The following is a 72,089-nucleotide window of genomic DNA, read 5'->3' as shown; positions in this document are numbered from 1 at the left end:
ATCAATGTTCGAGAGATGCCAAATCCGGCAAATAAGACCGAGAATAATACACTGATCCCCAGCAAAGAAGAGGATCGTGAGACTGAGAATGAATTGATAGTCAAAGGAATCTCCAGAAGAGAGGGTCGTATCTACAACGCCCCGATTCATCGAAAGAAATAAAATGAGAGAGTCTCATCGGTGAAAACCTTCGCAGGCACCGAGAGGCGATGTAAGATGAGGGATATGAAATGAGAGAGTCTTATTGGTGAAAACCTTCACAGGCACCATAAGGCGCCGGGAGATGAGAGAAAAGAGAGAGTCTCATTAGTGAAAACCCCTCGAAGGGCACTATGAGGCGACAAGACGAATCAGCAAAAGCTACCACATTCGCAACAAGATGAACATCCATTTATCATCCCCAGCAAGTCAGACCGTCGGACAAATCGATTGATACAAATAGACTGGGTCGGGAATCTATGGTGCACGTCATGATCACGGGGACCAGTTGTGTCCTCCAGATAAGTTCTTTGGATTGTCTCCTCCCACAAAATATTGGTTCAGAAAGTTTTTCTCTTTTCCATATCTTTATTTCTTTTCCTAAAATGTGTCTTGAAAGGATTTTTCAAAGCTTACTACCAGAAACCGAAGGGGAATTCATCCCAATGCAGGATAATACAAACAGTCTTAAGGGCCGGTCCCAGGCAATGCAGTGATTGTGCCCGGAAATTTTGGAAGAAGTAAGCTCCAAAAGGGAGTGGTTTCGGGAGTTAGAAGCAGACTCCCACATCATGTGTTTAAAGAGAAAGCAGAAAAGGGGATAAATTGAAAACCAATCCCCAGCAGGCTAGAGACCCCCAACAGGCAACTTTGCCCGCCAACCAATTATGGGGACAAAGAGCAAGAAAAGAGGAAGAGAGAAAAATTGCTCGCCAGAAAGGCACCCTCTACCACCACGATTAAAACTGACCAAATCCTTTTGTCTGTTGCAGGGGAACAGAGGATTGATGAGGGCAGCAAGATGCAACGCCATGGAAGTCACCAAAAACCGGGGCAGAAAATTTTCTGCCGATTGTCGAAAATTTTCTCGGAAGAACGGGGAAACAATTTCAATACATTTAAGTTCTAGGTCGCCCACCAGTATAATGCGGGAATACATTTAAGTTCTAGGTCGCCCACCAGTATAATGCGGGAATACATTTAAGTTCTAGGTCGCCCACCAGTATAATGCGGGAATACATTTAAGTTCTAGGTCGCCCACCAGTATAATGCGGGAATACATTTAAGTTTTAGGTCGCCCACCAGTATAATGCGGGAATACTTTTAAGTTCTAGGTCGCCCACCAGTATAATGCGGGAATACATTTTAAGTTCTAGGTCGCCCACCAGTATAATGCGGGAATACATTTCAGTTCTAGGTCGCCCACCAGTATAATGCGGGAATACATTTCAGTTCTAGGTCGCCCACCAGTATAATGCGGGAATACATTTTAAGTTCTAGGTCGCCCACCAGTATAATGCGGGAATACATTTAAGTTCTAGGTCGCCCACCAGTATAATGCGGGAATACATTTAAGTTCTAGGTCGCCCACCAGTATAATGCGGGAATACATTTAAGTTCTAGGTCGCCCACCAGTATAATGCGGGAATACATTTAAGTTCTAGGTCGCCCACCAGTATAATGCGGGAATATATTTAAGTTCTAGGTCGCCCACCAGTATAATGCGGGAATACATTTTAAGTTCTAGGTCGCCCACCAGTATAATGCGGGAATACATTTTAAGTTCTAGGTCGCCCACCAGTATAATGCGGGAATACATTTTAAGTTCTAGGTCGCCCACCAGTATAATGCGGGAATACTTTTAAGTTCTAGGTCGCCCACCAGTATAATGCGGGAATACTTTTAAGTTCTAGGTCGCCCACCAGTATAATGCGGGAATACTTTTAAGTTCTAGGTCGCCCACCAGTATAATGCGGGAATACTTTTAAGTTCTAGGTCGCCCACCAGTATAATGCGGGAATACTTTTAAGTTCTAGGTCGCCCACCAGTATAATGCGGGAATACATTTTAAGTTCTAGGTCGCCCACCAGTATAATGCGGGAATACATTTTAAGTTCTAGGTCGCCCACCAGTATAATGCGGGAATACATTTTAAGTTCTAGGTCGCCCACCAGTATAATGCGGGAATACTTTTAAGTTCTAGGTCGCCCACCAGTATAATGCGGGAATACGTTTAAGTTCTAGGTCGCCCACCAGTATAATGCGGGAATACATTTAAGTTCTAGGTCGCCCACCAGTATAATGGGGGAATACTTTTAAGTTCTAGGTCGCCCACCAGTATAATGCGGGAACACTTTTAGCTCTAGAGTTTGGAGTCAGTAGCCCCACCTGAAGACGGAAGATTACAACAGAGAGCCCCAAGCAGGAAAAACAATAAAATCCCCAGCGCCAAGAAGCAGAAGTCTGCCAAAGCAAGCGCGCGATTCAAAAGGAAAAGGGAATGCGTCTCAAAAGAAGCAGTTTGGGAGCGCTGTAGCATGCCCAGTATAACAATTCTGATGAAAAGCCATACCACTGAAGAAACCATTGGAAGATCTAAAGAAGAAAGCCGTGTCCCCAGCAAATCAAGCAAAGTGATGAGAACTGGCATTCAGAAAAGGTGAAGGACCAGCATCATCTCCAAGTTCACAAAATAAAGGCGTCAGAGGAAAGCGTTAGCCGACAAGAAAGCAAGGCAACAAGAACAAGTTGAAGATGGATGAAATTTCAGGATCCTCAGTTTAACTTAGCTTCTTGTTTTCCTTTTAGAGCAATGTAATAGGGAGATTGGTTGAGCAGTAGCATCCTACAGCAGCATACAACAGCGCACAACAACAGCAAACACTACAGTCACACGGTAGTCCCAGCTACCAAAATTTCCCGAACTACATTGACCTGATTCCTGTTTCAGCCCAGGATATGTAGGAAACCTCTGAAGCAAAGGTTCGGTCAAATCTTTTTCAAAAAATGCTTCACACGGAGTATTCGGACGGGCAAAAATCGCTCGCTTATCTTTGCGCGAAAACCCTTCGTGTCTTCGTGCAAAGAGGGGCAGCTGTAAGCACGTGATTTTTGCTTTACGAGCAATCGCTCCAAAAGAAAATAAAAATAGTGACAAATGATTTCGCTGTACAATTTTTCGATCTTTCCGTGACATGTGTTGTTAGTCGTTTGTGAGTCTGTCCATTTTGCATCTAGTCCTTATCAAACAAAAATACAAAAAATATATGTGGCGTTAAGAGAAAATTCAAAAAAAAAATATAAATATACGTGTGCGTCCTTCATTCTAGGCTTTTAGTTAACTTACTTGAATATTTGGTGTTAATTGTGTTAAAATGTTCCATTGTTGTTTAGTTTTAATTTCATTATTTTATTGTCTATTATTTTATTTTTGAAAAAAATGAAACTAGAAAAAACAAAAAAAGGGGAAGAAAATCGGTTGGGCCCAAAAAAATAAGACATAAACAGGCCCAAACCAATTCGATCAGGTCCAGTCCAAAACCGGCTGCCCAGGCACCTCCTGAAACGACGTCGTTTCAGGCAAATCAATCTGAGCCGTCCGTCCCAGCCGATCCAACGGTTCAGGACCTCTTTCAGCGACCCATGTTCAAACCCGACCCAAATAACCAGCCTGACCCAACCCCTCACTTAAACCAAACGACCCCGTTTAACTACCAAACGACCCCGTCTCATGTCTCATCCTCAGATCCAAGCCGTTGAGATCGTATGATCTAACGGCTCAGATCCAATCAACCCCCCCATATATAAACTCAGCCCTTCACCCCACGCCCCCTATACCAACCCCACCCTTCAGTCATCTCCTTCCCCGAACCCTGAAACCCCCAAACCCTAACGCCGCCCTAGTTTCCCTTCCACCAAAAGCCGGCGGCACGAACGCCGGTGGCCACCTCCCGAACACCCTAAGACCCCCTCACTCTCCTGAACATGGATCTGTTACTCCCTAGCCTCGAATCACTTTCGTTCGTCTCAAATCTTCATTTGAAGATTTGAGTCGAACCCGGATCTATGCCAAACCATCCCATCTTCATACCAGACACTCCCCTGACCTTCCTCGTGACCAAACCATACTTGGTTTGGTCCGAATCTACCCACAACTCCCTAAAAATCAGATCTGGAAATCCAGACTTTAGAACACATGCACCTGGGGAATCCGACCGGTTTGGACATGGGTTTGAGGTCTAATAGACCTTAATCAAGGTGTTCTCATGTGAGAACACCCTGATTAAAGTTTGTTCGGCCTCAGAAGTTCGAAGTTGAATCAGATTTGGGTCTGTTTGATGTAAACATTTTGGTAAGTTTTCCTTTCTTTTGTTTTATTTCTAAATAAGTTGTCAGCATATTACTTTGTGTTTGTTTGTTATTTTGTTATTTTTCAGTCGGACTTCTTTCATCTCTGTAAAGACCTTTTATTTGGTCAATTGTTTTCTGTGTATGATTTGAATGTATTCTGTGATGTACATGTTCGATTAGAATAGTCGTCAAGCGAATTAATTCATATAGCCCTAGTAATTGAACAAAAACTGTCTGATGCCCTTTAGGTCCCTGTATGTGTTGTTTATTTGAACGACTGATTATTACCTGTTATGATTAGTATAGTCGACTCGATAAATGTCGTCGATCAGTTTTCTATAACTAATGAGTCGAATGAGCTAATAATGTCGCATGACTAATTGAACCTTGCTATTGACTGAATGCCCCAGCATTGTTTGAAATGGTTTGTTTGCATTGTGAAACTGACTGAAAAGGTTCAGTCCAGGCAGTCTTGAATTTGAACTTCCATCAGTTCAAAAATGCCCTGATGCTGCAATAGGCAGGGCAGTAATAATCAAGGTCAAGCAGGGGTATTCTGGGGTTTGAAAAAGGCAGAAAAGGTTAGTTTAAATGAAGCTGGCAAGTAGGGTACTAATTAAGATTAAACTAATACTAATGGGGAGCAAGACATAAGAGTATGGGGCTTAAAATGAATAAATAAAACGAGCCCATAACTCTTGATTAAACAAAGACCAGGCGTGGGGAACAAAGGGGCTGGACACCAAAAGATGCTTAGGCATGGGCTTAAAGGGGTATGGGCAGGCTGCAAGTTGCAGCAAAAAGGCAGCTCAGCTGTACTGGTTCATTTGGCCTATAAATAGGCCATTTGATAACTTAAACAGGGCTGGACTTTTTAGTCTTCAGAAAAGAGAAAAGGGCTGGACTTTTAGTCTTCAGAAAAAAAAGAAAACAAAAGGGGAAATTTTCAGAACACTTTAACCAATCACTGCCCAAAACTGCACGAGGAGCTAAATTGGTTGGGCTATTCTAGCCAAGCCAGTTATTCTAATTAGGATCATTACTGTTCCATTAAGAGAAAGGCTGTGTATTTCTGCTGCGATTGTTACTATACTGAGTTTTCTGTGTGCTGTGGTTCGAGTCTTAGTCTTCCTGATTGCTGGAACTGTATCGGGTATTAGCTGAGCTTTGTGGTTATTGGGTTTCTGTTGCTGTCACATTTGGTATCTTGGATTTTCTACTGGTTCATTACTCTTTTTTGGGATTGTTTGTTTGGGCCTCGACCACCTGTGGTTTCTGTTGCTCTGGAAATTGTTGCTATTTGTCTGTTGGACTGTGGAAAGCATTTGTGGTTATTGGTTTGCTGTTGTTACTGTTTGGTTGTTGTTGCTGTGTTTACTGCATACTACCCAGCTGATCATCCCTTCCTTCTTTGTCCTCTATACCAGGTACACAATTACACTACCAATGTAACTCGAAAGTTTGAGCAATGAGTGTAAAAGAGAAGATCTGCAAATGTTGTTTATATACATGTACTGTTGTGTTGAATGTCATATAATGACTAATAGCTCATATTTTGGGATACTGAAGTTAGCTTACAAGCCTAGTTGATGTCAATATAGGGTATCGAATGATAGTTGTATATGTATGCTGTTAGATAAAAGTGGTCTCAATGAATTAGGTTGCATCTCGGATTTAGTTTACTTTGCCATATATGCTGTAATGTAGTCCAAGCATGAAATTTGTACACTGTAAATTAAGTTCTTTCCTTTCCAATGAATTGCCATACATAACTCTTAAAACCATGTTTCAAGATAAAGAACACAAATCCAGGGCCTCAACCTCATGAAGGTCGAGCCCAGGTCGAAGACAGACCAGGCAGGCCCGCATCGAGCGAGCAGTGGCCCAGGTCTGGCCAACCGCGCGTGGGCTGGATTTGGGCCCATGATTATTTATTCGACTGACTGTGCGCGCAGCCTTGTTCCTGATTTTAGCATTTCCGAATTCTGTTATAAAATAACTTGCAAGTATTAATTAATTAGGACTATCTCCTGCTTTCGATTGATAGAGACAAACACGACAAGAAACGTAGTTGCTATAGGATATCCTTTCAAAATAAGAATGAGATGAGCCTCGCCGAATAAAAATACAAATTGCGGGGCCCTCAGTAAATACTTGTTTTAAATTACTTAGAATTCAGGAGGGCCGCTTAGTGAATTTCGTGGCCTTCCCCAAAATAATAACGCGATAGTCTTTTAGGCGCGTGTTTAATAATTTACTTTCTTAAAACTTGGGGTGTGCATTTCATGCGACCCAAATCCAAATCCCAAAACGTCAAAATAAGATATGTTCCGGATTGTGGGTGCATTTCATGTGACGCAGTCCAAAGACATGTTTTAAGCGACGTTCACATTCCTAATAATAATAATTAATAAAGTGGTTAAAAGATAAAATTTGCACATGGTTCATAATTGTATTAAACATCAGATAAACAAGCCGAATATAACAGTTGAGCGACCGTGCTAGAACCACGGAACTCGGGAATGCCTAACACCTTCTCCCGGGTTAACAGAATTCCTTATCCGGATTTCTGGTATGCAGACTGTAATATAGAGTCATTATTTTCCTCGATTCGGGATTAAAATTGGTGACTTGGGACACCCTAAATCTCCCAAGTGGCGACTCTGAAACAAATAAACAAATCCCGTTTCGATTGTCCTTTAATGGGAAAAACTCCCCCTGCGCCCCGCGGGTGCGGAAAAAGGAGGTGTGACAACACCCACATGATTGAGCTTGTGCACAAAGGAGGGGAGCCAAAGAAACCCACGCAGACAGTGATGATGATCCGTGCCACTCCGAAAGAAGAATCGACCGGTGGGGAAGCAGGGGTACAGGTGAAAGGGGAGGATGTCAAGCCATTGGTGCTATTAGGGAAGAATCCATCTACTGTTACAAGGAAACCAGAACCAGCCAAATTGGTAATAGCGGGAGCATCATCTGCACCCGCGGTTGTTGTGAAAGGGGTCTGCAGGGAACTGGTCATCATAAAGCCAGTAGTCCAATTACCAGTGATTGATAGCAAGGTCGTGCCTTGGAAGTATGAAAAGGCAGTGGTAATGTACAAGGGAAAGCAAGTGGAGGAGGATAGTTGTGAGGCGCAGGGACTAACTCGATCGGGACGGTGTTTTGCTCCCATGGAGTTGAGAAGGTCCAATCCAGCAGTAACAAAGAAACCCGGGTCAGAAGAAGAGGCATAGGAATTCCTGAAAAAGATGAAAGTACAGGATTACTCCATTGTCGAACAATTGAAGAAAACACCGGCTCAGATCTCGTTGTTATCACTATTGATCCATTCGAACGAGCATCGCCGGGCCCTGATGAAGATACTAAATGAAGCTCATGTGCCCAATGAAATTTCAGTGAACCACCTTGAAACAATTGCCAACAAAATTTTTGAGGTAAACAGGGTAACGTTCTTTGATGACGACTTGCCAGTGGAGGGCACGGAACATAATAAAACTCTTTACTTGACTGTCAAATGTGAAGATTCGGTGGTTACTTGCACGTTGGTGGATAACGGTTCATGTGCCAATATTTGTCCATTATCCACATTGAACTAGTTGAAGATTGACCATGATAGAATTCACAAGAACAGTGTTTGCGTCCGAGGATTTGACGGAAGTGGAACAAACACCGTGGGGGATATTATACTCGAGGTGACCATCGGCCCGGTCGAGTTTACTATGGAGTTACAAGTATTGGATGTCGCGGTATCTTATAACCTTTTGTTGGGACGACCGTGGATCCACGCGGCCAAAGCAATACCATCCACATTGCATCAAATGGTCAAGTTTGAATGGGACAGACAAGATGTCGTGCTGCATGGGGAAGACATTGCGCGCACCATGGGAGGTGCCATTGTGCCATTCATAGAAACCAACGATGACAAAGGTCCCTAGGTTTACCAGATTTTTGATGCAGTGTCAGCAAACAAGATCCCCGAGGGTAAAATCATTCCACACCCCAGAATAGCTTCTGCCACCGTCATGGTAGTTTCAGAGATGCTGAGTAATGGGTTCGTGCCAGGAAAAGGTCTGGGGGCTGAGCTTCAAGGTATTGTTCAACCTGTCTCTTTGCCCAAGAATTTAGAGATCTTTGGGCTGGGATTCAAGCCCACATCAGCAGTTGTCAGACATGCCCGCAAGATGAAGAAGAAAGTGTGGGTTCTTCCCAAGCCAATCTCGTGCCTGTCCAGATCCTTTGTCAGAGCAGGTACCAGAAAGTTGTCGGTCCCGAAAGTTCTCGGACCAATGATTGGGCCAGATGGAGATCTAGATGAGGGCTTTGAAAGGTTGTTCGCCGGTGTCAACATGGTAGAAGCTGGAGAAGGTTCCAGTAGGGCGGATATACAATTTGTGTGGCCTAGGGCCAAGATCATCAATTGGACAGCTACTCCTCTTCCTACCCGGAGGGAGTCTTGGTGGTAGGCTTTGGATTTTCTTTCTTGTTTCCTGGATTATTCTAGAGTTGTAATCCAGTTTTGATTTTATTCAGTAAAAGTGTGAAACTCTGTTATCCCGCATTTTAATAAAAAGTGAAAGTTTCCTTTTCTTGTTTTGTTTTAATTCTGTTTCTTCTCTTTTCTTTCTGAACAGTTCTCTTTGCACTGGTACTAATGATATGGCATGCACAACGGATCTTCAACCCAGTTTAAATAATCAATCTGATTCTGAATTAATTGCACAAGATATCGATTATGATGATGAATCAGAATACGAGGAGGATGATGCCTTTGAAGAGATAAACAGAGAATTAAGCCAGTTCGAAGAGAAACCTAGGCCCAATTTGAATGACACTGAAGCTGTCAATTTAGGGGATGTCGACGATGTTAGGGAAACCAAAATCAGCATCCACATTGAGCCTGGCATCAGGGAAGAACTAATCAAAGCACTCATTGAGTTTAAAGATATTTTTGCATGGTCGTATGATGACATGCCGGGTTTAAGCACCAAGCTAGTGGTTCACAAATTGCCCACTGACCCGGCATGCCCTCCCGTCAAGTAGAAATTGAGGAAGTTCAAGACAGATATGAGTGTGAAGATTAAAAAAGAAGTAACCAAGCAGCTGCAAGCAAAGGTTATTCGGGTCACTCGATATCCAGATTGGTTGGCTAATGTGGTGCTAGTACCAAAGAAATATGGATATGGATGGATGGACTGTTTTCCAAGTCATGTACTCTCGCGGGGCGGAAAAAGGAGGTGTGACAATATGTTAGCTTGGAAGTCTTCGAGAGATGGTTGTTCATATTCTTGAATTGCTAAATTTTGATAAATTTTACGAACAAGTCCCTTTGCACCTCTTAATTTTAAATATGGATTAAGTATTGTAAAAACTAAATAAACTTAGGGAATAGAGAAAAGTTACTTTTTAAATTTTGCAATCATTTGGTTAGTATAAAACAAATCAAAATTAATGTTTTCTTTGCCTTTGTTTGATTTCTTTTACGCTGTTGTAGAATAGTTGATGGATCTATACTCTAGCCATCTTTTTTTTAATTCTGTCACGACCCGGATTTTCTACCATTGGGTGTCGTGATGGCGCCTACTATCGGAGCTAGGAAAGCCAAATATTTAAAACACTTTTCCTGCTTTCTTTCAAACAATATAATAAACGAGACAAAATCTAAGCGGAAGACTTTAAATCTAAAGCAACTGAAAACCAAAAGTGCGAAAGTTTGAACCAAAATGCTACCCAGAGTCTGGTGTCACTAGCTCACGGACTACTACAGAATACTACAATCAATGTCTGAAGGGAAAATACATCATGTTTGTCTGATACAAGATAAACAAACAAAAAAAACATGGAAAGGGACTTCGGCCTGCGAACGCCAGCTAGGCTACCTCGAGAGTCCCTGGACTGAAGATAGCTCCCAGAAGTCCTACTGCTGCGGTCCGTAAGCTGCTCCTTGATCTGTGCACCAAAAATGCACAGAGTGTAGCATCAGCACAACCGACCCCATGTGCTGGTAAGTGCCTGGCCTAACCCCGGCGAAGTAGTGACGAGGCTAGACAGTACCTACCACAATTAACCTGTACAGATATATATACAACAAGTGCAAGAAAACAATAACAAGATAATACAAAGTAAAACTGGGAGGGGACATGCTATCGGGGAGTAACAGATAAAAATGAAATATCGGAAATAAACAGAAGAATATTTACATGATATATATATATATATATATAGTGGACGGTGTGCCACACGATCCCATAATATCATATATAAGTGGACGGCGTGCCACACGATCCCATAATATCATATATAAGTGGACGGCGTGCCACACGATCCCATAATATCATATATAAGTGGACGGCGTGCCACACGATCCCATAATATCATATATAAGTGGACGGCGTGCCACACGATCCCATAATATAGATCGTAATATCTGACTTCATATAGTAGACCCCTTCAGGGGAGAATAACAACTCAATACCTTTAACCCGGCAAGGGTACAACTAACAGCCCAAAATATCCCGACAAGGGAGAATATATATATCAGTCTACACATCCCGGCAAGGGAGTATTCACAACACATTCTCCTTTTAAATCATTCTTCCTCAACCGTTCACATTATATGAAACTTATCAAATAAACAAGGAGTTTGTGTCACATTATTCGAATTAAAAGCAATCAAGACTCACGGTCATGCTAGACTCCGGTGCATAGATAACCGTCACCATACCTATACACCGTATTCCACATTAGCAAGTAGCAAATATCATCCTAATCCTACTCCCTCAAGCCAAAGTTAGAACAAACACTTACCTCGAATGCTCCAAACTCGACTCACGCTTCTAGTATAGTTTTACCTCTTGATTTCACCACCAATCCGCTCGAATCTAGTCATAAGTTACTTAATCACATTAATAATTACTAAATGAATCATCTCCAATGCATGAAAATAGATTTTTATTAAAGGTTTTTCCCAAAAAGGTCAAAAATACCCCCGGACCCACGTGGTCGAAACTCGAGGTTCGGACCAAAACCCGGTTACCCATTCCCCCATGAATCCCAATATATGATTTGTTTTTAAATCGGACCCCAAATTGAGGTCCAACTTCTCAATTTGTAGAAAACCTAGGTTCTACCCAAAACACCCAATTTTCCCCATGAAAATCTTTGATTTGAAGTTGAAATTATGTTAAAAGATGTTAAGGAATAAAGAAATTAAGTTAGAAATCACTTACCAATCGTTTTGGAGAAGAAAAGTTGTTTGGAAAATCGCCTCTTAGGTTTTGGGTTTTTGAAAAGTGAAAAATGACTGAGATTTTCCGAACTTGTATACCTTTCTGAGGACCTGGCGCGGACCGCACAAAAATGTGTTGCGGCCGCGCCGAGTGGGAGAAAAATTGGGGCTTCTCTGAACCCTTCCAGCGCGGACCGCACTGTTTTGGTGCGCGGCCGCGCTGGTTGACCTGAAACACTAGCCCTCAGACTCAGCCACACGGACCGCACAGAAAGGCATCGCGGCCGCGCGGCTCCAGCGCGGACCGCGCGGAAATGACCGCGGCCGCGCTGGTGTCTGCAACACCTGAACCTGCATTTTCTTAAGTCCAAGACCTCCCGGGCCCCATTCAAAACTCACCCGAGCCCTCGGGGCTCCAAACCAAACATGCACACAACCTTAAAAACATCTTACGGACTTACTCGTGCGATCAAATCGCCAAAATAACATCATATACATAGGATCAAGCCTCAAACACATGATTTTCTTTCTTCAACTTTCATAACTCAAATTCTCCATTTTTAGTCCGAAACACGTCATATGACGTCCGTTTTTAGCCAAACTTTACAGATAGTGCTTAACACATATTTAAGACTTGTACCGGGCGTCGGAACCAAAATACGAGCCCGATACCTATATTTTCTAACCCCTTTTTCATTTCAAATTTTCATATCCTTTCAAAAAAATTCATTTCTCGGGCTTGGGACCTCAGAATTTGATTCCGGGCACACGCCCAAGTCCCATATTTTTCTACGGACCCTCCGGGACCATCGAATCACAGGTCCGGGTCCGTTTACCCAAAATGTTGACTGAAGTCAACATTATGCATATTAATACCAAAATTCATCAAATGTTTCACATAATTCACATATTCTAACATAAAAACTTTCCGGCTACGCGCCCGAACTGCGCATGCCAATCGAGGCAACTAAAAGCGAGGTTTTCAAGGCCTCGAAAGTGCAGAACAAGGAAGAACTACGGTGATGACCCTTCGGGTCGTCACAAATTCATCACCCTTTAATAGTAAAAATGTCTAGAGAGTTTTGCTAAGTCCTATAAAAAACGTATGTTATTGCAATTCTACTTCTACTGGTGAATTTTATATGATATTAACAAAAAAACCAAAAATTAACCAAACCGTACCGATACCGAAGAGAAACCGACATGATTGGGACGGTTTCGAAAAGTCTAATTTTGGTTATACATAATAGAATAACCGAAAAATTGGTATGGTACAAATTTTATAAAATAACCGACCGTAACGAACCATTGACACCCCTAGCTGCAAGGGAGAGTAAGAAATAGAAAAAGGTAATTTTTTTACAAACTTTAGCTAAAAGGTCAGAAATATGGGATTGTCAGATTTTAAATTTAAATAAAAATGTCGGACGTTTAGCTGTTGTTATGACCCAAAGGGTCATCTTTCGTTTTAGAATCCGTTTCCGTGTTCCAAGGCCTTAAAAACCTCATTTTCATTCTCCTTGATTTATATGCGCAGTTTGGGCGCGTTTCCGGAAAGCCTTTATGTGAAATTTAAGAAAAATATTGAACTTTGCCTTTAAAATATATTAAAGTTGACTTCGGTCAATATTTTTGGCAAACGGATCCGGACCCGTAATTTGACAGTCCCGTAGGGTCTATAGTAAAATATGGGACTTGGGCGTATGTCCAGAATCAAATTCCAAGGTCCCTAGTCTGAGAAATAAATTTTTGAAGAAAATTGTTTGCTAAAAAATATAAGAATTTTTGAAATGGAATAGTGTGTGATCTCGTTGGTATTGGGCCCGTATTTTGGTTCCGGATCTCGGTATAGGTCTGATATAGTATTTAATTCGTGTCTGTGAAATTTGGTAAGAAACGAGACTGATTTGACGTGATTCGAACGTCCGACTGTGAAAATAGAAATTTCAATATTCTTAAGGATTTCTTGAGTTTTGGTGTTATATTCATTATTTAAGATGTTATTTTGGCGATTTGATTGCACGAGCAAGTTCGTATGATATTTTTAGACTTGTGTGCATGTTTGGTTTGGAGCCCCGATGGCTCGGGTGAGTTTTGGATAGGCCACAGAGTGAGTTTGGACTTAGAAAATCTGTTGTTGCATCTGGTATCTGTTGCAGGCCTCTGAACTCGCAATTGCGAGATCAGGCTTCGCATTTGCGAGCTTCACAGGCTTGGCAATTGCGAGGGTTTTATTGCAATTGCGATGATGACCTGAGCGAGCATAGTTTGCATTTGCGAACGTATCTTCGCATTTGCGAAGTCATCAGGGAGGGACAACCATCGCAATGCGACCAAAGGTTCACAATTGTGACAATAGCAGACATGCAGCAGGTTTGCATTTGCAATACCTGTCTCGCATTTCTGGTCGCAAATGCGACATCTGCAATTGATAAAAACACAACTTAGATGGTATTTCAACTTGTTCTCTCAAATTTTCAAAGCCTAAGCTCCCATAGGCGATTTTCCAAAGAAAAGTCCTTCCCCAACTCATAGGTAAACGATTTCTAACTCATTTTCCTTCAATCTATTCCATCTTTTTACAAGATTTCATCACAAAATCTAGGAATTTTCATTGGGAAATTGGGTGTTTGGGGTAGAATTTAAGAATTTTAAAATTTGGAGATTTAGATCTCAAATTGAGGTCGGATTCCAAAACTAATTGTATATCCGGGCTCAGGGGTGAATGGGTAATCAGGTTTTGGTTCGAACTTCGAGTTTTGACCAAGCGGGCCCGATGTCGGTTTTTGACTTTTTGGGGAAAATGTTGGGAAACCTATAATTAAGAATTGGAATTAAGTTCTTTAACATTTATTGATATTATTAAGTTAATTATGATTAGATACAAACATATTGGAGGTGGAATCGAGAGGTAAAGCGGTAATTGAGGTTTGATTGTAGTCGTGAAATCGAGGTAAGTGTTGTGGCTAACCTTAGCTTGAGGGATTAGGTATTTTTGCCTTATTTGCTGTCACACCCCTTTTCACCCTCCAAGAGATAATGTGTGCAAAATGTTATGGATTGTGGGTTAAAGAGCTTTTCCAATTAAAGTGACAAATTTTAAATAAGGATTATTTTATTTATAGAGTCGCCACTTGGAATTGATTTTTGCCGGTGTTCCAAGTCACCTTTTATTTGAATCCCTATTCAAAGGAAGGTTTGACTCTATTATTATTGGTCTCCAAAAATAAAGTCCGGGTAAGGAATTCTGTTGACCGGGGAGAAGTTGTAAGGCATTCCCTGAGTCCCGTGGTTCTAGCACGGTCGCTTTATTGACTACACTTGGCTTGAATTAAACTTGGATAAACTGTGATTTATTTGATTTTTATGCTTTTCTTATGTCCGTTTTTATTTATTTTTAAAAAAAAATTAAAGAAAAGATTTGAATAATAATCTATAACTTAACTAATGAGAGAAAATTATTGTTATGAGTACTAATTTAAAAGATGAGACTAATGAGAGAAAATTATTAATTGACATTGCTTAAAACTAGTAAGATGTGGGCTTGTCTTGACATTGAATGAGGCAACCCATTATTGGGTTGATGGAGTCAAATGGGCTCATTTCCAAGACAAAATCCAAAAGCCCATATGCTTTTGGACTTTAAATCTGCAGATATGACCTTTTAAAGCTATGTTACAGATTTGTCCATATCTTGCTATTTGCAATCCGTAGCCAACTATTTACAAAAATAAGTTTACAGGTTGTCTTTCTAATCTACAACTTAACTACCTTACTAAATAAGTATTTTTTAAGAGATAAAAAAAGATTATTGGGACTCTAAAATATAATAATAATAATAATAATAATAATAATAATAATAATAATAATAATAATAATAATAATAATAATAATAATAAAAACTTAGCTTGGTGACAACAAAGGAACAAACATGGCTACAAGGGTTCAAATTTTAAAATATATGCTCCTTTCAGACAACCAAATGCCAATGGAATTATATCTAATGCTTTGCAAAAATAAAAATAATTAAAGATGCTTAACACAATTTAATTAACTAACATATCGTTATAACATTATCAAACATTCAAGAGCATATAAAAATTAATTACAATAGAAGGATGAAGCTACTAATATTTCCAAGCGTCATTATCTTTCATTCAAACTCGATTTTATGAGTTTACATGGTCCGAAAATTACCTGGACAACAGAAAGAAGAACAAATATAGCAGAGTCAGCTCTTTCCAAAATCAACAGCAAAACAATTAAACGGGCAACAACAACAACAAAAGACAGCGACAACTGGCAGATTTAAGCCCAAGAAAATAAACTAGAAATACCCCAGCAAAACAGTACAATTATGTAACTCCAGAAAAATCTTTCAAGACTACTCTATTTTCCTTAAACAAGTTTTTCACTTAAGAATCAACACATAAAAGCTGCTAAGGGATATTATAGCTACTGATTTTTTCTCTTTTTTGTGTGTCTAGAGCTCTCTCAGTAAGATGGGATGTCCTCCTTTTATATCAAAACAATCAGCTATTTCAAAAAAATTAAAAATCAATCTTTGTGACAGATTTTTCTACAAAATCTGCTCTTAAATTCAAAATGCCAGACTTTCTGGTTCAATCTTGTCAAGTATTTCAAACAAAATCTGCTTTCCATTATTCAAAGACAGACTTTTATTCAAACATTGTCCAAAGGTCTACATTTGCTTACCAAACAATTTGACTTTTGAGTGTTGTACTCAAAGAGTCTTGAAGTAGTAAATAAACAATCAAACAAATACCATATACTCTTAAGTATTTTTCACTAGCTCACTTTTATCAACACAAAACTATTTTACTACTTCAACAAGTGCAAAAACAGAAAATTTGACATTTCAAACTTCAAAAACTAATGCTAAAATAATTAATAATAGACAAAAATAAGATCTGAAAAAATAAAAATAAAATAAAAAATCAGCCACGAAAAATAATAGGATTTTTACCATTTTATAATTCAAGTGGCCGAAAAAATGGTGGTATGCCAAAAGAGGGTGTTCGGGGAGGTTGCCGGAATTTGGCCGGATTTTGATCGCCGGATTTTCATGGTGAAATTGGCATCAATAGCTAGGTCTTGAGGAGCTATATCCATTGCTGTAAGTATTGTGGGGGTGGTAGTGGTTGGAGCTTCAAGAATTTGGGCAAAAAAGTGACGGGAAAGTTTCCTAGATCTAAGATTCAAGGAGTTTGAGGGATTTTTGAAGGATTTGGTTTGGAGATATGGAAGGAGGAAGTTGTGGAGATTACATGGTATGAATTTGGAGGTGTTCCGCCGCCGGTGGTGGGTGGAGCTGGGGCGGCGTAGAGAGAGTGATGAGAGAGAGAAGAGAGAAGAAGGAGAAAAGAATTATGGGTGAAAATGAGGACAATTTTTACATTTTTGAGGCTTTAAATACCTAAGTCAAGAGTGAATGAGATCCATTGGATCAAGATGGAATGGATGGGTATGATTTGATCTTGTTTCATTTAGTGAAATAACGTAGTTTTGAGGCAAACTACGTAGCTTCAGACCCTTTCAATGGCAGCCCTTTATCTTGCACTCTTGGACACTTTTTCTTTCAAATTTGGCCAAATTTCTTCCTTAATCCTACTTTTAAAACTAATTTTACACAAATAATTTAATTAAATAACTTATTCTAATGATTAATTAACTAGATTAATTCACCAACTGAATAGCTAGTTAATTCTTAAAATGCACAAATGAAGAAAGAACTATTTTTTTTAGTATTTTATGATAGGAAATATGCAATTAAAATCACAAAAATTGAGAAAAATAATTAAAATAACAAAACACTAATAACTTTAGGAGGTGTTAAATAGTGCAAAAATTAGGTGTTCACAGCTGCCCCTCTTTGCTCGAGAACATGAAGAGTTTTTGTGCAAAGAAAATTGAATGCCTTAGCTAATTTTTGCTCACATGTCACTCCAATGGAAGCAATTTTTTTTTTGAAAAAAAGGTGACCGAACCTTGCTTCCGAGGCTGCCTACATATCCTTGGCTATAAAGGAAATAAGTTAGTGTAGTTCTGGAAAATTTTGGTAGCTGGGACTACCAGACACTAGAGTTAAGACTGTTTCTGTTGTTGTTGTCGCTGTTGCTATTGCTGTTACTCGCTTCTTACATCAAAAAAGAAAAAGAGAAGAGTACTATATATATCTGCAAACTAAGAGTACAAAATTCCTATCTATGCGTCTTCTGGAGTTAAATCTTGATTTTTGACCTGCTCGCTTGCGTTGACCTTAGATTGGATTTTGATACTCTTTGAAGAAACGATTATGACTCAATTTCAGTTGCTTGTTTTCCTGATCTAAAATTGAGAAGATGAATCTTGAGAAGCTGGGTTACTGACACATTGTCAAAGTTAACTCCAACTATCCTGTGATCGAAAGACTTCTTTCTTCTGATGAGAAACTAAAACTGCAAGCTTTAATCTTCACTTGTGCTATACGGCCGAGCCTGCAAAACCATCAAAGACAAACAAAAACGAACAAAAAATTTTCTGCCCCAGTCTGGCACTAGAAACATTTTGTGAGTTATTAGAGAAATCTGTAAATTATTTAATTTATTGAAAAAGCAGACAGAAATAGTAGTATAAACTAGCTAAAAGAGATAAAATTTGGTAACGAATGATTGTGTAACCAGGGATCGGTATCCCGTACTACTGAAAGGAAATGTAACCAGGGGCCAGTACCCTATCTTACTGGAAGGAAATAGAATCAGGTGTTAGCACCATGTATTATTGATAAAGTGTTGAATCCTTCTAGGTGAAAAAAGGTTCGATCTGAGTTAAACTTTATTAAACAACCTGAGCGAAGATTACTTCTACCCGGAAACTATGAGCTGGATCCCCCTAAACGAAACGGTTCAACCTGGGTTAAGCTACGTAAAACACCCTGAGCGAAGATTACTTCTACCCGTAACTACGAACTGGATCCCCCTAAGCGAAACGGTTCTACCTGGGTTAAGCTACGTAAAACACCCTGAGCGAAGAGTACTTCTACCAGGAAAGTAGGAGCTGGATCCCCCTAGGCGAAACGGTTCTACCCGAGTTAAGCTACATAAAACAATCTGAGCGAAGAGTACTTCTACTCAGAACTACGAACTGGATCCCCCTAGGCGAAACAATTCTACCTAGGTTAAGCTACGTAAAACACCCTAAGCGAAGAGTACTTCTACTCGGAAACTAGGAGCTGGATCCCCCTAGGAAAAACGGTTCTACCTGGGTTAAGCTACATAAAATACCCTGAGCGAAGAGTACTTCTACCCAAAAACTATGAGCTGGATCCCCCTAGGAGAACGGTTCTACCTGGGTTAAGCTAAGTAAAACACCCTGAGCGAAGAGTACTTCTACCGGAAATATGAGCTGGATCCCCCTAGTCGAAACGGTTCTACCTGGGTTAAGCTACGTAAAACACCCTAAGCAAAGAGTACTTCTACCCGGAAACTATGAGCTGGATACCCCTAGGCGAAACGGTTCTACCTGGGTTAAGCTACGTAAAACACCCTGAGCAAAGAGTACTTCTACCCGGAAACTATGAGCTGGATCCACCTAGGCGAAACGGTTCTACCTGGGTTAAGCTACGTAAAACAACCTGAGTGAAGAGTACTTCTACCCGGAAATATGAGCTGGATCCTCCTAGGCAAAAAGGTTCTACCTGGGTTAAGCTATGTAAAAACAACCTGAGCGAAGAGTACTTCTACCCAGAACTATGAGCTGGATCCCCCTAGGCGAAAAGGTTCTACCTGGGTTAAGATAATGTAAAACAACCTGAGCGAAGAGTACTTCTACCCGAAAATATGAGCTGGATCCCCCTAGGCGAAAAGGTTCTACCTGGGTTAAACTACGTAAAACAACCTGAGTGAAGAGTACTTCTACCCGGAAATATGAGCTGGATCCCCTAGGCGAAAAGGTTCTACCTGGGTTAAGCTACGTAAAAATAACCTGAGCAAAGAGTACTTCTACCCAGAACTATGAGCTGGATCCCCCTAGACGAAAAGGTTTTACCTGGGTTAAGCTAATGTAAAACAACCTGAGTGAAGAGTACTTCTACCCGGAACAATGAGCTAGATTCCCTAGGCGAAAATGTTCTACCTGGGTTAAGGTTTGGTGACATTCGTTCTTTTAGAATCACCATTCTGCATGCTGTGTTCCTGCTTCAAACAAAGAAATATTTGTGAGTTTTCAAAGTGGTGGTTGGTTTTGTGGCCTTGATTGTTTTGATCACTTGATCTCGGCCCTTTCAACTGAAACTGGTTGCTTCCTGAATACCGATTGCCTTTCTGACTCTGGAGAAACTCTAGCTTATCTAGACTTTGTCATGATGATTGGTTGGTGGAACTCAACCTTTTCGACTTTATCTTGCCTTCGTAGGACTTTTCCTTCTGATTTCTCTTTTTTTTTTCTTTTTTTTTTTATATTCTTTTTTTCATCATTTTTTTCTTTTCTTTTCTTCGGAGCATTGGGGAACTTTCGGCTCCTCAAACTTTGCTGCAACGGCTAGTCGCGTGGGACTTAACCTTTTCCAATTTTATTTCGCCTTCGTTGGCCTTTCTTTTCTGGATTCTTTCTACCAACTTCAAATTCAGAGCATTTGGGATGCCTTGGCTTTTTTCAACTCTTTGCCGAGACGGTTAGCCACGTGGGACTCAACCTTTTCAACTTCATTTGCCTTTATAGGCGCTCCATTTGATTTTCTCTTTCTAAGAGTTTTGATTTTAAAGCATCGACCGCCATGGCTAGTTGGGGTCGACTTGATGCCCGTACGAGGCTGGGTGCCTTTCTGCACATTAGCTCGCGCCAAATGAGAACCCTATAAATCAGTCTTGCCATCCTTTCTTTGTCTTAGTTTCGGATCAATGTTAGACCGAAAGGGATTCAAAGAAAACAAACAATGGAATGGAGAATGAGTTTAAAACAAGAAGTGTCCATTTCAGGGAAAGGACAGAAGGACTTATCTGGAGTACATGCGGACTTCAATGAACATGACATGCCTTTTGGACTGGATGCCTGATCTGTGTAAACCGTCCGACTCTCAGAAATTCATCACAATTGTTTCCTCAAAATCGAGAAACCTTGCCAGAACTCTGTCGGTGTCGATGGCTATGAGGATCCTCTTTTCGATCAGGGGCGCCCTTTGCGGGTTTTCACGAGCTGACCTCTCTCATTTTTCTTCTCGCCTTATAGTGCTCTTTACGAGTTTTCACTAACAAGACTCTCTTATTTTTCATTTCTCTTCTTACCATCGCCTCATGGTGCCCGTGTGGGTTTTCACCAATAAGACTCTCTCATTTTATTTCTCTCATTTTTATTGCATCGGATCCAAGTAGTTGTATTCTCTGATCCTTGAACATTCTCACCGATTGATCGGAAGGACTTGAAAGGGTTTGGGTAAAAATGATTTGGATCGAATTACAACTTTGGAACCATTCAGGCGGGATTATCGCCGGACCGTTACAACATCTGCCCCAGTTTCACTTTTGGGGGAATTTGGATTTTTATTTTGGTGTGACTGAACCGCAGAGAGAGGTTTCCTACGTATCCTTTCGGAATCAAGTCGAACGTAGTTCAGAGAACTTTTTTTTCCTTTCGTTTTTCTGTTTTGTTTTGTTTGCTCTTTCTCTTTCCTTTTCCTCTTTTGTTTTTCTTTTTCTTTGCCTTTTCTTCCTCTTTTTTTTGTACATTTTTTTTTCTTTCTTTTTCATTTCATTTTTCAATAACACTTTCAGGTTCCACAGATGGTGATCAAAGAATGAGAGCCGACTCAAAGGGTTTGCAAAGGGTTGATAGTGTTTGGTTAGCGAGAATGAAAGCTTTCGTCATCCCAATTGGAGAATATTAGTACTATATGGAGGATCCAACATAATACCTTTTGACTGCATTTGCATTGACAGTTATTTCAGGGACATTTCTTTCGATGTGTCCCAAGTGCAACACACTCTTTTGGCAGTACTCTTGTTGCAATGTACAAACCTTTTCAATCCGGGAACCAATTTTCCTTCAGTTGTTCCAACTCTTTGTTTTATTTCCTTAAACTTTATCTTCATTTCGATCTAATCCTTGATTCATTATTTTGAGGCCTGACAACTTTCAGGATCTGGGCATGAAGTCCGCAAGCATGTCATGTTATTGAAATCTGCATTTAACAGAACTAAAAAGAGAATAAGAAAATGACAAGATTAAGAAAAGAGACAATCCTAGACAATGAAATATTAATTTCATTTGATTTTTTGATTTTTTTCAGTTTTTGATTTTTTTGGTTTTTTTATAGAAGAGTTTACATCAGAAAATAAAACAATAAAGTAAAACACCCGTATTACACCTTGAGATAATTCGGATGCAGAAAGGATAGCAAAACTGGCTACTAAGACTCCCGTCTGATAGGGAACTTTCATGCTTGGCGGCCATTTTTTAGTTTTTCTTCTGTCTCGGCAATGGCTACAATGGCCTTCAGTGTCAGATCAAATTCCTCAGTTTCACAAATCATTCCGACCATTGGCCTGATGTTGTGGGCAGGCAACAAATTGTTCATCACATCAGGAGCTTCTTCATCCCGAAAAATGATTCTTTCAGCTTCAATCAAATCTTCAACTGCCCTTTTGAGGGTCCAACTGTCCTTTGTAATGTGTCCCACTGCTCCAGAGTGGTATTCATACCTAGCGTCAGCTCGGTGCGAGGGGGACTAGGGGTTCGGCCATTTCGGGGCCACTGGCTGCAATAGATCTAGCCTGATTAGCTTTTGGAACAAGCTTGAATACGATTCACCAATAGGGGTGAACTAATTCTTTCTGAAAGGATCTCTTGGGAGAGAATTGTATCGAAGATCATTTGGTTGGGGATTATATGGAGCTGGGTAAGGATGTGCATTTCTGGGAGGTGGAGCTCAGTTTTGTGTATAATGTTGTGGTCGCGTGCAAGGTTGCGCGTTCATCACTGCATACCAACCAAACCAACCACCTGAACAGAACCTGACTAATTTGCTCACACCACAACCTGGTTGGTTTTGAGACATTTAATACATAGGAAATCACACGTTGGGGATGCAATGCACCTAATAATTAAATATTTCTACCATGTATTTGAACGGTTACATGTTTTATCCCGGTCTTAACTAACCCTTTAAGTATGTACCTCTTTTATTTCTATCTCTATTTAATCACTCTTGATTTTTTGCGTCTCTGTCGCTTTTTATTTTTTTGGCATTCTCCTTCTTTTTTTTGGTAACTCTTTTATTTTTTGTCACTCTTTTTTTTTAGTTTATTTTTTCCTCAGTTAATTCTATGGTTTTGATCGAATCCGATGGGGATTGTCTACGTATCATGACGCCGCATGAATAAGATCATTACGTAGTTCAGAAAAAAATTAGGAATAAAGTACACAAACTAACTTTCGTTTTTTACTCATATACAAATAACTCCACGAAAGCTCCTAACAAGGAAAATAATTTTGGATTTTTTTTTGGTAGAAAGAAAGGATTCAAAAGAAGAAAGAATTTCTTTTTAGATTTCAATTTTTTTATTGAATTGTTGAAAGTGAGACTTCTAAAGAAGAGCGATTTTTTTTTGAAATTCGATTTTTTTCATTTTGTTTTTGGAATTGTTGAAAGAAAGAATTAAAATAAAGATTTTTTTATTTTTAAAGTTTCTTTTTTTTTTGGAATTTTTTGAAATAAACACTTCTAAAGAAGAAATAAAATATTTTTGAATTTTAAATATTTTTTTTCCAATTTTTGAAGAAAAAACTTCTGAAGCAGAAAAAAAATATTTTGGAATTCAACAATTTATTTATTTTTGGAATTTTCGATTTTTTTTCTTTTTCATTTATTTATGTTTTTGTGATTTTTGAAGAAAAAAATCTGATTTTGATTTTTTTGTGTGGAAGGAATACTTATAAAAGGAAAAGAAGAAAATATTTTGGAATTTTTTGTTTGATTTTTTTAAAATTGGGTTCTCTAAGAAATTATTTTCTAAAGAATGAAGTAAAGGGAAATATATTTGATTTTTTATTTTTTGAAAATTGGGGGTCGGAACCGATGAGGTTTGCCTAGGTATCTCACATCCGATGTGAATCAGACCCGCGTAGTTCGGTAAAATTGGGTACCTTTTTTTTTAATAATTCTGCTACATTAATTTTCTAAAGCCGGTCGACAAATGCAAGCAAGCCTTCCAAATGATGCAACAAGTAGCACATAAGTGAACATGATGGTCTCAAAAAGGATACCTGTCTTATACGGACTCGGTCCCTGTGCCGAGCTTCTAAGTCAAGTGCATATGATGCAACAAAACGATCCTACTAGGGATAACCAGTCATGTGGCTTGTTCTTCTATATTTTAAAAGTCCTAGGGGATGAGGCGTATCTAGACTGACCATAAAACGAGCGAACAACTCGAGTTGGGAAGGGGTAGCGTACCGGGAGCAATACTTCTCCGGCTTAACTACTGGAACCTCCCCGTTCTTAAATATGGGTGACTAATAATCCTTCACCGGGAGCCCAGGCCCACCGGCTTTATCTCAACAAAGAATGGGGCGCGTATCCGCGATTCCCGAGGTTGTATTTAGAAGACTCAAAGGGGGTGCGCAAGAAGACAATTTATAGAACAATTCAACAATATCAAAGAGGTAAAGAGCAAGCAAGTAGCACATTATGCCCAAATAGATCACAGTTATATACAAAAAATTAATAAAGCCAAATAAAGTCAATGTACAAGCTCGAATTCTTGAGTACCTCCCCAGCAGAGTCGCCAGAGCTGTCACACCCCTTTTCACCCTCCAAGAGATAATGTGTGCAAAATGTTATGTATTGTGGGTTAAAGAGCTTTTCCAATTAAAGTGACAAATTTTAAATAGGGATTATTTTATTTATAGAGTCTCCACTTGGAATTGATTTTAGCCGGTGTTCCAAGTCACCTTTTATTGAATCCCTATTCAAAGAAAGGTTTGACTCTATTATTATTGGTCTGCAAAAACAAAGTCCGGATAAGGAATTCTGTTGACCGGGGAGAAGGTGTAAGGCATTCCCTGAGTCCCGTGGTTCTAGCACGGTCGCTTTATTGACTACACTTGACTTGAATTAAACTTGGATAAACTGTGATTTATTTGATTTTTATTCTTTTCTTATGTCCGTTTTTATTTATTTTTTAAAAAAAATTAAAGAAAAGATTTGAATAATAATCTACAACTTAACTAATGAGAGAAAATTATTGTTATGAGTACGAATTTAAAAGATGAGACTAATGAGAGAAAATTATTAATTGACATTACTTAAAACTAGTAAGATGTGGGCTTGTCTTGACATTGAATGAGGCAACCCACTATTGGGTTGATGGAGTCAAATGGACTCATGTCCAAGACAAAATCCAAAAGCCCATATGCTTTTGGACTTTAAATCTGCAGATATGGCCTTTTAAAGCTATGTTACAGATTTGGCCCTATCTTGCTATTTGCAATTCGTAGCCAACTATTTACAAAAATAAGTTTACAGATTGTCTTTCTAATCTACAACTTAACTACCTTACTAAATAAGTATTTTTTAAGAGATAAAAAGATTATTGGGACTCTAAAATATAATAATAATAATAATAATAATAATAATAATAATAATAATAATAATAATAATAATAATAATAATAATAATAATAATAAAAACTTATCTTGGTGACAACAAAGGGACAAACATGGATACAAGGGTTCAAATTTTAATATATATGCTCCTTTCAGACAACCAAATGCCAAATGGAATTATATCTAATGCTTTGCAAAAATAAAAATAATTAAAGATGCTTAACACAATTTATTTAACTAACATATCGTTATAACATTATGAAACATTCAAGAGCATATAAAAATAAATTACAATAGAAGGATGAAGCTACTAATATTTCCCAGCGTCATTATCTTTCATTCTAACTCGATTTTATGAGTTTACATGGTCCGAAAATTACCTGGACAGCATAAAGAAGAACAAATACAGCAGAGTCAACTCTTTCCAAAATCAACAGCAAAACAATTAAACGGGCAGTAACAACAGCAAAAGACAGCGACAACCGGCAGATTCAAGCCCAAGAAAATAAGCTAGAAATACCCCAGCAAAACAGTATAATTATGTAACTCCAGAAAAATCTTTCAAGACTACTCTATTTTCCTTAAACAAGTTTTTCACTTAAGAATCAACTCATAAAAGTTGCTAAGGGATATTATAGCTACTGATTTTTTTCTTTTTTTTTGTGTGTCTAGAGTTCTCTCAGTAAGATAGGATGTCCTCCTTTTATATCAAAACAATCAGCTATTTCAAAAAAATTAAAAATCAATCTTTTTGACAGATTTTTCTACAAAATCTGCTCTTAAATTCAAAATGCCAGACTTTCTGGTTCAATCTTGTCAAGTATTTCAAACAAAATCTGCTCTCCACTATTCAAAGACAGACTTTTATTCAAACACTGTCCAAAGGTCTACATTTCTTACCAAACAATTTGACTTTTGAGTGTTGTACTCTAAGAGTCTTGAAGTAGTAAATAAACAATCAAACAAGTACCATATACTCTTAAGTATTTTTCACTAGCTTACTTTTATCAACACAAAACTATTTTACTACTTCAACAAGTGCAAAAACAGAAAATTTGACATTTCAAACTTAAAAAACTAATGCTAAAATAATTAATAATAGATAAAAATAAGATCTGAAAAAATAAAAATAAAATAAAAAATCAACCACGAAAAATAATAGGATTTTTACCATTTTATAATTCAAGTGGCCGAAAAAATGGTGGTATGCCAAAAGAGGGTGTTCGGGGAGGTGGCCGGAATTTGGCCGGATTTTGATCGCCGAATTTTCATGGTGAAATTGGGATCAATAGCTAGGTCTTGAGGAGCTCTATCCATTGATGTAAGTATTGTGGGGTGGTAGTGGTTGGAGCTTCAAGAATTTGGGCAAAAAAGTGACGGGAAAGTTTCCTAGATCTAAGATTCAAGTAGTTTGAAGGATTTTTGAAGGATTTGATTTGGAGATATGGAAGGAGGAAGTTGTGGAGATTACATGGTGTGAATTTGGAGGTGTTTGGAGGTGTTCCGCTGCCGGCGGTGGGTGGAGCTGGGCGGCGTAGAGAGAGTGATGAGAGAGAGAAGAGAGAGGAAGGAGAAAAGAATTATTGGTGAAAATGAGGACAATTTTCAGATTTTTGAGGCTTTAAATACCTAAGCCAAGAGTGAATGAGATCCATTGGATCAAGATGGAATGGATGGGTATGATTTGATCTTGTTTTATTTAGTGAAACGACGTAGTTTTGAGGGAAAACTACGTAGTTTCAGAACCTTTCAATGGCAGCCCTTTATCTTGCACTCTTGGACACTTTTTCTTTCAAATTTGGCCAAATTTCTTCCTTAATACTACTTTTAAAACTAATTTTACACAGATAAATTGATTAAATAACTTATTCTAATGATCAATTAACTAGATTAATTCACCAACTGAACAGCTAGTTAATTCTTAAAATGCACAAATGAAGAAAGAACTATTTTGTTTAGTATTTTATGATAGGAAATATGCAATTAAAATCACAAAAATTGAGAAAAATAATTAAAATAACAAAACACTAATAACTTTAGGAGGTGTTAAATAGTGCAAAAATTAGGTGTTCACATTTGCTACTTGTTTAGTTGTTAAGTACGTCGTATATGTGTGGTGGCGAGTATCTATACGTTGTTGTAGGATCATGGCATGCGAGTGAGTGTTATACTTGTGACCGTTGTGTTCCTTTATACGTATTGCTCTTGCTGAAACTAGTTATTACTAATGTTAAACAAGTCTTACTATGTTTTCTTGGTTTTGGATATTGGTTGAGTATTGATTCAAGTTGAGATTTCTATTGTGAAATTAAATGATGAAATGAAGTTATTTGATTGTGATGCCCTTGCCGGGTTGTTATTGTTTTTGTTGTTGCTTATGGTGAGGAAGAGTCATAAAGCACGAAGAGTGATACCGTGCACATTTCTATTATTCATATGGTGAGGAAGAATGATAAAGCACGAAGGGTGATGTCGTGCACATTTTTATTATTGATTGCATGATGAGGATTGAGAATAAAAACACGTAAGGTGATGCCGTGCATTTTCTGTTTGCTGTATTTATTTGTTGTTATCAGTTCAAGTGTTTTAGCTGTTTAAGATTCCTTTACTGTTGTGATTCTTTGTGTTGGAACCCCCATAGCATGTTGCCCCTTCCCATTCATTTCTGTTCAATTTTTAATACTTATTATTCTGTTAGTGTATTGTTTAACTGCACATGTTTATATTGTTTGTTGTGTCCTTGCCTCGTGATGTTTTCGCCGAGGTTAAGCTCAGCACTTACCAGTACATGGGGTCGGTTGTACTGATACTGCACTCTGCACTTTCTATGTAGATCCCGCTACTGGACCATACTTATCAGAGTTCGAGGTTGCTGCCTTCAGTCCACAGGAGATCCAAGGTAGATCTGCCGGCGTTCGCAGACCCTGGAGTCCCCTTCCCTCTATCTTAGTTTCTGTTTTCTTTTATTTCGAGAAACAAATGTATTTTTCCTTTAAACCAGTATTTGTAGAAATTCCTAGACGTTTGTGAATGTGACATCAGATCATTGGGATAGCCTTGTTTTAGAGTTTTAAACTGTTATGAAACTTCTGCACTTTATACGTGCTTAGCTTTAGCTATTATTTATTATTATTTGGGTTAATAATTAATGCGTTAGAAATGTATCTGTTGGCATGCCTAGCTTTCAAGAATAGGCGCCATCACAATCCCGACGGTGAAAAATCCGGGTCGTGACAAGTTGGTATGAGCTAGGTTGCCTAGGTCTCAAAATTCATGAACAAGCTAGGTAGAGTCTGAGGGATCGGTACAGAGACATTTGTGCTTATCCCCTAGAGGCTACAAAGTTTAGGAATAACTTCACATCTATTTTTCTCTATCGTGCAATTTTATTTCTCAATGCTAATTGAACTCCTACTCTGTTCTTTCATAGAAGGTGAGAACACATACTGCTTCATCAGCTATCAGCAGCTCGAGCCCCTCAGCGGCAGCTCCTACGAGGGGCAGAGGCCGTGCTAGAGGCCGAGGCAGGGGTAGGTCTCAGTCCGTAGCAGCAGCACTAGCGGCGGAGAATCAGATAGAGTTTGACGATGAGGCTCCGGAGGGGTTCATCGCTACTCCAGTACTTCAGGATGCTTTGGTCTGTATGGTGGGCCTTAAGGAGACTGTTACTTAGGCCGGTATACTTCCTATAGCACCAGCCATATGTCGGGCTAGGGGAGGAGAACAGACTCCCGCTACTCACACTCCGGAATAGGTGGCTCCCCAGTTTCAGACTCCAGAAATCCAGCCAGTTGGGTAGTTCAACCGGGTGTGGTAGCTCAGATCGATGATGGATCAGCTATGTCTTCTGATGCTTTGTGGAGATTGGACAGGTTCACCAAGCTTTTCACTACTACCTATGGTGGTACATCTTCAGAGGATCCCCAAGATTATTTGGACAGTTTTCACGAGGTTCTACGGAACATGGGGATATTGGAGACCAATGGGGTCGACTTTGCTGCTTTTCGTCTGTCAGGTTCCGCCAAGAAATGGTGGAGAGATTATTGTTTTGGCCAGACCATCTGGGTCACCTAATTTTACTTGGGACCAGTTCTCTTAGTTATTTCTCGAGAAGTTCCTTCCCGTCACTCAGAGAGAGGAGTACCGTAGGCGGTTTGAGCATCTTCAGCAGGGTTCTATGACGGTCACCCAGTATGAGACTAGGTTTATTGATTTGGCTCATCATGCTCTTCTTATACTCCCCACCGAGAGAGAGGGTGAGGAGGTTTATTGAGGGACTCGCTCTGCCTATCATATTGCATATGGCTAAGGAGTTCATGAGCGAGATTTCTTTTCAGGATGCAGCCAATGTGGCCAGGCGAGTTGAGATGGTTTTACCTCAGGAGAGTGGTCAGGGGTCTGACAAGAGGCCTCGTCATTTTGGCAGGTTTAGTGGTGTCACGTCTGGAGGTAGGGATTCCTTTGGTAGAGGCCATTCTCCCAAGCCGTTTCATTTAGCACTTCAGACTTCTCACGGTGCTCTAGGTGGCAGTTATATGCAGTATTCTAATCAGCTAACCTACAGTGCACCATCAGCTCCTATCAGTGCACCTCCGCTCCAGAGTTTTAAGGTGGTTACTCCGGCCGTAAGGGTCAGTTTTAGGGTCTGCTGTCTCAGCAGCCGAAGTCATGTTATACTTGTGACGATCCGAGGCACATTGCTAGATTTTGCCCTCGAGCCTCGAGCAGTTCTCAGTATCAAGGTTCTCGTGTCATAGTTTTGGCACCGGGTGTTCCAACGCCCGCTCAGGCAGCTAGAGGTAGGGGTCAGGTAGCTAAAGGTGGAGGTTGAGGTGTTAGAGGTGGAGGTCAGGCCGCTAGAGGTGGAGGCCAACCAGTATAAGGCCATCCCAGGGATGTATTTCAGAGTGTTGGGGCCCAACTTTGATGTTATGCTTTCCCAGCCAGACCTGAGGTTGAGTCCTCTGATGCAGTTATCACATGTGTTGTTCTGGTTTGTAGTAGAGATGCTTCAGTTTTGTTTGATCCAAGGTCTACACACTCATATGTGTCTTCTTATTTTGCTTCATATTTGGTTGTACCTCATGATTCTTCGAGTGCTCCCGTATATGTGTCCATGCTAGTGGGTGATTCTATTGTTGTATATCATGTCTATCGTTCGTGCATGGTTGTTATTGGGGGTCTTGAGACTAGTGTAGACTTCCTACTTCTAGATATTGTTGACTTCGATGTTATTTTGGGGATGGATTGGTTGTCACCTTATTATGTTATATTGGACTGTCATGCCAAGACCATGACCTAAGCTTTGCCGGGGTTTCCTCAAGTGGAGTGGAGAGGGACTCCTGGTCATTCTACCAGCAGGTTATCTCTTATATGAAGGCTCGACAAATGGTCAAGAAGGAGTGTTTGGCTTATTTAGCTTATGTTCATGATTTTAGTGTTGAGGTTCCTTCTATGGATTCTGTACTAGTTGCTCGTGAGTTTCCAGAGGTATTTTTTGCAGACCTTCCGGGGATACCACCCGACATGGATATTGACTTTTGCATTGATTTGGTGTAAGCACGTGATTTTTGCCCTATGAGAGAATTACTTCCAAAAAATCCAAAATAAAACAATTTTCCTTTGTGTGCAATTTTAAAATTTTTGTGGCATTTTTGATAATTATTTGTATTTCTGTCTGTGCGTGTTTATTGGTTAAATTAATAAAAAAATTACAAAAATATGTCGCATTTGCATTTAGTATTTATTTAAGTTTGTTTTACAAAATCATAAAAATAATGTACGTTGCATTTTTAGCATTTAACGTCTAAATTGTGTGATTTTTATAGTTAATTGCAATTTAAATGTGCGATAATTGTTATTTGGACAGATTTTTGAAATTATAACAGATTTTGAATCAGGGCAGTAACAGTAGTTTAAGGGGTAATACGGGAATTAACAAATTACAGATTATTTAATTATGGTGGGGACAAGACATAATGATAAAAGCAAAAAGGAAAAGGTGGGTAATAATGTCTTCTTTTCAAAAAGAGGGAACACTGGGGCCCACTTTGACTACTTTTCAAAAGAGGGAACACGGGGGGGGGGCACGTTGACTACTTTTACTAAAGTCAAAGTGTGGGTAATAATAAAAGTTAAAGGGGAAAGAGGTAAAATGGGGTCTTGCTTTGTATATAAGGGGGGGTGAGGGTATTGAATTAGAGGAGGGGGAGAAGAATTTTTAGAAGGAGGGGAATTTTGGGAGAGATTTTGGGATGAATTTTAAGAGATTTTAGGAGGAGAATTTTTAGAAAGAGGGTTTTTGGGAGAATTTTGGGAGAGAGGAATACATTCTGAAAATCCGAAGAGAGTGTGGTAGAGTTTAAAAAGAAAACAAAAACAAAGTGAGAAGTTTCGGGTTTAATACATGCGTGGGCTGTTGTTGTTTAGTTTGTTTACATACTTTTGGTTTTGTTCTATTGAGTTGTTCGGTTTTCTTCAAAGTTTTCTGGTCCTTGAACCTGGGTCGAATTGCTGCTAGGGTTGCTGTTGTTGCTGTGTATTTACACTACTGCTTCTTCTACTGATCTTCATCTTCTTTCCTTGCTTTCCAAATACCAGGTACACAAACTGATACACCGGTTCATCTTGTAAGCCACTCGAAGCATGAATGCAAAAATGTGAAAGATTTGAAGTTGTAGTTTAATGTAGTCTTTTCTTTCTTTTACTGTCTGTATGTAGAATATTCTATGCGCTGCCCATGTAAACTCTTTAAACGACTCACTTTCGAAACTTAACTATAATAACTCGAAGTATGTAAATAAAGTAGGATCTTTTCTTCATTTATTTTAGAGAAAAACGAAAAATAAAAAATGTAGTCGTTCTAAGATTATCCTTTTTTAAAAAAAATAATGAGACGAGCCTCGCCAAATAAAAATGCAAATTGCGGGGCCCTCAATAATTGGTCATAATAAATACTTAGAATTTGGGATGGACTGTTTAGTGAATTTCACTACCTTCCCCAAAGATAATAATGCGTTAGACTCTTTAGACGCGATTTAATTAAATTACATTCTTAAACTCGGGTGCACATTTATGTGACCCAAATCCAAATCTCAACGGAGTCGAAATGTGTCTCTAATCACGGGTACATTGATTGTGACGTGGTTCGAGATGCATGTCCATCACGTTGCAAATTCCTTTTAAAAATAAGAATGAGATGAGCCTCGCCGAATAAAAATACAAAATTGCGGGGCCCTCGGTAAATATTTGCTTTAAAATTGCTTAGACTTCGGGATGGACCGTTTAGAAAAATTTCACGGCCCTACCCAAAGTAAATGATACGCTAGTCGCTTTAGGCGCGCCTTTTAATAATTCAATTTTCTTAAAACTCGGGTGCACATTTATGTGACCCAAATCCAAATCTCAACAGAGTTGAAATGTTCCAATAACTACGGGTGCATTGATTGTGACGTGGTTTGAAATACGTTTTCACAATGTTGCAATTCTCTGTAAAATAATAACAATAAATAAAAATAATAAAAGCGGCTAAAGGATAAAATTTGCACATAAGTCTATAATATGTATTATATCAGATAATCAAGCTGAATATAACAGTTGAGCGACCGTGCTAGAACCACGGAACTCGGGAATGCCTAACACCTTCTCCCGGGTTAACAGAATTCCTTATCCGGATTTCTGGTTCGCGGACTGTAATATCAGAGTCATTCTTTTCCTCGATTCGGGATTAAAATGGTGACTTGGGACACCCTAAATCTCCCAAGTGGCGACTCTGAAATAAATAAACAAATCCCGTTTTGATTGTCCTTTAATTGGAAAAACTCCCTCTGCGCCCCTCGCGGGGGCGGAAAAAGGAGGTGTGACATTTGGCTTCAGGCACTCGGCCCATTTCTATTCCGCCGTATCATATGGCCCCGCCAGAGTTTAAAGAATTGAAGGAATAGTTCCAAGACTTGCTTGATAAGGGCTTTATTAGACCTAGTGTCTCGCCCTAGGGTGCACCAGTGTTGTTTGTTAAGAAAAAGGATGGATCGATGAGGATGTGCATAGATTATCGGCAGTTGAACAAAGTCACCATCAAGAACAAGTATCCATTGCCGAGGATTGATTATTTATTTGATCAGCTTCAGGGTGCCAAGTGTTTTCGAATATTGATTTGAGATCAAGCTACCGTCAATTGAGGATTAGGGCATCCGATGTCCCTAAGATAGCTTCTCGCATTTGGTACGAGCATTATGAGTTTCTAGTGATGTCATTTGGGTTGACAAATGTCCCAGCAGCATTCATGGATTTGATGAACCGGGTGTTCAAACCATATCTGGATACCTTTGTGATTATTTTCATTGATGATATCTTGATCTACTCCTGCAGTCGAGAGAAGCACGAGCAACATCTTTGAGTCGTTCTTCAGACTCTAAAAGATAGCCAGTTATATGCTAAGTTTTCGAAATGTGAGTTTTGGTTGAGTTCAGTGGCATTCTTGGGTCATGTTGTATCAGTAGAGGGTATTCAGGTGGATCCTAAGAATATTGAGGCAGTCAAGGACTGGCCTAGACCCATATCAACTACAGAGATCCGGAGTTTCTTGGGCTTGGGGGGTTATTACCGTCGATTTGTGGAGAGGTTCTCATCTATAGCAACCCCGATGACCAGGTTGACCCAGAAGGTTGCCCTGTTCAAGTGGTCGGACGAGTGTGAGGCGAGCTTTCAGAAGCTCAAGACAGATTTGACTACAGCGCCGGTGTTGGTATTGCCCACAGGTTCAGGACCATATACAGTATATTGTGACAAAGAAATTTTATTTTGGGTAAGACTCACCCAACAATAGTTGTGTGAGGCCTTCTCTATTTTTGACAAGTGTATTTGTGGGGTCCATTCACTAATATTGGATTGATTTAAATAAGAAAAAATGAGTTAAGTGAATTTTTTTGTTGATGTGGTTCCCACCTCATATATTTATATTCAATAAATAGAAAATTAAATAGATAGTACAAGAGAAATGGAGGGAAAGAGAAAACGTGGAAGCCATTTCCCCTCCTTAATTACCATTTGTGGTCATCACAATAGAGTATAGACTCCAACAAAATTTCTCATCTCTTTGAACTGTGGATAAACATAGCCCAAACGAAGGCCACAACAAATTTATATTCAAGCAAAGGAAAACGACATTCTATCCAAACGTAATATTCCATATACATTTTGTATCTATCTGTCTTCTTCTTGTTTTTATTTAAACTTTTATTATCATAGTTTATATCTTTCTAAATTCATCTTCAGTTTCCAAAGCTTAAAAACTTAACCTTTAGAAGTTATTCATCGATATACAGAATTGTACTCACAAAATACTCTTCTTGTCAATATCAGTGTGAAATACAAAATTATGCTCACAAAATACTCTTCTTATCAATATAAAATTTATGTATTCTTGTTAACAAATACAAATTTGTGCCCACTGATTGAGACTTTTGCATTTGATCCATTTTGCTACCATACCTGCAAGAAAAATTATCAATACAAAAATATTGTTTACTATAAATTTAAAATAAGATCAATATGAACTTTTATTATAACTGTAATCTTTTAGTGCTAAAATGAGATGGTGGGCCAAATTTGCACAAAAGATTTCATTCACAACTATAGTGACAAAGAATAATGCCTAAGAATAGACTAAATTTTATCATTGTAATCTTTTAGTGATAAAGAATAGACAATAATGAAAAAAATCTTATCAAGGACTTAGCTTCAGTATGTATAGCTGGACAGGGAGGGGAATTCACTCTAAGTTTATTTTCTAATTTTGTGTTCTAAGAGGGATTTGCTTTTGTTTCCTAAAACAACAGAAACTATTGTACCAGTGGCTAGAGGTGGAGTTAATTTCGTTATGGAGACTACGACAATGCCTACTACTCCTGTTTTTTACCAAGATCATAATTCAAATGATGAGAAAAATTCCACAATGATACATAATGTGTATAATATCGACAAGAACTTTGCTTTTAAGAATGACTTGAAATTTGGTTCCGAAGAAGAATCATACAATGCATACAATTCCTACGCCGTGGAAAAAGGGTTCGGTGTTCGAAAAGGACCAAAAACTCTTAATAGAAACAAAGAAATTACTAGATGCTTATTTCTTTGTTCTTGTGAAGGGAAATATGACAAGCTTTCCCCTTTTCAAGAAAGAAAGCGACAAAGGTTAGAATATAGATGTGGTTGTCTGGCTCGTATAAAATTCAAAATTTCAAATGGGACATGGGAAGTATGTGAATTCAATGATATGCATAACCATCTCATGATAGAATAGAACTTGAGACATTTCATACAATCTGGTCGAAAGCTTACAAGTGCTACCAAAAACATTCTTGGTTCTATGGTTGATGCTGGTATTCGTGCAAAAAGGTTGTTCGATACCTTCAGAATGAAGCTGGTGGAATTGAAAATGCAGGATTTACTGAACAAGATGCTCATAACTTCATACAAGCACACAAGAGAAACATGATTAGTAGTGGAGATGCTCAAACTTTGGTAAATCATTTTATGCATTTGCAAGCAGAGGATTCAAACTTCTTTTATTTTTTTTCAAGTTGATGAAGATGGCATATTGTGCAACTTCTTTTGGAAAGATAGCATATCTAGATTGCACTATGAGTGTTTTGGGGATGTGATGATTTTTGACACTACATATCGTACAAATAGATATAACATGATTTGTGCTCCATTTGTTGGTGTGAATAATCATTGGAAAAATGTTTTCTTTGGATGTGCATTATTGTACGATGAAACGATTGATTCTTTTGTTTGGTTATTTCAAACATTTTTGAAGGCAATGGGAGGAAAAGCACCAAGAACAATTTTACCGATCAAGCTCATGCCATAGCGTTTGCACTATGAGCAACGAGCAACTGAAATGCGTGATATTGAGGTAACTGAGAATTACAAGTGTCGAGGAAAACCTAAACTTTCCATACAAGATTGTGGGATCTTAAAGCATGCTGCTAGTGTTTACACTAGAAGAATTTTTTCCAGATTTCAACATGAATTTTTGCAAGGGACAACCAAAAAAGTAGTCAATGTTAATACTAATGGGACTTGTAGTAAGTTTACAGTTTTAAAGGGTGAAAGTGGGCAAACTGAAATCGTCCAGTTCAATTCTCTGGACAAATCCATTATTTGTAGTTGCCAGATGTTTGAATCCATGGGTTGGCTATGTTGTCATGCACTAAGAATTTTGTTCTTTGACTTGAACTTTTCTTGTATCCCGGAGCAATACATTTTGAAAAGATGGACTAAGAATGCTAAACATAGTAATGGATTTGAGGAGTACATCAATAAGAAGGAACCGTTAAAATCCTCTATGGCAATTCGCTTAAATGGTTTAATGAAGGTGTCATTTATAGTTATGACTTTAGCAGCAAATGATGTCGACTCCGAGGAAATTGCTAGAAAATATTTGTATCAAGAAAAGGTTGAGATAACTAAGCTCCAAAGTGCATTATATGTAGATGGTCGTGATAAAGATCGGCATAAGTTTATTTCAACTACTGATCCTCTGCTAGGTGGTATGGATCATATTCTGGATCCAATAAAGAAAAAAGGAAAGGAAAAGGTATATGGGAGATTAAAGTCAATTACTGAGCAAAGAAGGAGAAAGACATCTCAAAAGGCATCAAAAGCTAAAGTAGGACTACCACATGCGTCCACGGGATTACGTTTTGAAGTTTAATCTCTATACACGTCCAAGTTAAATATTTTTTGTTAATGGTTTTTGCACCTTTCTGTCATCTAATAATTTTAATATGTATTTTCCTTCCAATTTCAAATATGCAGCTATATGAAAATTCAAATAGTACTTTCACCCAATTGTTGACTCAAGAATCAAGCTTGTAGACAGCATGTTGCAGTCAATACCCAACTCAAACAATAACCAGTGTCGGCATTAATTGAAGCATAATAGGACCCTCTATTTTGTATGAATATATTTGAATCTGCTTTTGTACTCTTCCTAGGGGTGTTATTAAACAATTTACTGCAGGATATTCACTAATATGACAAGTGAATTTTGTATTTTGGTACTACTAATTTCAAGTGTAGAAGAGCTTCAACATCTAGAATCTATAATTATGAGATATTTGAAATATAATTTATTTTTGTGAGCAATATACAAAGAAGCCATAAGAGATTGAGAAAGAATATACCTTAAATCCATGGATAAACGGAAGTAGCAGAAGATCTTTAGAATTGAGCTAAAATTTGACCGAACAGGATTAAAATTTGTTCTGGGTATTATTTTAGATGATAAGAATGAGAAGGATAAGTGATGGTTGTGGTATTGTGTGGGACCCACAGTCCACTTTACTTTATTTTTATTTCATTTAATCCTTTCAATTGGCCCATATTCACTTAACTCATTTTTTCTTATTTAAATCAATCCAATATTAGTGAATGGACCCTACAAATACACTTGTCAAAAATAGAGAAGGCCTCATATAACTATTGTTGGGTGAGTCTCACCCAAAATAAAATTTCTCATTGTGACACATCCCGTAGTGGACTTGGTGCGGTGTTGATGCAGAATGGCAAGGTTATTGCATATGCTTTGCGGCAGTTGAAAATTCACGAGAAGAATTATCCAGTTCATGATTTGGAGCTAGCAGCCATTGTTCACGTGCTAAAGATTTGGAGGCATTATTTATATAGCGTGTCGTGTGAGGTGTTCACGGATCACAAGAGTTTGCAATACTTGTTCAAGACGAAGGAACTAAATTTGAGGCATAGGAGGTGGTTGGAGCTATTGAAAGACTATGATATCACCATCTTTCATCATCCCGAGAAGGCCAATGTGGTGGCCGATGCTTTGAGTAGGAAGTCGGCTAGTATGGGTAGCCTTGCATATATTCTAGTAAGTGAGAGACCGCTTTCTTTAGATGTTCAGGCTTTGGCCAATCAGTTCGCGAGATTGGATGTTTCTGAGCCTAGTCGTATTTTAGCTTGTACAGTCACTCGGTCTTCATTGTTTGAGCGTATCAGGGATCGGTAGTATGATGAACCTCAATTACTTGTTCTTAGGGACACAGTGCAGCACGGTAGTGCCAAGCAGGTTACAGTTGGATATGATGAAGTTTTGAGGATGTAGGGTCGTGTTTGTGTGCCTAATGTGGATGGGCTTTATGAGTTGATTCTAGAGGAGGCCCATAGTTCCCGGTATTCTATTCATCCAGGTGCCGCTAAGATGTATTAGGATTTGCGGCAGCTTTATTGGTGGAGGAGGATGAAGAAGGATATTGTTGCATACGTAGCTCAGTGTTTAAAATGTCAGCAGGTAAAGTACGAGAATCAGAGACCTGATGGTTTGCTTCAGCAGATTGAAATTCCTAAGTGGAAGAGGGAGAGTATCACTATGGACTTCGTTGTTGGACTCCCACGGACTCAAAGGAAGTTCGATGCAGTGTGGGTTATTATGGATAGGATGACTAAGTCAGCACATTTCATTCCTGTGGCAGTTTCCTATTCTTCAGAGCGGTTGGTAGAGATGTATATCCGTGAGATCGTTTGCCTTCATGGTGTGCCCGTGTCTATCATTTCTAATCGAGGTACACAGTTTACCTCGCTTTTGTAGAGGGCAGTGCAGTGTGAGTTGGGTATGCGGGTCAAGTTGAGCACAGTGTTTCATCCTCATATGGACAGGTAGTCCGAACGTACTATTCAGATATTAGAGGATATGCTCTGAGCATATGTTATTGACTTTGGAGGTTCTTGGGATCAGTTTTTGCCGTTAGCAGAGTTTGCCTATAACAACAGTTATCAGTCGAACATCCAAATGGCCCCCTATGAGGCACTATATGGTAGACGGTGTCGATTGCTAGTTGGGTGGTTTGAGCCGGGGGAGGCTCGGTTGTTGGGTATATATTTAGTACAGAATGCCTTGGATAAGGATAAGATTATTCAGGATAGGCTTCGTACAGCTTAATCTTGGCAAAAACATTATGCCGACCATAAGGTTCGTGAGGTGGCATTCATGGTACGAGAGAGAGTGTTTCTTCGCGTGCCGCCCATGAAGGGCGTGATGAGATTTAGGAAGAAGGGCAAACTAAGCCCTAGGTTCATCGGACTTTTTGAGATCCTTGATCGAGTGGGAGAGGTGGCTTACAGACTTGCATTGTTGCCAGGTTTATCAGTTGTGCATCCAATGTTTCATGTGTCCATGCTTCGGAAGTATCACGACGATACATCCCACGTGTTGGACTTCAGCACTATCCAGTTGGAGAAGCATTTGACCTACAAGGAGGAGACGGTAGCTATTCTAGACTGGCAGGTTCGTCAGTTGAGATCGAAGCATTATCCTTCGGTTCGTGTGCAGTGGAGAGGTCAGCCTGTTGAGGCAGCTACCTGGGAGTCTGAGTCCGACATGCGGGGAAGATATCCCCATCTTTTCGCCGACTCAGGTGCTTTTCTATGTCCGTTCGAGGACGAACGGTTGTTTTAGAGGTGGAGAATGTGATGACCCAAAAGGGTCATCTTTTGTTTTAGAATCTGTTTCCATGTTGCAAGGCCTTATAAACCTCATTTTTATTCTCCTCGATTTGCATGCGCAGTCCGGGCGCATTTCTAGAATGCCTTTATGTGAAATTTGAGAAAAATATTGAATTTTGCCTTTAAAATTGATTAAAGTTGACTTTGGTCAATAATTTTGGCAAACGGATCCAGATCCATAATTTGACGGTCCCGTAGGGTCCATAGTAAAATATGGGACTTGGACGTATGCCCTGAATCGAATTCCGAGGTCCCTAGCCCGAGAAATGAATTTTTGAAGAAAATTATTTGCTGGAAAATATAAGAATTTTTAGAAATGGAATAGTGTGTTATCTCATTGGTATCGGGCTCGTATTTTGACTCTGGAGCCCGGTACAAGTTTGATATAGTTTTTAATTCTTGTCTGAAAATTTTGGTAAGAAACGAGACTGATTTGACGTGATTCGGATGTCCGGTTGAGAAAACAGAAATTTCAATGTTCTTAAGGATTTCGTGAGTTTTGGTGTTAAATTTGTTGTTTAAGATGTTATTTTTGCAATTTGATCGCACGAGCAAGTCTGTATGATATTTTTAGACTTGTGTGCATGTTTGGTTTGGAGCCTCGAGGTCTCGGGTGAGTTTTGGATAGGCTACAGAGTGAGTTTGGACTTAAAAAATCTACTGCTGCATCTGGTATCTGTTGTAGGCTCTCGCAATTGCGAGATCTGGCTTCGCATTTGCGAGCTTCACATGCTTGGTAATTATGAGGGTTTTATCGTAATTGCGATGATGACCTGGTCCAACATAGTTCGCATTTGCGAATGTATCTTCGCATTTGCGAAGTCATCAGGGCGGGGAAACCATAGCAATTGCGACCAAAGGTTCGCAATTGCGACAGTAGCAGACATGCAACAGTTTTGCATTTGCGATATCCGTCTCGCATTTGCGAGCTTCGCAATTGTGAAGCTCTGGTTGCAAATGCGACATCTACAACTGATCAAAACACAACTTAGACGGGATTTCAACTCATTCTCTCAAATTTTCAAACCCTAAGCTTGCTTAGGCGATTTTCCAAATAAGAGTTCTTCCCCAACTTATAGGTAAACGATTTCTAACTCATTTCCTTCAATCTATTCCATCTTTTTACAAGATTTCATCACAAATTTTAGGAATTTTCATGGAAAAATTGAGTGTTTTGGGTAGAATTTAGGAATTTCGAAATTTGGGAATTTACACCTTAAATTGAGGTCGGATTCCAAAACCAATTGTATATCTAAGCTCGGGGGTGAATGGATAATCGGGTTTTGATCCGAACTTTGAGTTTTGACCTAGCGGGCCCGAGGTCGGTTTTTGACTTTTTGGAAAAAATATTGAGAAACCTATAATTAAGCATTGGAATTGAGTTCTTTAGCATTTATTAATGTTATTAAGTTAATTATAATTAGATACAAGCGGTTTGGAGGTGGAATCGAGAGGTAAAACGATAATTAAGGTTTGATTGTGGCCGTGGAATCGAGGTAAGTGTTGTGGCTAACTTTAGCTTGAGGGATTAGGTGTTGTTGCCTTATTTTCTACTTGTTTAGTTGCTAAGTACGACGTATATGTGTGGTGAGGAGTATCTATATGTTGTTATAGGATCATGGCATGCGAGTGAGTCTTATACTTATGACCGTTGTGTTCCTTTATACGTATTGTTCTTACTGAAACTAGTTATTACTCATGTTAAACAAGTTTTACTATGTTTTCTTGGTCTTGGATATTGGTTGAGTATTGACTCAAGTTGAGATTTCTGTTGTGAAATTAAATGATGAAATAAAGTTATTTGATTGTGATGCCCTTGCCGGGTTGTTATTATTTCTGTTGTTGCTTATGGTGAGGAAGAGTGATAAAGCACGAAGGGTGATGCCGTTCACATTTCTATTATTCATATGGTGAGGAAGAGTGATAAAGCACGAAGGGTGATGCCGTGCACGTTTCTATTATTGATTTCATGGTGAGGATTGAGAGTAAAAACACGAAGGGTGATGCCGTGCATTTTCTGTTTGCTGTGTTTACTTGTTGTTATCGGTTCAAGTGTTCTAGCCGTTTAAGATTCCTTTACTACTGTGATTCTTTGTGTTGGAACCCCCATAGCATGTTGCCCCTTCCCGTTCATTTCTGTTCAATTTTTAATCCTTATTATTTTGTTAGTATATTGTTTAACTGCACATGTTTATATTGTTTGTTGTGTCCTAGCCTCGTGACGTTTTCGCCGAGGTTAGGCTCAGCACTTACCAGTACATGGGGTCGGTTGTACTGATACTGCACTCTGCACTTTCTGTGCAGATTCCGGTACTGGACCATACTGATCAGAGTTCGAGATTGCTGCCTTCAGTCCACAGGAGACCCAAGGTAGATTTGCCGGCGTTCGCAGACCCTGGAGTCTCCTTTCCTCTACCTTAGTTCATGTTTTCTTTCATTCCGAGAAACAAATGTATTTTTTCTTTAAACCAGTATTTGTAGAAATTCTTAGACATTTGTGAATTGTGACACCAGATCATTGCGTAGCATTGTTTTAGAGTTTTGAACTATTATGAAACTTTCGCACTTTATATCTGCTTAGTTTTAGCTATTATTTATTACTGTTTGGGTTAATAATTAATGCGTTAAAAATGTATCTGTTGGCTTGCCTAACTTTCAAGAGTAGACGCCATCACGATCCCGACGGTGAGAAATTCGGATCGTGACAATTGTGCAACTAAACTTCAAGCAAAAATATCGAAAGTTTGCATTGGCAAGCTAAACTTCAGGCAAAAATGTTGGATGTTTGTCCTTGACAAGTCAAACTTCAAGCAAACATATTTGATTTTTGCTTGGCCAAACTTCGGACGCAAATTTTGCGATTTTTAATTGCGTTGTCTAAAGTTGGTCGAAGTAACTAAACTTGAAAAGTACACTGTGACTATCACTTAAATGGCGACCCCAAATTTGACTATATGTGCACTTGCCCCTTTGCTTTTGGTAGTCTTTATTGAAAGCTAATACTCCCTCCGTTCTAATTTATGTGAAGCTATTTTCTTTTTTGTCCATTCCAAAAAGATGATCCCTTTTAAAATTTGGAAATAATTTAGCTTAAACTTACAATTCTACCCTTAATGAGAAGCTTTTATAACCATACAAATACTCTGGGCCCGTTTTTGACTTGTTTAGGACCACAAATTTCAAAAATCTTTATTTTTGCTTAAACTTCATGCTCAGTCAAACATATTCACATAAATTGGAACAGAGGGAATATCACTTTCAATATTTAGTAATAATTTACTTTTAACACTTCACATAATATATTTAAGATTACAAGATTCGAAGCTCATTTTAATATATTATACATATATTTAGTTTAAGAACGGAAGATCCAAACACATTTGTTTTTAAAAATTTCAAGTACATTCAAATTAAGACACGTAAAATGGAAGAAAAGAGTAAAACTATCAACAAAAGAAAAAAGAAGAAGAAAAGTTATATAGTACTAGTCCGTGTGACATATGTCAGGTGGTACATGTAAAGTTACTCCAAAATTTATCACCATAGTACTATAGTTGGTGTGACATATATGTCAGGTCGAACATGTAATAATTTTCACTTAATTTTAAAACACGGATGTATTGGCAAATTATTACTCTATCCGTTTTAATTTATGTGAACTTGTTTGATGGGGTATGAAGTTTAAGAAAAAATTAAGACTATTTTGGAATTTGTGGTCTTAAACAATTTAAAAAGGAGCCCAGAATATTTGTGTGGTTCTAGAAAAACTTTTCATTAAGGGTATAATAAGTTTACGCTAAATTGTTTCCAAATTTAGAAATAGCTCATTCTTTTTTGAACTAACCAAAAAGGAAATAAGTTTACATAAACTAGAACGGAGGGAGAAATAGCTATACAAAATACAAACTATGTATTCAAGTAATATCAACATGTGATTCTACCATTGTGCATCAGATAAGGTTGTCTGTTGTGATGACCTGGTAGGTCATTTTGAGTTCCAACCCTTATTTTCGTGTTTTGAGACGTAGATTAGCTTCGTTTAGTAATTTTTGATCTATGTGCGCAGTCCGTATTTTTTTAGAAAAAATTTTATGTGAAAAATTGAAGAAAATATGAATTTTAGCTTTAAAAATAATTTGAGTTGACTACGGTCAACATTTTGTGTAAACGATCCTGGATCGGTATTTTAACGATCCCAGTCCATATCATGATTTTGGACTTGGACGTATTTTGGACTAGGGCGTATACCCGAAATTTCTTTGTATTATATTTTTTCGGTAATTTATGTTATCCATTCTTCAGTTAGATTAGTACTTTTTAAATTATTTGTTTCGTATTTATTATTTACTTTAAAGATGTTGAATATTTTGGAAGTTGAAGTTTGATGGCACCATATTTGAAGTGAAATTATTCCTCGCCTTGTTTTTATTATTCGAATTTATATTATTGCTTGGTGAGGAAGAGAGAAAAAGCACGAAGGGTATTGTCGTGCCTTATTTGCATTTATTATCATATATTGAGAGATTTGAGAGAAAAATCACGAAGGCTGATGCCGCACCGGTGAGTGAAAGCATGAAGAGTGATGTCATGCCATTATATTCATGATATTACATGGTGAAAACGCGAGTAAAAGCACGAAGGGTGATGCCATACCGTTTTCATATCACTGTTTTATTTGATTTTCGATTTTGGCGATTTACTTGGTTATATTGTTGCTTAATTCGGAAGATGTTGTTTCGTGATTTCGTACTTGTTGTTTCTATTATATTTTCCCCTTTCGCATGTCCCTTCCCAGTTAATATTCTATTATTCTTCTTGTTATTTTGCTGCTTTATATATACTAGTACATGATTTTTACGTAGGTGTCTTGTCATAACCTCGTCACTACCTTGTCGAGGTTAGGATCGATACTTATGGAGTACATTGAGCTAGTTGTACTCATTCACTTCTGCACTTCTTGTGCAGATACTGGTATCGGTCCTAGCGGTGCTGAGAGGTGCGTCGGCTCAAATCACTTTCATACGGAGACTCGAGGTAGATCTGCTGGCGTTTGCAGACCTTGAAGTCTCATTCCATTTCCTACTTTTACTGTTTATCTCTTTCGAACAATTGTATTTATTTCAGACTATGTTTGTAGACTTCTAGTTGCTCGTGCACTTGTGACTCCGGAGTTCTGGGAGTAGTTAGTATCACATGGTACCGTGTTCAATTTGGCATTTATTTCTCATTGAATATCATTATTTTATTTTTAACTGTTAAAATTGGTTAATTACTTATTTCACGTCGGCTTGCCTAACAAGTGGATGTTAAGCACCATCACGACCCCAGAGTTGGGATTCCGGGTCGTGACAACTGTTTAGGACCATTTGGATATTAAGCTTCGCTTTTTCACGGGAGTAGTTACGCCGTAAGAATTTTATACAGAGGGTTCAAAATATAAATACATGAATAAGTAAAAAGACTTATCATCTACTATATACGTACAAAATTATTTTAACTATATACAATCTAATTTTGGAAGGGAAGCCTTAGAGTAACAATAAAGTTGTTTCCGTGTGACCTATAGGTTACGAGTTTGAGCCGTGGAACCAGCCGCTAATGCTAGCATTAAGGAGATTATCTATGTCATATTCCTAAAGGCGCGGCTCTTTCCTGAACCCTGCATGAATGCGAGATGCTTTGTGTATCGGGCAGCACCTATATAATATAATTTTCTGGCGAATGAAATTTATCCATACTCCCTTACCCTCCTAACTCCGCACACGCACGAGACCAATGGAGCGACTTGATATTAACTTGAATTCCCTCGTAAACGTAAAACTAAAGTTAAGATTAAATTTTTGATCATATATAAATAGTACTTAAATTTGCGGGAAATAGAATACAAATCATTAGTTAACTTAGTTTATGTTAGTTTAGCCATTTTAGCTGAGCGTAACTTTACCTAGTTTATCCATTTGAGCTGACACTAATTCAGTAACTTTGATCCATACTCAGTACCATCTTAAATTTTTTATGGAATATGTATAAATTATTAAATTATAATTCAATAACTTAAAATGGCTAGAATTTCGAGCTCATAAATTTCAAATCCCGACTCCAACTCCGCATTCTAACATTGCGAAAATGAGTTCACAACTCATATGAAGTAAACTGTACTTGAAACTGCAGCATGTGATTCTGCCATTTGGACCATTTGGACAATTTTGATATTCATGGAGAAGATAAGGTTGATATTAAACTTCTTCTTTCACGTGTTGCGAGAGCAGTGGAGCTCCCATAAAATTTGAATGCCACAATTTTTTACCGCTTATGTTATGGTAAAACATCAAATTTATATTTATTGTTTACAGTGAAAATAATAATAACAATTAAATTTGTTGATGCAACTCTAAAAATACATGATCTATTTTTTATACTAGTTTATTAAGTAGTTGATGCTGAGTATGTGAGACTTAGAATCGAAATAAAGTTAGGGAGAAGGCTATAATCAAACCACTAAGTGAGCTATTCGGGGCCTCGAGCTTATCGATTTGGGGCCTCGAGGTTGATCCCAGAGCTCGGGCTCGAGCTGTCGTGGGTGATCGGGATAGGACGAACAGTTATGAAATAATCAGCGAAGGCTTTTTATGGCCAATGACGAACAAATAATGATGAACAAATATGAAGACAATAAATGAAAATAATAATATTAAGAGAGTATGCTAGAGGGCAAAAAGAATGTTCATGTATTTTTCGTGTGGAGTAGCTGAAGCAACAGAGTCTACAAAATGGGAAGGATACCCTTTATATATGAGGGGAATCCCTTCATAGTACAACAAGCATTAATTACAAGGGTACAGAGACGTGACAACTAGAAGACACCCCGACTCGGGTCTTAGAGTAGCTCTCTAGGTTTCATTAGTCCTAGCCACGTGCCTTGGGAACTCCTCATTTCCGCTGTGGACGTGGTTGACATTATTACAAGACCGAGTATCGACGAACCTCGAGGGAGGAGTCCCGATCATAGCCTTGTAGCCTCAAGACTTCGAGACGATCTTCCGAGGTGCTTTGATAATGAGAGATTGGACCCTCCGTTTTTACCGTATACAGATAGTCCCCACGTTTCTTAAAAATGAGTGATAAGAAATGATTTTGACACCCAACTCTTCGGACTTCCCGTAGTGATGTCATGCTGACGATATCATACCTACGATGTAAGTCTCCACGATAACTGGTACATCCCATGGACTTGTCTTTTCAGCGTTATTCAATGTGCTGCCGATTCCCATTTTTCAAGGCGACTGTATCGCCGTCGATCCAATTTCCAATGGCACATTGATTGCGCCTGTTGATATGTCTTCTAAAGGCATTAATGGAATTATAGGCCACACTGTCTTTTATTCAAGTGTTTCTCAACATCTTTTCATTCCTTTCTTCTCATTCTCATTATCCTTCTCTTATTGCTACCCTCCATGTTTGGGATTTCTGACCTTAAGATCTTACGGCGACGTTCTTACCAGTCGTGCCATGGCCTCCTACCTGGACTCCCCTACGACGAGCGAGACTATTCTATCTTGATGTTGTTTTTGTTATTGTTACGGCTATCGCTGCTGTCATTGTTGGACCGAGGTGACGAGGTAAAGGGGGTCAGCCCATTTCGACTTAGGAGGACATTCGGACTCTACACCGCTGCTTGGGAGAGTGTTCGGATTATACACCGCTGCTCACTTTCCTACCCTGGCCTGGTGTGGCACTTCATCCCTCGGGTTTTTTCCCAAGGGATAAAATAGCGCAACCAACCGTTTAGCTCGCACGGCACGATGTCCCGGAAGATGGACTCGGAGCGGCCGTAGAGTAGGGTTGAGGCCCACCAAATCTTCAACCTTTGGCTTCGGCGGGCTATGTCTCTTTTTTCTACCTATTCCGCATCACCTTCCCCTTCCTTGCCTTCCTACTTTCCTCTTCTTCATCTTTGCCCTCAGATATATTGCTTCGTGAGATTGAGCTGGGAACCTAGAGGAGGTGGCAGTCGAAGGTATCACCACCGAGGGTGCATGCTCGAGGAGGCGGTTCTCGGAGATGCTGCTACCGGAGATGAACCTTCGATGGTAGACTTGGTTCTAGGCTTTTACTACATATGTACCTTCTCGCTTCTTTGTTTCTGTGTAAGGACCCCTCGTGGGCTTTTGTAATCATATGTAAGGACCCCTCGCGGGCTTTTGTAACTGAATATTCATGAATGCAGAGATATTTCCTCAATTTTTATCTTTGATGCTTGCTATATTCTATTGCGTTTGTGGAGATTCTACGTGCACGAGTCTGTCTGTTGTTGCTAATACCGAACCAGGGTGCTAGTATTCCTTCTGGCCTTTGGTTGATAAAAATGGCTTCTCGTGGGGATCTTTTGCCGTTCCTCGGGCCAAACCTGGATTGATCCGATAAACTTGTGACGTGGGGAGCCTTACTTTGAGTCGAGAAGAAGTAGGGCTTTGAACCCCTAAACTAAGACTCAGCATTTAGACCTTCGAGAACAGTCCCCGAGTAAGGGTTGATCTGGGGCATTTGGAGACTTGTCTTGAACTTAATGTATGCAATCTTAAGACATTGTAGATAGGTCCCGGATGAGGGACTTCCCGATTTAGGACGATATCTGTAATGCTGTTTAAGGCTTCTTGGAGCCTAACATATTTTGGATGGAGGTCCTCGAGGTCGAGTACCTCCTCAGGACTGGAGAAGGTGTTATTGACTTTCTGGAGCCTAACCTTGTTCTGATGGAGGTCCTCAAAGTCGGGTACCACCTCGGGACTGGAGAGGTGTTACTGGCTTCTTAGAGCTTAACCTTGTTATGATGGAGGTCCTCAAGGTCGGGTACCACCTCGGGACTAGAGAAGGTGTTATTGGCTTCTTGGAGCCTATCCTCGTTCTGATGGAGGTCCTTGAGGTCGGGTACCACCTCGGGACTAGAGAAGGTGTTACTGGCTTCTTGGAGCCTAACCTCGTTCTGATGGAGGTCCTCGAGGTCGGGTACCACCTCGGGAATGGAGAAGGTGTTACTAGCTTCTTGGAGCCCAACCTTGTTCTGATGGAGGTACTCGAGATCGGGTACCACCTCGGGAATGGAGAAGGAGTTATTGGTCACTGTTCTTAACCGGCTTTGCAGTAGGCGAATCGTTGTTGTTTTCCCCATATATAAATAGGGTTGTTTCTGCTTTTTTGGGGATTTCACCATTTTAAGTAGTTGCCCTTCTTTTTCTACGCCAGCTTTTCGGCACTTTAGAACTAACGCGTCTGCACATATTATGCATTTTAGTTCTCTAATTTCATTACCGCCACGGTCGCTATGTCGGGGTCTGTCCGACAGGGAGGGGAGAGCTCCGCCTCCGGCCTTCAGGACAAACGAGAGTACGCCTTGAAGACCACTTCATTGATAGGAGAAGGGCATCTTGAGTTAGTGAGAAAAGACTGCGAATGGGGGGAGAAAGTGATGTTACAGGCATTTTCCCCGAGTGAGGGCATCACGGATCGTGCCGATGGGTACTTGAATGTGTACACGTATCCTTTCACACTGGGCCCCTTTGATAGGGTTGTGATCGACTTCTGCTTAGAGTATCGGGTTACTTGGCACAAGTCCATCCATCGTTTTGGCGAACGGTATTGATGGTGAGATTTTTTGTGAAGAAGACGGGGCTTAAATTTTTGCTCAGTCATCTTATTAGGCTATACCGGCCCTTTCACCATCGAGGTCTGCTAACCTTGCGATGTCGATCGACCATGCCCTTCGTTGTTGATGACGAGGAAGATGGAGATCGGGGATGGATGAGTCATTTTGTCCAAGTGCGGACCGCTGACATTATCCCCGTGGAGCTTATGCCATTCCCTAAGGAATGGAATTATACACGTAAGTGGTGCATTTCGCGCTTTCTCAGTTTTGCCTATAGCAAGAACTGGTTTCATAACCATGCCTTCCTTTCTTCCTCTGTAGCGGTTTCATGGGCGTCGGACGACGTTCCTGATCTGCCGGATTGGGTCCGAAAATTGGCGACGACCTATGAGGAGCGCAAGTGGCGAGCTTTGTCCCGGGGCAGATTGGAAGCAAAATACCATGGTGAGTGTTGTGCTATTCTTTCCTTTCCCTTCTTTCATGTGGAGAAGCATATCCCTTTACACGTATTAATCTTACTGTTGTAGACATTGGAAAGCCTTTCGAGGCGAGGCCGCACTCCTTTAGATAGGGGAAAGGGTTGCCAACTTCCGGGATGAAGAACAGTAACAATGAATGAGAGGTGCTTTCACAAGGCGATGACGCTCAAAGTAAGGCAGAGCGGGACCGGGGCTTCGGAGCGAAAGCATCATCCGAGCCTATCGTGTTTGTAGACATGCGATTTTTGACCCTCCCCAATTTTTTTATATTTTAGCATGTAAATATTTAATTTAGGCCTAATATCACTATTTCAACTAATTTTGACTCTTTTACTTTATTTTATTACAAGAAAATGAAAATTGCAAAAATAGTTTCATTAATGTTTTGTAGTTATTTTTTAATCTTGAAAAATACCAAAAATAATTCTGTTTTAATGGTCAGTCTTATTTTAATAGTTATTTTACTTAAGTAGGATTAATTAATAAATGAGATCGTATTTTTAGTCTCGTTCGCAAGGAAAGAATAAAATTTGGGCTCAAACGACCCATTTTAGGCCTAATTTTCGGATCTAACCTATAATTTCCAAGCCCATAATTTCTAGGCCCATACCCCTAACCTAAAAAAACCCATAAAAGCTAACCTAGGGTCCCTAAATGAGAGGAGCTGAAAAATACACAAAATATACAACATAGACCTAAAGACCTATACACCTGATGAGCGCCGTTTTCAGCAAATTAGACCCCACCCCGTGAAACCCGTCTTCTTCAAACCCCCCCCACCCAGCGAGCCTTGAGCTTCTTCTTCTTGAGACACAAAAAATCTTAAGTCATTGCCCTTTCTTCTACAACAACAAGACCTAGACCTAGAGAGGACTCCAACCCAAAAGACCTAAGCAGCGGCAGAACAAAAAATGAGATCCTCGCTCATAAACTTTTAACACCAAGACGAAACCAGTGCAACCCCACCTCGCTGTTCGCCGGAAACCAGTAGCAGCGGCCACCTGATCTCCAAAGGCTAATAGCCGTTGCCCACCCCTTCTCTTTTTTTGAAAATCCAGTTTTCTTTTTGTGTAATCATGAGTAAGTGTATTAGGGAATGAAATAGTTGTGTGTATTTTCAGATCCTCTCCCTTCCGTCTTTTAGAATGAGGGGCAAATAATGAGCCAAAATTTGGGATCCTTTGTTGGCGATTTGAATGCCGAGGATGAAACTGCTGGCAATGATATATACCTTAAGGGATTTGAGGAAGAGTTTCTGTTATGTTCCGGTCCAGCTTGAGTTCCATCGGGGTTCGATTTGAGATCGTTGTTCTTTGTTTCCGGTTTGAGGTTTGAGTTTCAATTCTTTCATATACATTTGCTATTTCTGTCTATTACAATGCTCTATTTATAAAATTCTTGCTATCGTTAATTGCTATCTCCTTTTAATTTCATATACATGGTTTTGATGACATGGATTTGAAGTTACACATTGTGAATACATTATTTGTGGTTTAGTATTTTCATATCTGAATCTCTATATACATCATAATATAGTTTAATTTCTGGAAATGAAAAACTTTAGTGCATAGAAGTGTATATTAGTGAGAGATCTGATTTATATTTCTCAAGAGTTGCTGCTGAATTTACTTGGAACATCATGAATGTGAAAAAAGACCAAGATGTGAGGCTCAAAGTTGGATATGAAGTCGTTGAAAAGGTTCCTTACTTTCAGATCAGAGAAAACAATTGGACACTCCATGTCAATAATAGTGGGAAATGGAAAGTGAGATATGACTTATGATACTACTGATATACAGGTAACTTGTTTCACTGAGAGAGTTATAATGCAAGAGAGTAGAAAATCACCACAATCATCCTTTTGATATGCTATCATTTCAAAAAGGCATTACCTTATAGGATTTGCTTTTGAGTATTGTCTCAAATAGTTACCCAATTCAATTAAAAGTTGACACTCGTTAAAAGTAGCTATATTTTGTGTAAGAAATTTTGATTTCCCATATACAATTTGTAGATGTTGGCTCGAATAGTGTGACAGCTCTGGCCCTCCTATCACATAGTCTATGGCCCTCATATCTATATCTTTACTAATATAGAAAAATGCTTTGAACCTCGTAGCTTGCTTTAGGCACGATTTAATATATCATCGCGATTGTGTACACGTTCGCCTGACATAATTACGATTCTGAAAACTAATTCGGAGTATGCGTTCGTGCAACTTCGATCAAACCTTCTTAATAATAAAATTCTTGTAATAGGCCACTAATTGAAATATAGTTCACATAGCCCGAGGTGTGCCATCCACAATTTAATCATTCATGACCCTCGTATTAATTTCATAACCTAGATATAAAAATGAAAAATGCTCGTGGTTTCTTTAGGCCCGTTTAATGTATCATTGTGATTGTGGACACGTTCGCGTGACATAATTACGATTCTAAAAACAAAACCGTAGTATGCGTTCACACAACTTTGGCCAATTTTTTTTTAATAATAAAGCGTTATTAATTGTGGACACGTTCGCGTGACATGATTTTTGACGCGCCAAACAAATGGGTACACGTACGTGTGACCCATTTCAAGATAATTTCTTAATTAAAAAAGGCAAATGCACATAGGTTCTAAAATCAGTAATCAAACAATTTGTTTAAGCCAAGTATGATCAAAGTGACCGTGCTAGAACCACGAAACTCGGGAATGCCTAACACCTTCTCCCGTTAACAGAATTCCTTACTTGGTTTTCTGTGTTCGCAGACCGTAAATAGAGTTAACTTTCCTCGATTCGGGATTTTAAACCAGTGACTTGGGACACCATAAATTATCCCAAGTGGCAACTCTGAATTTAATATAAATAATCCCGTTTCGATTGTCACTTAAATTGGAAAAAACTCCCTTACACCCTTTCGGTGTAGTGAAAAGGAGGTGTGACAGCTCTGGTGACTCTGCTGGGGACAGGAACCCAGAATCTCTGGTTCAGGGTTCAAGAATTCGAGCTTGTTAATATGATGTTTACTTGGCTTTATTTGTTGTTCATATTACTGTATTCTGTGAACCTTTTGTGCTAAATGCTATCTATTTACCAGTTTAATATTGTTTGAATTGTATATAACTGTCTTCTGAAAATGGTGCACACGTTCGTGTGGTCCGCTTTTTTTGTAGAAATTATACCAAATAGAACGAGGCTGGGCCAGCAGCAAGGCCGAGTAGTCTTTAGTGCTCCCGGTACGTTGCCCCCTCTTCGACCCCATTAGTCCGGTCGGGTAAGCCAGGTCAAGAACACAACCCCAGGTTTAAACTTAGAATAACATAACCTCATGCCGGATCCCTAGTAGGAACGTTTGTTTGCATCATGTGCATTTGACTTTGGGGACTCAACACAGGGGTTGGGCCCGTCTAGGACATGTGTACCCAAAATAACAGACCATCTTGCTGCATCCTATGTGCTACATGTTGCATATCCTCAAGGGTAAAAGGGTCATTTGGCGGACTAATGATAGTTGAGGGCAAATGAAAAAAAGAGAAAAGAGGGTGAAGTATGAAAATAAAGCAAGTAGGGCACCGTTATGTTTTTTTTCACATTTTTGTTAAGAAAAAGAAAAAAATACATGAAAAATGCCAAAAAAAGATTTTGCACTTTTTCGTCATTCTGAAAATCAAAAAATCAAAAAAAAAGGGAAAAGAGAATCTAAAAATATTTTACATGTTTCATCATTTTTCAAAAAAAAAAGACAAAATTCTCGCGCGTATCCAATCTGCCCGAACTACGCATACCTGATTCTCGTCTTTTGCGTCGTGATACGTAGGCAACCCACATAGGGTCCGGTCTTCCTAGTGAGTTTAGGTCCTTGGCTTTGTAGGGTCTTAGCCAAATTTTTCACTTCTAGCCATCTTTTGGGCCAAATAAGCTATTTTGCAAAAATTGCCTCAATCATGTCTTGCATGTGTCCAACATGAAGGGTTATTGTCTCACATAGCGTTCTAGGTCTTTAACTTATTTGGTTTTAATTTTCTCAAATAGGTGTGGATTTACTTACCGGAGTTTGAGTATGACAGATCCCCAGGACCATCTAGTCAGGATCGCTTATCAGAAGTGGATTAAAAGAAGTTTTTTTTTTATGTTTTGAGTCTGTTTTTATTTTTATGTCATCTTTTACTTTCTAGTTTTGTATAGTAATATCAAGTTTTTTATTATTATTGTACTTTCTATTTTATAGTTGAAAAAGTGTTTTATAAATCAAAAATTAAAAAAAAAAGAAGAGATTTTGCGTTTTTATATTTCCGTTAGAAGTCTTATTCAGAATACTAATTCTAGGAATTAAAAAAAATTTCAATTGAGGTGGTTTTTCCTTTAGGAAATCAATATCTAGAATTTAAAATAAAAATTATTTTTATATTTCCTTTAGTATATTAGGACTAAAAATTCAAAAAAAAAATGAGAATTTTCTTTTAGTACCTCTTTAAAGAGTTTTCTTTAAGGTATTAATTTCAAAAATCCAAAAAGATTTTCTTTTGAGGCTCTTCTTTGGGAAACTAATGAAAAATAAAAAAAATATTCTTTTTATTTTCGCTAGAACTTTAGGATACTGTACATAGAAGAGAAAAAATACAGACATTATATGTTGTTTATCTTTAGAGTTTTTTCCTTAGGTAATCAAAAACTGAAATCCAAAAACAATATTTTTTTTATCTTTTTCATTTCTCATTTCGAAATTTTTTTTCAGGATATCAAATGAAAATTAAAAATATTTTTCTTTGGTCTATTCTATAGATTTCCTTCCTAAAAAAAGAATCAAAAAAAATATTTTTCTCTTCTAGGATTTTTTTCCCTTAATAATTTCTCATAGAGTATCTGTTTCAAAAAGAAAAAGAAAAATATATGCTCGTTAAGCTTGAGTTTAGAATAGGTTATAGAACATTAAGTCTAGAAAATTCATAAAAAAAGATTTGCATTTTTTATTTCTCTTTTCTCATCAGAGTAGTCACTAAGGTAAAAAAAAGAAAGAGAACGTTAGTTTGTATACTTTTTTCCCGATCTTCCTGAACTACACAAAGATCTGACTCATGCGACGTCATGATACGTAGGAAACCTACATAGAGTTCAATCGAATCATTTTTTAAAAAAAAGGAAAAAAAGGAAAAAGAAAAAGAAAAAGAAAAAGAAAAAAAAAAGATGAAATTATGGGATGTGAGAAATGAGAGGAAAGAAAAGAGTGATAATTAAAAAAAAAATGGAAGGAAAATGAGCAAGCAAGTACTAGAAAAGGAAAGAAAAGAGAAGGTTGAAATGAACAAAATTGGAATGATGCCAAGTGACCTTGTGACCCTCGAAGTTATTCTAAAACCGTTAATTGTTGCTAGGTGCATTGCACGCGATGTGATATTTTTAGCTGCTAAATGCCCTAACGCTAACAGGATGACCCCATTTTGTTCCTTTTGTTATCTTCATTGAGCAGAAGGGTGGTTGGTTTGTGGTTCATAAGTAACTCATCTATACAACACAAGGTCAAAGAGCAAGGTAGCAATGACTAGCAAAGACTTGGACACATGGGTTATTGATCCGTCTAAGGGAATTGTTGAATCAGAATCTGAGTTGAAAGAAGAGGTCTTAAGGTTGAAAGGACAGATGGCCGAAATATACCAAGCCTGGATTAGTGGGCGTCCTCCACTATCAGTTCCCACTAACTATACTGAAAGCCTTGTCACCATTCTGCCACTGTCACAAGTCCAGGATATCTCCTCAAAACCTTTTCACACTCCACCCCTACAACCACCTCATATCCTGCTCCTTTAACCATACATGTTTTTGTAGCTCATCCACCTGCTACCTTTCCTCGATCCTCTGGCGAGACTGTGTTCAAAATTCCAGAGGCCCAACATATGCTCCAGAACCAATTTTTAAGGTCTTGGGTCCATATTCTTAAGCTCCTCATTTTCAGCCTCCCGGTGAGACTACAAAGCCTACTAAGACAGTGGAGCAAGATGAAATATCTAGAAAGCTAAAAGGGTTTAAGATGCCAAAGTTTAATTTGTATGATGGGCGTGGATATCCAGTAGCCCATCTGAAGGGTTATTGCAATAGAATGAGAAGTGTTGGCGGGAAAGATGAGTTGCTAATGGCATATTTCAATGAGAGCCTGACTAGGGAAGCTTTGGAATGGCATACTCGTCAAGATGTCGGTAAGTGGCATACATGGGATGACATGGCTCAAGATTTTGTGCGACACTTTCAGTACAATATAGACATTGTCCCAGATCGCTCCTCCTATCTCAGAAAAGAAACCCAAGGAAAGTTTTAGGGAATTTTGGTTCAGATGGAACGAACAAGTTGCTCGGGGTAGTCCACCCATCAATAGAAAAAAGGTTGCTGAGCCCAGCCAACGACAGGATCTAGTGGGCATTCCTGCTAAATGCTTTCAGCCTCAATACCGACCCCATGAACATCCCCAAACTCCACATAATCCACCCTAGTATTATCCTCCGAACAACATCCGGCCATCTGTCCAACCACTAGGTCACTCCTTAGGGCGAGCACCAGCATCCCAAAATTCTCGTGTGCCTTCATAGCTTTTTCGAGCATCAAACAACCCTAGAAAACTGGGACATGGAAATAGTTTCATGCCAATTGGAAAATCCTATACAAGCCTATTTGAAAATTTAAAATACTCTGGCCTGATTGAACCGCTCCTCATCTATACTCCAAACCCATATGCAAAAGGTTTTGATCCTACTGTACGGTGCATGTACCACTCTAATGTCCAAGGTCATAGCATTGAAGATTTCCGTGCTTTGAAAAAGGAAATAGAAAGAATGATTCAAGAAGGGATAATTGTGATCCAGGATAGTGACACCTAGCATATCACGCAGAATCCTTTACCTGCACATGATGATGCACACTTTGTGGGGATGATGCGTGGTGATAGGGAGCATGAGAATTCTCTTGGGAACTTGCTGACTGAAGTTAATGATATGGAAATTGGCAATGGTCTTGGTAACATTGATGTGGAACTCAGTGGCTAAGATGTCGAGCTTGGTAATTAGAAAGACGCTCCTTTCTTGGCTAGCTAGGGAGGAGTTTTGATGGTTAATTTTATTGTTATTTCTGTTGTCCGGGTTATTTCAGGGCTGTAATCCGGATATTGTCTTGTGACCCAAACCCTCCTATACTTTTATTTTGCCTAGTTCCTTTAACCGTAGAAACTCATTTAGTGTTATCTAGGTTTGTTCCAGGGTTATAACACAATTTATTTTGCTTGTTTTGTTGTTCAAACTCTTTCACCGTCTGTCAAATGAATTTTTTTATTTTCTGTTATTTCTAGTTATTTTTGTTTAGTTCTCTTTTTTTCCTTTTATAGTTCTTTTCATGCCGGCTCTAGGACATGACATGCTCGCATAGTTCTAGGTCTGGTCTTAAAAATTAGTTTAATCATGAAGCAATGAAACAATTTTAAAGATGATGGGAACACTTGAGGGAAATAAATACAGATTTGGACATTTTGAGGTCATTTGAAGCCCGAACTGTGTGAAACTGAGGTAATTAATTTGGGAAGTTAATAGGATGATAAGGATTCGTTAAAGGAGAGTACATCCCAGACAATTTGAAGCAAGCAACTTTGAGTTCAAGTGCATCTCAAGTTACAAGATAAAGTCAAGAAAGTTTTCTCCGAATTGGCGGACGGTATCCATTGTGAAGGAGAAATTGCCCAACGAGAGTTCTGTACTTGACAAAGCGCTAAAGAAAGTGGAAGGCATGTTAGTGATTCAATGGCGAAGCTGCTAAAGAAATATTGTGTGTGCTCTTCAATTTTCATCCTCAAGTTGCATGTGTTGTACTTGGCATTTTCAGAGATTGGGAAGCCCTCTTTCAGCCACCCAAACACTTATACCCTTCGATCCCCTTTTGAGCATGTACTGATTTCTTTGACCTCCCTTCTTTTGGAATCAAGTTAGAGTCATACGAAAAATAAATTTCATGTCCCCATAGGTTTATTTTGGAAAGTTTATTCCAGAAGGAAAATTCAAAAAAAAAAAAAAGAGAAAAAATAGAGAAAAAGAAAAAAAACGGAAAAAAAGAAGAAGGAAAAAGAAAAAAAAAAGAAAAAAGGAAAATAGTAACAAAACGTATCTTTGTAAACTATGTTTGACCTGATTCTTGTCACCACAAGATACGTAGGCAGCCTTACCATTCGGTCATGCCAAATAAAATATTTCATAATCCCATGAAGTCGAGAGTGGGGCAGTCTTTCTTAGTAACTCCATCAAAAGAAAAGAAAAAAAAGAATCAAATTCCCTTGTTTTAGAAATTGGGGCAAAGTTTCTAGAATGGATTTCAAAAGTTGTAAATAAATTAACCCCGCTGTCTTAGTTATTTTGAGCCTTTATGATATCCTTTCTTTTTAACCCTGTCCAAAAGCCACATTATAGTCCAAAAAAGACCTCCCAGATAATTTCTGTGAGTCCTAAGTTTAGACATGCCAAGAGTATATGATGTTTTTATCATGGTTAATGCCTTGTCATCTGCAGAATCAGAGGAAATAAGAAGAAAAAAATAAAATGAGAGAGTCTTATTGGTGAAAACCTTCACAGGAACCATAAAGCGACAGTAAGTTGAGAGAAAGAACAAAATGAGAGAGGCTTGATGGTGAAAACCCTTCAGGCACTACAAGTCAAATAAGGATTGTGAATCAGATAGGATAATCAGAGCATTGAAGCCCAGTTTCACGGCCAAGAGGTACAACAATAGTTGAACATTAGACTTTCTTGACAGATTATGCCACTAATCCAAAAATACGTATCATGGTCATTAGAGTTGGTATCCATATTTGATAAGTTTTTACTTTGTAGTTTTCTTGTTAGGAATCATTTCTTTCCATTGTCTTTTAATCTATTCATTTTATCTTGTTTATTTCCTCTTCCTGAGTCTGTTTGGTCAGAACAAGTGAGAAATGACTTCAAAATTTGCTACCAGCTTTCCAATTGCACAAAACGGGATCTAGCTAGCACATCAAAGTGGCATAAGTCAGGAAAGAGCAGTATATGCACTAAATGGATAACAATCGGCGTGCTTTGGGATTCATGTGAAATACAAAGGTTCGGTATATAGATAAATGGTATTGGGTTTGTACGGATCAGAGGTATTTTATATGATAAGGTTGACAGAGAAAGTGGTTAACCAATGACAAGGAAGGTCTTCCAAGCGGAAATTAGAGTTATCATGGCAAGTGAAGGAGCAATAGACCTCATGGCCAAGGCCAGTGGTTTAAGTCAGGAATGAACGGCATGCACACTGAGTGGGTGGCAATTGACGTGCTTTGGGATTCGTGTGAAACACAAAGGTTCAATATATGTCAATGCATGAGCATAATGCAACAGAGGAATGATATTGGGTTTGAACGGATCAGAGGTATTTTTTGTGATAAGGGTAACAAAGAAAGTGGTCAATCAATAAATTAGCAAGGTCTTTTGAGTTGAAATCGAAGTTATCATAGGAAGTGAAAGAGCAATCGCCCTCAAAGTCAAGGCCACAAACCAACCACCATGTTTAAACTTACAAGTTTTCTTTGATTGAAACAGGGGCAGGAAATTTTGTTTGTTCCGAAGAAACCCTCCGTGAGGAAAGCAGGTGCCAGATAGGCTCGGCAGTAAGTTTTGAGTACCCTCCTGGATAACGGGATTTAGTAACTTTTGAGACCCTCGCAAGTGACAAGGTCTGACGTAAGTTCTACTTTGGGGAAGTATAATTAGCATTTAAAGTTTTTCACTTTTGAGACGAGACTTGGTTTGAAATTTTTCAGGATAAGGGAATTTAGCTTAGAACTTATTTTGATAACAAGAATTAGTTAACACTCACAGATGTTCCCAATATCAAACTGGGGCAGAAAAATTTCTTTTGTTTTGTCTATTTTGTTGCAATTAGGTGCCCACCTGGAGAACAAGGGAAAACAACTCAAGTTTCAAGGGAAAGCGGGTCAAGTTCAGCAGTCAGGCGTCCACCTAGAGAACAAGGGAAAGTAGATCAAGTTTCAAGAGAAGATAGTTCGAGTTCAGCAATCAGGAACCCACCTGGAGAACAAGGGAAAACAGCTCAAGTTTCAAAGAAAAGCGGGTCAAGTTCAGCAATCAGGCACCCACCTGGAGAACAAGGGAAGAAAGTTCAAAGAAAAGCAGTTTCAAGAGAAAGCAGTTCAGGTTCAGCAATCAGGAGCCCACCTGGAGAACAAATGGAACAACTCAAGTTTCAAAGGAAAACAACGCGATTTCAGCAATCAGGCGCCCACCTGGAGAGCAAGGGAAAATAGTGCAAGTTTCTACGGAAAACAGTTCCAAGTAGCAAAAGAAGATGGTTCAAGTTCAACAATCAGGAACTCACTTGGAGAACAAGGGAAAACAAGTCAAGTTTCGAGGGAAAGATAGTGCAAGTGTTGGAAATTAGACACCCACCTGGAGAACAAGGAGAAACAGCTTAAGTCTCAAGGAAAAACAGTGCAAGTGTTGGATATCAGGCGACCACCTGGAGAACAAGGAGAAGCAGTTCAAGTCTCAAGGAAAAAAAATTCAAATGTTGGTAATAAGGCGCTCACCTGGAGAACAAAGGGAATGCAGCAATGTTAAAAGGAAGACGGGTCAAGTTCAACAATCAGGCGCCCACCTAGAAAATAAAGGGAAAATAATTCAAGTTTCAGAGGGAAGGAATACAATTCAAATGTTGGTAATCAGGCTCCCACCTGGAGAACTGTGATGATCCAAAAGGTTATCACTTGTTTTAAAAGTAAATTCTACATTCTAAGGCCTTAAAAATCTCTTTTAGCATCACCTTGATTTGTGCGTATAGTCCGTGCGCGTAACCGGAAAGCTATTATGTGAAAATCTGTGAAAAATAATAAATTTTGACTTTAAAATGGATTTAAGTTGACTTTGGTCAACATTTTGGGTAAACAGATCCGGACCCGTGATTTGACGGTCCCGGAGGGTCCGTAGAAAAATATGGGACTTGGGCGTATGCCCGAAATCGAATTCCGAGGTCCCAAGTCCGAGAAATGAATTTTTAAAGAAAATTATTTTTTGGAATTATTTATGAGTTTTGGAAATGAAATGTGTTTACAATTTGATGGTATCGGGCCCGTATTTTGGTTCCGGTGCCCGGTACAGGTCTTATATGTAATTTAAGATAAGTCTGTGAAATTTGGTAAGAAACGGACTTAAAACGACGTGAATCAGATCGTTTTTGAGAAAATTAGAAAATTTGAAGTTCTTAAGAAATTTCATGATTTTGATGCTAAATTCATAGTTGTTGATGTTATTTTAGTGATTTGAATGCACGAGCGAGTACGTATGATGTTTTTAGGTTGGTGTGCATGTTTGGTTTGGAGCCTCGAGGGCTCGGGTAAGTTTTGGATAGGCCACGGGGTGGATTTTGGACTTGGAAAGTTACAAACTTCAGCTATTTCATTGTAGGCCTGCAAGCATTTGCGAAGCCTAGCTCGCAAATGCGAGTTTGCAAATGTGAAGGCTGAGTCGCAAATGCGAACCAGGCCAGGCCAGCCCATCCTCGCAAATGCAAAATTTTCCTTCGCAAATGCGATGCTCCCCATTTGGGCCTGTCATCGCAAATGCGGCTGTTTGTTCGCAAAAATTGCTTCGCAAATGCAAGCTTAGCAGAGCCTGGGTTCGCAATTGCGAACCTTAATTGCAATTGCGATACCTGCAACCTGTAAGTTCATTACTTAGACGTATTTTCAACCATTTTTCACATCTTCTCAAAACATAAACTCTCTAGGGCGATTTTTCAAAGGCAACTTCTCTTCCTAATCGATTGTAAGTGATTTCTAACTATTTTTTTCAATCATTAACATCTTTTCACATGATTTCAACTCAAAATCAATTATTTTCATGGGGAAAATTGGGTATTTTGGGTAGAACCTAGGTTTTTAAAAAATTGGGAACTTGGACCTCGATTTGAGGTCCGATTTCAAAATAAATTATATATTTATATTCGTGGGGGAATGGGTAATCGGGTTTTGGTTTGAACCTCGAGTTTTGACCATGTGGGCTCGGGGGTGATTTTTGACTTTTTGGGTAAAACTTTAGAAAACTTATTCTCATGCATTAGAATTGATTCCTTTAGCATTTATTGATATAATTAAGTAACTTGTGACTAGATACGAGCGAATTGGTGGTGGAATCAAGAGGTAAAGAGATAGTAGAGGCTTGAATTATGTTCGTGGCATCGGGGTAAGTGTTTGGTCTAACCTTAGCTTGAGAGATTAGGAGTCGAGTCCTATTTGCTATGTGGTATTTGTCGAGTACGACGTATAAGCATGATGACAAGTATCTATACGTTAGTGTCAAGCATGCCCGTAAGTCTTATATTGTGATTATTATGGCTTCATTGTATTATTCATGCTTTGATAATGATTTCTATTATTGGGAAAAGTTTGTGGAAGTAATTGTGATATTTGAACATTGAGGAGCGTTGGTTCAAGTTGTACAATGAAATGTGAAAGTATAAGTGGAAATTGAACCTTTTAGAGCATTGGCTTAAAGTTGTGAAGTGAGTTGTGAAGTAAAAGTGAAAAAGAGAAGAGAATCATTATATTATCTCCCTTGCCGGGATATTGTTGCTTTTAATATTATCTCCTTGCCGGGATTCTTATCGTAATTTCATTTATTCCATTTCCCTATTGTTTGTGGTTGTTGTTTGGGTGAGGAAGAATGTTAAAGAACGAAGGGTGATGCCATGTATTATTTTGGTGAGAGAGAGTTAAAGCACGAAGGGTGATGTCGTGTATGATTTGTGAGGAAAGAGTGTAAAGCACGAAGGGTGATGCCGTGCCGCACGATGTACAATTCCATGCCGATTATATTGATTTTATGGTGAGGATGAGAGTAAAAGCACGAAGGGTGATACAATGCAGTTTATATTGATTCTTATGGTAAGGACGAGAGTAAAAGTACGAAGGGTGATGCCGTGCACTTGTCCTTGATTTTCCTGATTCTTGCTGATAATTAGTTATATTGTCCTTTACGTTTATTCACTGATTTTCTGTTGTTACCTGATTTTATTTCGATGTTATAGATTCCCTTACCCTATTTGCCTTGTGTTTGTTTCTTGGGTGAGGAAGAGTGTAAATCACGAAGGGTGATGCTGTGTATTGTTTTGGTGAGAGAGTGTTAAAGCACGAAGGGTGACACCATGTATTGTTTTGGTGAGAGAGTGTTAAAGCACGAAGGGCGATGCCGTGCACTTATCTTTGTTTTCCTGATTTTTTATTGATAACTGAGTTACAATTTCTCTACATTTAATTGTTGGTTTCCTTGATACTTGTTGTACCCCACAACATGATCTCCCTTTCCTATTTTCAATTGAACTGTGGTGATCCTCATATTTATTTGTTGTTCTTCTGTTATTATTCAATGTCCCCGCAACATGTTACCCCCTCCCATACTTAACTGTACATTACTGTTCTTCTTTTTTGCTGTATATGATTTAATTGTACAGGTTTATTTGGTAGTCTGGTCCTAGCCTGGTCAGTACTTCGCCGAGGTTAGGCTAGGCACTTACCAGCACATGGGGTCAGTTGTGCTGATACTACACTCTGCACTCCTTTGTGCAGATCCCAGTGCTGTAGACTTCGGACCGCAGTGAGATTGTTGTTTCTTGTTCAGGCGACCCGAAGTAGTCCTGCAGGCGTCCGCAGGCCTTGGCGTCTCCTTCTATCTACTATTCCTGTTTCTTTCATGTATTTCCAGAGACAGCATTGTATTTATTTCTTTCAGACCTTTATTTGTAGTACTCCAAGACATTCTGTGAAGTTGTGATACCAGTCTTGGATAGATTTGTTTTGGATTGGTATTAGCAGTATTATTAAAACTTTACAATGCAGCCTTCCACTTATCCAATTCTATTGTTACTTAATTGTTGGCTCTTAACTATTATCGAATTAAAAATGGAAACAAGGTAAATAGTTCAGTTGGTTGGCTTGCCTTGCTTTCACTAGTAGGCGCCATCACGACTCTCGAGGGTGGAAAATCCGGGTCGTGACAAGAATAAAGGGAAAACAACAATGTTCAAAGGAAGACGGTTCAAGTTCAGCAATCAGGCGCCCACCTGGAAAACAGAGGGAAAACAGTTCAAGTTTCAGAGGAAAGGAAGATAATTCAAATTTTGGTAATCAGGCGCCCACCTGGAGAACAAAGGGAAAGCAACAATGTTCAAAGGAAGACGATTCAAGTTCAGCAATCAGGCGCCCACCTAGAAAATAAAGGGAAAACAATTCAAGTTTCAGGGGAAAGGAAGACAATTCAAATGTTGGTAATCAGGCGCCCACCTGGAGAACAAAGGGAAAGCAGCAATGTTCAAAGGAAGACGGTTCAAGTTCAACAATCAGGCGCCCACCTGGAAAACTTCTTGCGACCAAAACACTCACGCAAGTGTACGCGATCTTCAAGTAATATAGTAATAAGTAAAGTATCATTCCCACGAGGATTTGTGATCAACTTATAGACTGATGCAAACTCAAACAATTATCGATTCAAGCTAATTCATCACAAAATACATAAATAACCAATTTACAATTTAACTAGTAGACAAACAATAATACAATGCAAAGTTATTACGCCACTTATGAATTTTTCTTTTAACAATTAATAAAAGAGATATTCCGGGGGTCATGGGCTTTCTAGAGATCATGCTACATTTTTAGCTTAAAAATGATTTATTGAATTATCTGGGTAATTGATTATAGGGTTAATAATACCCATAAAAATCTGTATTTCCATGGTATTAATATTAACTCAAATGCATTTACAAATCCTATTTCTCAACCAAACAAGGCAATTAAGTATAGTTCTATCTTAATCGCGAATCTTTCACCCGATGCCCAGGATCAAGATCTTGGTCTATTTGATTCTATATGCAATCAAGAATTTTCTTTTTCAAGTTTAACTCAAGATTCGTAAATAGTATTTCACTATTAGCTATGCAGTAAAATAATTAACAGCAGAATCAAATAAACAACCCTTAACGATAAATTCAAGATCATCAATTTAAGCTTCAAATAACATAATCATCTAACACCCATAACCCCAGAATATTTGGGTTTTTAGCCACTCATAATTATACAAATATCAACAATATAGGTCATAAACATCAAATAAATAGATACTAGAAGAAAGTTTAGAAAAACTCTTTTAATCCTTGCTCCAAAGTGTTGTCTCCTCTTGATTTTGATCCTCCAAGATGGATTTCCTCCTCTTTTTATCTCTCAAAAATAGTCTGGTCTGTCAATAATGGATGCTTTCCCCTTTTTTAATCGTGTGTGAAGGGGTTTTTGATAATTATGCCCTTTTTATACCGAAATAGAGTAGTTCTGCGATTTTTACACGTCCGCGGTGCCCCGTGCGCCGTGTACATGGATTGGACAGAGACAAAATACATTTTAACGGAGCAAACAATGCAGTGCAGATTTTTGCACTGTCGCGGCGCCCCACGCGGTGCACCCCCGCGGCGTGGCAGTGTAATTTTCTGCGCTGCTTCGTTTTTTCTCTTGTTTTTCTATCCAGGCTTGCTTTGCGACTCCCGAACACGATCCCGATTTGATTTATTTAGCTTTTACTCAGACTTCAAAGCCCCAAATTAATCAAATTCATCCCAAAGTTAATTCTTAAGTCGGATTAGCTTCCTGCAAGGCATAAAGCATGAATTTAGTACAATTCATTATCATTTAAGCTCAAACCTTCGCAAAATGCAATAATTAAAGTGTTGTTACAATGACTAAAACACGAGTTTTTAGCCTATGATCAACACCCCACACTTAGACCATTGCTCGTACTCGAGCAATTAACATACATTTCACTTAAGGACGACCTTTTTATCAAGCAATTTTTCTAACAACACATGCCGACACTTAAGTACCAACTCATAATAGTTCAACCTAAAGACATGACTCACAAGTGCCACGCATTTTCATAACTTGCTCACTTACTCTAACACTAAGGTCAAAACGTTTCCTTGCTTTCACAAATCATGTGCCGTCCCACAACTAATATAGACTAGTTCCTCTCAACATAGTATTCACGAATATTTAGGAACTCGAAATAGGTAGAATTAACCCACTCGCAGAATTGAAATTCATGTGCAACAGATGACATACCATATGCTTGCCCCTAGTGTAATACTTAACTAATTGAGCTTATTCAATCAAAGATCAAATAGGACTTTAATTGGTTGTAATGCAGGCTGAGGAAGGGTATGATAAATATAGAATGTAGTAGCTACATCTCTTTGAGCACTTCATACATACACCATTTCATTCATAATTTCAGCATTACTCTTATGTTAAACCATCTCCAACCTTTTTTTTGAGGTTTTACATAATAACAACAAATCCCATTCTCTTTAAGCACCATAAGCTAGGGAATGTTACTAATGAAAATCCATCCCTATATATATATATATATATATATATGTATTTTTTATATAAACAAACAAATCTCTTCTCAACTTTAACAACATTAAAACAACACTAAGTGCTCATGAGAGATAGAGGTTCAAATAACTGAAATATTTACATAAATTGGTAAGGTTTATAATGCGGATTCCAAAAAATAGGATTAACGGCTCAAAAGGTTTGATGAAGATATATACAACTAGGTGGGAACAATTATAAAATTGGTTCAACAAAGAAATACCTATATTATCTCCTAAACTGAATAATGCTACTATTTTGCTTTGCAAACACTTGGAGGCAAGTTCTAGATATCAACTATTATACACAGAATATTTCAACAACCTCACTCACACATTGGCACACAACTCATTCAAGCTTGGATCTTTCTCGACTCTCTAGTCAAAGCAGTTAAGCATAGTTATAAATACACAATTTAAGGCACTTACTTTAGAATCAAGAACTGAGATTTGAACATCATAAATAAGGTACATATAACTTCTTAAGCATGTGCATTTGAGGAGATTAACTCTGTAAGTTAGAAACTTTTTATTCAATTGAAATAAAAAGTTACACTACACCCGGTTCAAATACACCCTTGGAAAAGAATCGGGTGTAAAGAAAAACCAAGGGGAAATTTTTAATTTAAACCAAAACTAGCATACACTAAACTGAAAATAAAACAAAACAAAAACTGCAAACTCAAAAATTTCGAATTTTTCTGATGGATATTTTTTTTCTTTTTCGAAATGACTTTATTTTTCAACAAGAAAATCCAGCAGGGATATATACCTAAATTAGGATTACCTACTATCTATCAACACTATAATCTAACAAAACAAACTAAAAGAAATTTTAACAAACTAAACAAAATCAAACAAAATAACTAAACTCGATCAAACGAAATACGAAAAATATAAAAGTAAGTACATTACAATAGGGGCCAAACACCCCACACTTAAAAAAATTTGCATTGTCCCTAATGCGAAAAGATCTAAAATAGATTAGAAAAGAGACTCCCTGAGGCCATTGGCCTAAGCATATTCATCCTCAAAGGTGCGCAAATATTCCTCGTCATCTGAGGGAATAGAGTTTACATCTTCATCAAGTGGAATTTGTCCTTGCTGAGCCAGTCCTAACCACTGTTGAGTGAAAGGAGATAGAGGGTGATTTTTTTGCAACTCTTCCAAGTTCACTTCCCCTCTAGATGCGCGAAGGCGCATGTCAGCAAATAATATATGCAAAGTCTCTTCCACCCGGACAAACCTTTGATCGGTATTAAGTGCAGTTGTAGGCGGATCTATCACAGTCGTGACATCAAGCGCCTTGATAGGATATGTTACTTCTATTAGCCGATCATAGTGATACTCTTCTTCAATGAAGTGCGTCCGCAATAACCGAGTGATCATACTCAGATAGTGTAAGCGGCGTCTCCTAAAAGGTCTCACCTTTGACATGTGTTCCAGCATAATTTTCCCTAGATCAACCTGCATTCCTGTTAAAATTTCATAAATCAAGCAAACATTTAGATTTGATACGTCTGTATCACTTTGTGTTGGCATGATTTTGGCATTTATTATCTTCAAAACAACTCGTGCAGGACGCTGGAATGATCCTTTTTTCATCTCCTTGTGGAACTCATTTGAATCTCTAGTCCACAAGGCAAAGGAATCTGCACGACATAACTGCCTGCGAATGTCAGGGTAATCTTGTCTACGAAGGAACCTATGAAACAACTTATGAGAATGTTCAGTGAAACCCATTATTTGATTGATGACCTTTGAAGAAAATGAGATTACTCTGTTTCTGACTCTGACTTGATAGCTTGAATCTAAATCACCTCCTAGTTGCCAATTGACATAAAATTCTATTACCAAGTTGATGGTCACACTATCACCTTTGCGAAACAACCCTTGAAAACCCAAAGCTCGAATGTTAGTATATATGGCATTATACTTATGGGCAAGCTTTGCTTCATCTATGGCAACTTCTGGGGTTGGTGTCATAACATGGACAAAGGATTGGAACCATTGTATTGTATGGGCTGGAATAGCCCTGATGCTATATTTGCATTCTAGCACCTCATCTGCATCAGGGTCAAAGTGTTCCTCTTCCTCCTCCACTGGTGCCGGAGGTGGTGCCCTTCTACCTCCACGTCGGATAGTAGATGCAACCTCAGATAGGCCAGCGTTTGATCATTTGCTTTGGCGCCGAGATATTATACCTACGCAACATGATATATTAGTTAAAGATACACAAAATTATTTTAAGAGCAAGTAGAGTAAATACTCCACACTTATGGTATCATCATGTTGACACTTAACATGTAACATGGATTCAGACTGCCCTGTTCTTCAATTAGAATGGTATAATGCTTATCGACCTACCCAATATCAGAGACAATTACAACAATTAAAAATAAAATAAAAATCAAAAACTAAGCTAGATTTTTCAGCTAGATTAATACTAAGCATAAACATAAATATTAAACAAAATTAAGCTAGATTATTATTAAACATAAACATAAAAAGAAATTAGTCTATTTTACAAAATTCAAAATTATTATACAAAGTATACTACATAGGCACATTAGCATGAATCTTACATTTCATTTTTACATAAAGAAAGCGAAAAATCATGGTTTATCCTAATGTTATAGTTGTTACCAATAATAACAACTCACAATGCAATTTGTTTCTTATTTTGCGACATTACTTAATTTCATGTCACTTAGACATTTTATCAAACACATTGTGTGCATCTCTTGCACTTCTCAAATTTTAACTTGTAATGAGTTGAATTCACCATATCAACAACCAAATATACCTCACTTCACAACTACAACATCACCATAATAATATTCAAAGCACAAATTTTCACTTTCTTATATGTATTTTCGAATTAGTATAATCCTCAACAATCTTCAACAAGAATTTCAACCCATTTCAACCCATTTCACCTCAACACACCTTCAAATCCTCCATAACCACAAAAAGAATATACATGCTAAGCTTCTAATACTAATTTCAACAATATTAACAAAAGAAACTAAAAGAAAATTATGAACTCAATTCTTGTTAGGGTTAATACAAATATACTTGAAAATAGAAAGAAATAAACAAATGAAATACTACTAGTTTTAAGGAAATAAGAGAAGAGACTACTTACCTTGCAAGAAAAATAAGGATTTGTGGATGAATGTTTGAGTTAATTTGTTTGGTTGGGGTTTTTGAGTTTACCGTTTGAGAAGAAGAGAGTTTGGGGAGTGAAATAATGAAATAAGGAAATAAGGGGAGGGGGTTCGGATTTAAGGAAATAATTTTTTTTATTTTATATGACAATGGCCTGCCGCGACGCGGAAGGCCAAATTTTTCAGCTGCTCCAAAAATTTTGTATTCTGCCTCATCTGTGCAATTTTGCTTGGTGTGGTGTGTGGTACGACGCCCCATGCGACGCGGTAGGCCAATTTTTCACAGAGTTAGCCTATTTTTCGATTTTTTAGCTCACAATTTACCCCCTCTATCATTGTACATTGATTTTATGCCAAATTCATGACTACAATTAAAAGTTAGTGATGTTAGTCATTGGGTTGCCTCCTAACAAGAGCCTAATTTAACATCGCAGCACCACTCAACACTTTATCATGCATCAACCAAATCTACCGAGGTCTTGTGATGTTTAATTTCACCACCCCAATAGTGTTTTACTCGCTACCCATTCACCAAGAATGTACCACTTGAATTTATGTCCCAAAATTCAACTGTTCCATGAGGAGTCACACTTACCACAACGAAAGGGCCTGCCCAATGGGACATAAGCTTTCCAGGAAAAAGCTTTAGCCTTGAATTAAACAAGAGAACTTCTTGACCCGGCTCAAATTCATGATGTTGGATGTGCTTGTCATGCCACCTCTTGGTCTTTTCTTTATATAACTTGGCATTTTCATAAGCATGCAACCGAAACTCATCAAGTTCATTGAGTTGTAGCAGTCTTTTTCACCGGCTAAGTCCATATCCATATTTAGCTTTTTGATTGCCCAATAAGCTTTGTGTTCTAGATCAACAGGCAAATGATATGCCTTTCCATAAACCAACCTGTATGGAGAAGTACCTATTGGAGTCTTGTATGCAGTTCGGCAAGCCCACAATGCATCTTCTAACTTACCGGACCAATCTTTTCTATTTGCACTCACTGTTTTCTCCAAAATCTGTTTTACCTCCCTGTTTGACACTTCAACTTGACCACTCGTTTGAGGGTGGAACCTTGTGTCTTACCCCATATTTTGCTAGAACATTTTTCAACAATTTGTTGTAAAAGTGTGTTCCTCCATCACTTATCAACACCCTTGGAGTTCCAAAGCGTGTGAAAATATGTTTCTTTACGAAACTTACTACTACCTTTGCATCATTAGTAGGAAGAGCAATGACCTCAACCCACTTAGACGCATAATCGACTGCAACCAAAATGTATCTGTGCCCATTAGAATATGGAAATGGTCCCATGAAATCAATTCCCCAGACATCAAAAAGCTCTACTGCCAAAATATTTTGCAAAGGTATTTCGTTCCTCTTCGTGATTGTACCTGTTCTTTGACACCTGTCTCAATTTTTAACAAAAGCATGTGCATCTTTAAACAATTTTGGCCAGTAAAAACCTGATTGTAGAACCTTTTGTGCAGTTCTGTCTCCACCATGATGACCTCCATAAAGAGAAGAATGACAATCATGCAATATTACATTCATCTCCTCCTTAGGCACACACCTTCTTACCAATTGATCTGTGCATTGCTTGTATAGAAAAGGCTCGTCCCACATGTAGAATCTCATGTCATGTAAGAATCTTCTTCTATGATCAACTGCGAATTCTGGTGGAGTCACCCCACTTACAATGAAATTCACATAATCAGCATACCATGGGGTTTCATATGAAGTGATGGCTAGCAAATGTTTTGTCAGGAAATGTTTCTTTGATTGATTCTCCTTCAGTGACATGGCCTCGATTTTCCAGCCTGGATAAGTGATCTGCAACCTGATTCTTTGTCCCTTTTCGATCTCGAATCTCCAAATCAAATTCCTGCAAAAGAACAACCCATCGAATTAACCTTGGCTTGGCATCTTTCTTTGAAAATAAATACCTGATAGCTGAGTGATCTGTGTAAACTATGACTTTGGTTCCCACTAGATAGGACCTGAACTTATCAAATGCTCATACTACTGCGAGCAACTCTTTTTCAGTAACAGTGCAATTCATTTGAGCTGGATTAAGAGTTCTGCTCGCATAATGAATGGAGTAAAAGATTTTCTCCTTCTGCTGCCCCAAAACAGCTCCAATAGCTATATCACTTGCATCACACATCAACTCAAATGAAAGTTTCCAATCTGGAGCAATGATAATTGGTGAAGTAACTAATCTTCTTTTCAGCTCATCAAATGCTTTTAGACAAGCATCATCAAACTTGAAGGATGTATCTTTCTCAAGAAGCCTGCACAAAGGAGATGAAATTTTTGAAAAATCTTTAATGAAATAACGATAAAAACCTGCATGGCCCAAGAAACTGTGAATGCCTCTAACTGATGTCAGTGGAGGTAATTTTTCAATTGCTTCCACCTTTGCTTTATCTACCTGCAATCCATTCTTGGACACTTTATGCCCTAGGACTATGCCTTCTCTTACCATGAAATGACATTTTTCCCAATTTAGTACCAAATTTATTTCTTCACACCTAGCAGGTACCTTGTCAAGATTCATTAAACATTCATCAAAAGAACATCCAAATACAAAAAACTCATCCATAAATACTTCCACAAATCCTTCAACCATATCAGTAAAAATAGCCATCA

At 38.6% G+C, this 72,089-nt stretch overlaps 3 long non-coding RNA genes across 3 annotated transcripts; 1 reads left to right on the top strand and 2 right to left on the bottom strand.

The window, feature by feature from the left end:
* Positions 1-15,678: 15,678 nt before the first annotated feature.
* LOC138882344 (uncharacterized) lies at positions 15,679-16,937 on the bottom strand. Its single transcript, XR_011403914.1, has 2 exons — positions 16,545-16,937; positions 15,679-15,754 (listed from the first exon to the last, which is right to left on the bottom strand). It is a non-coding gene; the product is annotated as an uncharacterized lncRNA (long non-coding RNA).
* Positions 16,938-25,356: 8,419 nt separating this feature from the next.
* Positions 25,357-26,750, bottom strand: LOC104217322 (uncharacterized). Its single transcript, XR_708741.2, has 2 exons — positions 26,328-26,750; positions 25,357-25,536 (listed from the first exon to the last, which is right to left on the bottom strand). It is a non-coding gene; the product is annotated as an uncharacterized lncRNA (long non-coding RNA).
* A 23,726-nt stretch (positions 26,751-50,476) lies between these two features.
* Positions 50,477-63,679, top strand: LOC138882297 (uncharacterized). The gene is made up of 2 exons (XR_011403798.1): positions 50,477-51,136; positions 63,418-63,679. It is a non-coding gene; the product is annotated as an uncharacterized lncRNA (long non-coding RNA).
* The last annotated feature ends 8,410 nt before the right edge of the window (positions 63,680-72,089 follow it).

The sequence above is a fragment of the Nicotiana sylvestris genome, chromosome 11, assembly GCF_000393655.2.
Source record: "Nicotiana sylvestris chromosome 11, ASM39365v2, whole genome shotgun sequence".
Taxonomy (NCBI): domain Eukaryota; kingdom Viridiplantae; phylum Streptophyta; class Magnoliopsida; order Solanales; family Solanaceae; genus Nicotiana; species Nicotiana sylvestris.
The sequence above is the reverse complement of the archived record's forward strand: the minus strand, read 5'-3'. Positions and strand labels throughout refer to the sequence as shown.